Here is a 72,089-nt window from a genome sequence, read left to right on the forward strand (position 1 = left end):
CGACATTTCCGTGTCATTGTCGTGTCTGGTGTCTGGTGTCCGTGTTAGTGTCCGTGCTTCATCCTGATCAACACAGCAAAAAATGGTTTAATTTCTATTTCCCTTTTCAATGCAGCTATATGAGCATAAAAAATCACTACTTATTTGGAATGTGTATAGTGTTGTCTCCCTTTTAATAAACTCTTAGTTTATGATTTTGAGAGTGGAAGTATAAGTAACTGATAGAACAAAAATTTCATATTCTGCAAATCTATATAAGCTTGATGAATGAGCTATCAGAGTGTAAATCACAAGAATTTATATCTATGCACCAAAAGGATCTCTTCTGCTAAGGACTGTTCATGATTCGGTTCATGAAGGAAGACTGAACCGGAATGAACCTTTACAACAGTTTAGTAAAACTGAACTGAACCATCAATGATATAAATCAGTTTGTTAAACCGAACTGTTTCTTTGTGAACCTTGCACCTTTTCGAACTGGACAAGCTAAAGGCACACACCGTGCGCATTAACTGATTTTGGAATTTTAACAAGAACCAAAAACCGAACTATTAAACCAAACTGCACCGCACCGAGAAAACTGAATTTTGATCGACAGTTCATGAATTGAACTGAACTGAGTAATAAAAACACCAGTTCAGTTCTTGAACTGTCCGTCATAATTTGCTTCTTTTCAGTTCGGATCGGTTTAACGGTTTAGTTTTTTGTTTTTTTTAACAGTCCTATTGTGCTGGTAATCTTTTTCTTTGACTTATAATTTTTTGCTGGTAGTTCATGCTAAATACCTAACTTTTGCATATATTCTACTTGTGTTGACCTGTGAATGTAGGACATTGACCACACCTGTTGATTTGATCAAATGTTTGAAATCCATTAAGGAACACGCGTTCTCGGCATCTCCGTACCCAGTTGTAATAACTCTGGAAGATCATCTTACCTCAGACCTTCAAGCAAAAGCTGCTCAGGTAATTTCTTATAGGTTTAACCATGCTTTCAATTTCTGTAATTATCTCGAATTTTATTTTAAGTTTCTGTATCCTCTTTGAGGACTAAAGGCATGCAGTTTTATAACTTGTAGAGACATAAAAGTGGATACAGCGACTAAAAATAAAAAGTGTAAATTTTATAGGGGACTAAAAACATGTTTAATTGTTTGTTATATCTGAAAGGAGTAAATCACTCGGGTTCACAATTTTTTTGGAATTAATCATCATTCTCTTTCGACGTTATTAGATGATTACTCAAACATTTGGAGATATGCTGTTCTGTCCAAATGATGAAAATTTAAACAATATTCCATCACCTGAAGAATTGAAGTATAGGATCATGATATCAACAAAACCTCCAAAAGAGTACTTAAATTCCAAAAGTGTTAGGGAGAATTCTGAACAATTGCTGAAATCAAAATCAAAGGATTCTGATGAAGACGAATGGGGAAAGGAAGTCACTGATGTTGTACATGCACAAAATGAAGACGACAAGGTGAGATAAACTAAGAATTTCACTTTATAGAAGCCTCTATTTTCACAAGATAATGACATATTCGTTTATGCTGTTTTTGTATAAGTTATAAACTGTTCTCGTAAGCTATCCTGAACATGCTATAAGATGTTTCCAAAATCTCTTTCAAACAGTCTTACAAAGAGTTCATGTTAGCAGATAAGTTCAAATAAGCCAATTCTAACAGTCTTGTTTTTTTCTTTCTATTTTCTTACAGGGTGACTGTGACTCACATCAACAGAATGATGATGATGATGAATCAAATGATGATGAATATGAAACAAATCACGAGAGTGAGTATAAGCGTCTAATCGCTATTCATGCTGGAAAACCTAAGGGTAGTTTGAAGGAAGCCTTAAAAGTTGAAGAAGATAAAGTGAGACGCCTTAGCTTAAGTGAACAAGCTCTTGAGAAGGCTGCTGAGTCGCTCGGAACTGATCTTATTAGGTAGCATCTGATTTCATATCAAATATCATTTATACGATTATTAATTACCACTAGTGACCATTTTACAGTTGTTATCGAGAGAATTTAAATTAAGTGTACCTTGAGGTTACAAAGTCATCAGCGTTATAATAGATCATGTAGCTTACCACTAAGCTGATTATAACTAATTTCCTAGCTTAAGTTTACAAGTGATTTACTACTCTTCCACTTTTCCTTAAACTCTTCTACATTCTAATTCTAATTGTAATGCTTTCTATTTTGTATGATAGGTTCACCCAGAAAAACTTTTTGAGGATATATCCGAAGGGTACACGTGTCACCTCGTCGAACTACAAGCCACTGATTGGCTGGATGCATGGTGCTCAAATGGTTGCATTCAATATGCAAGGATATGGCAGAAATCTTTGGTTGATGCATGGAATGTTTAGATCCAATGGGGAATGTGGTTATGTGAAAAAACCAGACTTTCTAATGAATGTAGGTCCAAATAATGAGGTATTCAATCCTAAAGATAAGTTGGAAGTGAAGAAGACGCTTAAGGTGAGGACTGAGGATATTATCAAAATGAAAAAGTTAGCAAAATGAACATTTTTCTTGCACTGTGTTTAATTTATTCTCACTGGATAGGTTAAAATATATGTGGGAGATGGATGGAGTATGGATTTCAAACAAACTCACTTTGACTCATATTCTCCACCAGATTTTTATGCCAGGGTAAGTTTTTTCTATTTATTTATAATTATGCTTTGATTTACAATATAACTGCTTAATTCTTTATGCACTAATAGTACTTATGTAATCTTTAATCTTTCACCACTTGAAGCTTAAATAACTTTAAGGATATTATTTCTCTTTAATGAAAGTTGTGAGAATTAATACTATGATTCTTTCTAGAGTACATTTGTTAAGGTCTATTTACAAGTTATTTGGTCTTGTCTAATGACATACATACTTGTGTAAAGTGAGGTTATCAAATTGAGTTTAAATCATGAACCAGAAAACCTATACATAGGGATTCATTTGAAAGAATCAGGGCTCATCACTGTGAGTCGGGATTCATCATAACGAATCGGGATTTAAAATGAGATTCATATCAAAATTAGATACATACCAGAGACTCATATGAATTGAGTTAAGTTTTGTATCAAATTGAGATATGACTTGCATGTATCATAAGATACTAATAACCATTTTTGCAAGAGCGTGCGCATAAGCTGTTTACAGCACATATGATAATCTTGAAGGATAACTTACATGAAACGACTCACAATTTATATGAAAACAGTTTAACCACGTTCTTTCGACGATTACAGAAATAGCTTATTCATAAGTGTTTATATCATATATGATAATCACTTATTCAATATGCGTTTAATTAAGTCGTTTACCAAAACAAACCATCGGTACTTCTTGCATGAGCTTACATGTGAATTTGTGAGGCAGGTTGGCATAGCTGGAGTGCCGGCTGATGTAACAATGAAGAAAACAAAGACAATAGAGGATAACTGGATACCTACTTGGGAAGAAGAATTCACCTTCCCTTTAACTGTGCCTGAACTTGCTTTGCTTAGAGTGGAAGTACATGAATATGACATGTCTGAGACAGATGATTTTGCTGGCCAAACTTGTTTACCAATCACTGAACTAAAACAAGGGATCCGCGCCGTTCCACTTTACGATCGAAAAGGAGAGAAATACAACTCAGTTAGGCTTCTTATGAAATTTGATTTTATTTAAGCTGTTCTTCTCTACTTGGGAGTATATTTATTTTATATTATGATGAAGAATGTTGAAACTTGTTTTCCATGTCACACTTGATTCATGTGGATTTGGCCTAACCATGTAAGTAAATAATATTAAAAATTAAAAATAGTAATAGGATTTTATGTTGCAACTCATGCTTCATTATGGCAGCGTTTACCTCTATTGAAGTTTGAGTGGTTTTGGAGTTATAATTCTCTTTTGTTTTCTGCATTGTAAAGCTATAATTCTGTTATGTTACCAACTTATTAGCAACAAAATAACCCGCTCATTTGATCCTTGTATATGTATTCCTCTGATAGACCAAAATGAATAAGTTAAATTAAGTAAACATAAAATTCTTAATGAATGAACAATGGTACTCAAATCATAAAAGAAAGACCATAAAAGAGAGCAATGATACTCAAATCATTATAAAAAAAAATACCATAAAAGAGAGCGCAGGATTGTTGCAAACTTGCTATAATCCTGTTCAATAAAATTAATTTTATTATATTTTGATTGTTCTAACATTTGAATGTCTACATATATAATCACACACGTTTTTTTTCTTCCTGTGTAACCACTAAATTTATGGATATTGGGACTAAGGCTATGTTTGGATTGATGGAGAGTGGTGGAATGGGATGGAATAGAGTCAGATTCCATTGTTTGGTTTTGCAAAATTGTAATGGAATGGAATGGAATGTGATGGAACTCATTCCATCCAATACCACTCATTCATCCAATTTTCCATTCCTCCCAAATTGGGGTGTATCCAATGGAATGGAACACATTAATAACTCAATTACATTTTTATCCCTACTATTTCTATTTCATTAGCCACTCCTCATTCCATGTTTCTTTTTTCCATTGATTGTTTCTTGTTTATAAATCTCTTTCTTCTTCATTCATATTAAAGTGTCACGAAAATTGACTATAGTAGTTACAAATGGAAAAACACATAGGTTTCTTATTTATAAACCTCTTTGAGATCGATTTTGAATTATATCTAAAAACTATTGATATTGAATTATATATAAAAATACGATGAATAGTAATTTGCAACTAATGTAACCTACATAGGCTAGAAAATAGATGAATTTTAACGTGTAACCTATATTATTATTGTTTTATTTAACCTGACAAATGGAAATACTGTAGTTGCAAATTATGCCAGAACCGAAATTTAAAAATGTTTTGTTCATATCTTAATTTGTGGTTATACTTGTGTTTATTCCTTTACTTGTTTATTTTGTGCTATTTATGAATAATGTCAAAATAACTACGTATTGATTGAATTGAGTTGAGAATTCAACATAGTGATGTTTTTAAGTAAAGGGTAAAAATGAAATAAAAAAGTTATAAATCATTCCGTTCCATTCACTTTCCAAACAATGGAGTGGAAAATTAGTTCAATTCCGTAGTAAAATATCCAAACAATAGGATGGAACCTTTGTTCCGCTCCGTTCCACTCCGCTCCATTCCGTTCCGCTCCGTTAGTTTCATGTTATCCAAACAGAGCCTAAAGAAAGCAAGGTAGAGAGATGGAAGAGAAATGATAGGGTCACACCTACTAACACACTCTTTTAAAGTTTTAACACACCCAACAAGAATTAGTCATGTGTCCCACTTTTTTAATTCAATTAACTTGAAATCTGTTCAACCAGTTTTTAAACATTTGTTTTTTATTTTTTTAATATTTTAGTACAACAGTTGGAGAGAGAAAGAGAAGAAAAAAACGAAGAGAGAGAAGAGTGTTGAAAAATAATCTGGGTCTTCAATTTCGATCTTCAAGCTTGAAAGCTTAAGAACCTAAAATTTAAAGAGTCACACGTGTCTCTCTCTTGTTCCAGTTTCCCCAGCTATGTCACCTTTCTCTCTTCTATCTTAAATGGTTTTGTTCATCGTCCATCCACTACGAGCGTCATCATTTACCTGGCGTTTTGATTATGTGATTTGGAGAAAATTCATGCAAGTAATTTTTAACTAATGGAGTAAAATATGTCATCCCTGGATAAGTACTTATAAAAAACCATTAAAATAACGAAAGCAATGGATCTCTTGTAACTCCATTTTACTCTTTTAAAAGTGTCACATATGCATAATGCTTGTATATAGTTAACCCAATTTTAGTTTATATAGAGAGATAGATAGATAAATATAGAAGATAGGTAGATAGATATTGATAGATTCACATAGTCATATGCACTATAAATCTATATAATATTTTAACTAATAAATGATAATATATACTCCCTCCGTTCTAATTTATAAGCAAAAAAACATTAATTCACACTTATTAAGAAAACTAACATTTAGTAATTTGAGGTATAATTTTTTCGTGTTCTCCTTGAAATAAGTTTCATGGAAAGAAGTAAAAATAATTCTCATTGGCTAAAAATTATGGAGAAAATAAAAAGGAGAATAAATTGAATGCAATTTGTATTTAATTTTACATTGGAAAAGATGATTTGTTTGAAAAAACATAATAATGACATAAAAGTTGGTCTTTTTTACTTATATTTTGAGACAAAGAATACGAGATTTTTTTGCTTATATTTTAAGACGGAGGGAGTATGTTTTTAGATAAATGTTAGTGTTTAGTATATTGTTGGAGGGGAAGGGGTAATATTATCAGCAGGGATCAAATCTTAACCTCTTCTTAATCTCCAATTTTCCAACCCTTTGACCACACAATCAATGATTAATGCAAAACAATTAGTTGTTGGTTAACGCATAAACATATATTGCATTAACCAAAGGAAGAAATTTTTTAAAGTAGGAGAATGGTATTGGTTTATATTGTAAATTTTTTAAAAATATATATATTTATAATAATTAATATGTTTTTTATTTACTTTTTCAACAAAATAATGATAGTAGCACTTTTTTATACATATTTTAGAGAAAATCTATTTTTTTTCTCTCATATTTTATCATGTGTTTTTCAATATCTTGATTAAGACGTAACACTTTCAAAGGTAGAAGATCAACCATTAGTGTTAAAATGAGAGTATAAGTTGAAAATGGCAAGGAAGTAGATACCCTCATTTATATATTATTGGAATTAGAATAAGAACCATTAGAGAAAAGGAGAAAAAGAATGGACAACAAAAGCTATGAGAATGTCTTTACCTATTCATTTTGTTCTCCTGCTATTAATACAATTTTTTTTTTGAAACAAAAATGAATGTGGCTTTCCCTAAAAAAAAATCAGCTTGAGCTTATTTTTTAAAGAATAATTAAAAAACTCAAGCTTATTTAAAACATTTGTTGATAAAGTTTATTTTTTGGTAAAATAATTCATAATTTCCTTTAAAAAGATAGGTATTCTTTGACCAAAAAAAAAAAATAGGTATCCTCTAGTGTGAAGAGAGTTATTTTAAGGGATAGACAAAACCCAACTCTTAAATTTTCCTCAAAACTTTCTTACTTTTTGAACATGAGAAATCATGGTTTTGCTTCCTAACATTAACAAATTTAATTACAATATATTTTCTACAAAGAAGAAATAAACATGCAGGTGGTAAAAAAAAAGTATAGAAAATGTTCCACTTATCTTGTTGACATTGCCGCATAACTTGAATCTCCAATTTATGACCTGAGATAAAGATTTTGTAATTGTAAAAAAAGTGTGAAACTTTCTTAGTCCTTGAAGTGCCACATCATCATAATTCTAGCTTAATATAGTTCCATATTTTGTCTACAAAGATGTTAATCTAGAGATGCCACATCATCAAGTTTGCTTTTTATATAGAAGATATAGATAGATAGTTATCCGTAGTAGTTTTATGAAGTTATTAGTAGTTATAAAAAGATAGTTACATATTGGTGTGTTATATTAAGATAGTTACTTATCTCTTGTGAGGAAAACCTTGATGAGGCTGACTACATTTTTCCTTCAGAATCTCACGTCGCAGCTTTAAGGTTTGCGACGCGAGACGATTCTTTGCATTTTTTCTCTTGCCTTTTATGTTTTTCGGATATTTTCTTGTCCTTGCATTTCATGACTTTTTATTATGAATTCTCACATTCACAACACTGTATCACAAAAGAACTGACTCGATCACTCAAAAAACATAATTTAAAATTTGGATGAGGTTAAGAAATTGATGTCAGCATGCGAAGTGAGCTTTTGTTGGAACTGTTTTTAACTGCTTAGCTATGTTTTTTTGTTACAATGACACAACGCAATCATTGCATATATAGCTTTATGATGCATTAAAACAATAAAGTTACAAATGCATCTTATATTCTTTTGCAGCCTGATAATATTTACTAATCAGTTTTGTAAGGTTGACTTAGATTCGATCTAAATTATACTTATGTGTGTGGATCAATTTGGTTTAAGTTTTTTCACAACTAATTGTAAAAAACTAAAAGTTGAATCCGTCTTGCAATAATAATGAGTATTCTAATTAATAGTTTCAAGTAGGCTTAAATATGTATTTCACTAGATCGTCCATCCGTGCTGCCGCACGGGTCATATACATTGTAAGTATTGTAGACAAAAACAAAATTTTATAATACAGTCCCAACTTATAATTTTAAATACAACTATAGAAGGAAATTGTATAATTGATTCAAAATATTTTTAGTGACATTGAGCAGCAATCTATAATTTAATAAAAGAAGAGGTTTTGCCAAAAGCACTGCACACATCTCTTTTTCTCGTGAGTCAATTACATTGAAAATTCATATATTATATATCACTAACAAAGATACAAAAATTATGTTGAAAGGAATTTGTATAATTCATTCAAAATATGTTTAGTTAACTTTAATATATAAGAAGATGTATCGAGAAGTTGAGAAGGGGGAAAATTCAATAAGGTTAAACAAAGGAATTTAGAATCAGGGTTAAAATAGTAAATTTATACAATAAGTTTAAGTTAAAATTAGGGCTAAAATATGCTTCTGTGTTAGCCTTAATATATAAGAAGATAGAAGAAAATTGTATAATTGATTCAAAATATTTTTAGTGACATTGAACAGCAATCTATAATTTAATAACAGAAAAGAATTTGCCAAAAGCACTGCACACATCTCTTTTTCTCGTGAGTCAATTACATTGAAAATTCATATATTATATATCACTAACAAAGATACAAAAATTATGTTGAAAGAAATTTGTATAATTGATTCAAAATATGTTTAGTTAACTTTAATATATAAGAAGATCTATCGAGAAATTGAGAAGGGGGAAAATTCAATAAGGTTAAACAAAGGAATTTAGCATCATGGTTAAAATAGTAAATTTATGCAATAGGTTTAGGTTAAAATTAGGGCTAAAATATGCTTATGTGTTAACTTTAATATATAAGAAGATGTATCGAGAAATTGAGAAGGAGGAAAATTCAATAAGGTTAAACAAAGGAATTTAGCATCAGGGTTAAAATAGTAAATTTATGCAATAGGTTTAGGTTAAAATTAGGGCTAAAATATGCTTCTGTGTTAACTTTAATATATAACAAGATGTATCGAGAAATTGAGAAGGAGGAAAATTCAATAAGGTTAAACAAAGGAATTTAGCATCAGGGTTAAAATAGTAAATTTATGCAATAGGTTTAGGTTAAAATTAGGGCTAAAATATGCTTCTGTGTTAACTTTAATATATAAGAAGATAGTAAATTTATGCAATAGGTTTAGGTTAAAATTAGGGCTAAAATATGCTTCTGTGTTAACTTTAATATATAAGAAGATGTATCGAGAAATTGAGAAGGAGGAAAATTCAATAAGGTTAAACAAAGGAATTTAGCATCAAGGTTAAAATAGTAAATTTATGCAATAGGTTTAGGTTAAAATTAGGGCTAAAATATGCTTCTGTGTTAACTTTAACTAGACCATTGACCCGTGCTAACGCACGTGTCATTTAAAAAATTAATACTCATAGAAAAAATAAGACACTGTAGGTCGCTTGAATGTAAAAATTGTCGTGAATCAAAGCAAAATGTCAATTACCATAGACTTTGTTATTGTTCCATAATTCTAGTACGTAGTACCTGTTACTTTAACATAACATATAATTTTAAAAGGGAAACTGAAGTTCGTTGACATGCAAATAGTTTCAATAAGTAAGAAAATGAATAGTACACAAAAAAGTCCTACACATTACGGAAAACTTCTCTGTAGACCACACTTGATGCAACATCGGTATCATCACCGTCGTCATCATTAATCAATATCTTTAAACCACCCCTCAAAGTAACCCGCGATATTGCGACGTACAACTGTCCATGTGAAAAATAACAAAGATGAATCCAAAACGACATCTAAAAATTTCAATAAAGAGATAGCTACCTCAGTTGACTCAGTCATGCTTTCAATTGTCATTCGGTTAGTGTTGAGCAAGTCATCTGATAAAGACGCGGGGCTGTTCGTTGAAATTTGGCTGACACTTCGGGTGAACTATATTGATGCATTTTTCATTCTAATAAAAGGGCACCAATGTTAATAGAAGAGTGGTGAGACCTCCAGACAACTTAATTACAACCAAAAAAACTTGCCTTTATTCTAAAGCATATAAAAATGTAAATGGTTACCATGTCATGTACGCAGCGACATCAGGCAAATCGCCATTAAGTATCAGCTTAGTCCCATTAAAGGCATTAGCAACTCCCATAGCACCTAATTTTTTTAAAAATCAACAGCAAGTGAACATAATTTCACATTTCATTGTTGATATCAGCAGAAAGCACAAACTTAAAACACGACATACCTAACTACATGTGTGTCTTGCAAAACTGCAATATTAATACAGTAGGTGTGTCGTTATCATGGTTGCCAAAAAAGGTCACAATTTTGTCAACATGTTCACCCCAAAGAGAGCAATGCAAGCGGTTGTTTCTGTAATAAAATATTACCAAAATATCAATTCAGGAACATAAGGTATATTAAAATTATATTACAACCAGGTACAAAGAAAGAGACAAATCTTACTCAAGATCTTCTAAAGTGAGATCAGTAACCCTACTTTTCCTTCCGTCCTTTTCAGTTTCCCTTACATCACCTCTTTCAATTACATGACCAATAACATCTGAAATTACGTATACAAAAGCAAAAACAAATGTATGAAATTCCTAAACGAATGCTTATAGGTAGAAATAATGTACAACACACATTCAGAATTGAAGTCTTACCCGTAGATACTTCCTCGACAGTTGAAGAGAGAATTTCATTGAATGGCTTGAACTAAAAAACGTTCATAGGGATAGCAGGCGAGTGTACTTTGGTAAAAGTTGAATTGTGCATCATACTAAGCTTATGTTTGTGTGAAGTTACCTTATAAGGACTTTCATTAAAACCTACAATTGCATTTTCAAGCTGAAATGTACCCCCTTCTTGAACCATGGACCTGAACTTTGCCACCAAATCTTTTCTACCTGTGGCGTGAATACGTCCACCCTATTGACGACAACAACAACATTAAACAGCTGGTTAAATTAGATAACTAAAAAACAACAATGACATTAGTTTAATTTTAAAGCTAAGAGTGCAAACATGTAGAAACCTTTTCATCAACCAAATGTGAGCAACTCGCACACACATCTTGAGATTCTTTCTTCCTCCAGAAACAGCTGAGATTGGAGTGTATTTGGAAGACATCATTAGCTTGTTTTTTCCTTTCCAAGAAAGAGGATGCTTATTTAGATTGAGATGGTTTGGCTAATATGTTATGATATATTTATAGGAAAAAGGTGGAATACGTGTGAGTAGGATATGTCGGTTGAGCAATAAAGAGTATTAGTTATCAGGATAAGCACAAAATAGTGGAACAAAATTAGGAAATGGCCAACATTTTAGGATAAAGATTAATATGAATAAAATGAAATTAATATTGTTGATGGGGCACTTTATTTTACTTAAGAATTGACATTTTTTTGTACTTAAGAATTACCATAGTTGATTCGCCAAAACATATTTTAGAGATGTGGATGAAATGTGTAGTAGTTACTTGAATGAGAGGAATTAGGATTTTTAGTTTGTTTCCACCCAAAACATATTTTAGAGATGTGGATGAAATCCCCTACTTATTTGAATGAGAGAAATAAGGATTTTAGTTTGTTTCCACCAAAAAGTTACTTTAGAGATGTGGATGAAATCTCTTAGTTACTTGAATGAGAAGAATTAGGATTTTTAGTTTGTTTCCACCGAAAACATATTTTAGAGATGTGGATGAAATCCCCTACTTATTTGAATGAGAGAAATTAGGATTTTAGTTTGTTTCCACCAAAAAGTTAGATTAAAGATGTGGATGAAATCTCTTAGTTACTTGAATGAGAGAAATAAGGATTAGGATTTAAGTTTGTTTCCACCCAAAACATATTTTAGAGATGTGGATGAAATCTTTAGTAGTTACTTGAATAAGAGGAATTATGATTTTTAGTTTGTTTCCACCCAAAACATATTTTAGAGATGTGGATGAAATCTTTAGTAGTTACTTGAATGAGAGGAATTATGATTTTTAATTTGTTTCCACCCAAAACATATTTTAAAGATGTGGATAAAATCCCCTGATTATTTGAATGAGAGAAATAAGGATTTTAGTTTGTTTCCACCAAAAACTTAGTTAAGAGATGTGAATGAAATCTCTTAGTTACTTGAATGAGAGAAATAAGGATTAGGATTTAAGTTTGTTTCCACCCAAAACATATTTTAGAGATGTGGATGAAATCTTTAGTAGTTACTTGAATGAGAGGAATTAGGAATTTTAGTTTGTTTCCACCCAAAACATATTTTAGAGATGTGGATGAAATCTTTAGTAGTTACTTGAATGAGAGGAATTATGATTTTTAGTTTGTTTCCACCCAAAACATATTTTAAAGATGTGGATGAAATCTCCTGATTATTTAAATGAGAGAAATAAGGATTTTAGTTTGTTTCCACCAAAAACTTAGTTAAGAGATGTGAATGAAATCTCTTAGTTACTTGAATGAGAGAAATTAGGATTAGGATTTTAGTTTGTTTCCACCAAAAACATATTTTAGAGATTAGGATTAGTAATTGTTAGTAATAATGTTAAGAGGAGACGTTACACCGCTATGCTACTAAATTGATTCTAGTAATTGTTACTAATAATGTTACTAAAATGCTTCAGTAACACAGTCATGCTACTAAATTGATTCAGCAACACAAAAACAAACACAAATATATAAATAAAAAAGCAAAGCAAGCAAGGCTAAATTATTTATGAAATTCAAGGGACATTTGCTAAATTCAAAGACAAAAAAAATAGATGCTTCCAAAACTCTAAGAAACTAAAACTTAAAATTCAAATTGGAAAGGTCTTGCACAATTTATCTAAACATGGACTAATTGTAAATAACATCAAGGTAGATGGTATCATGTGACCCAACCATCGGAGCACCCCCTCTGATCTTCACACCGTCACCCACAAAAACCAAGGTCAGGCACCAAGATCGATTCCGTAAAAGTCACGAATTGCTTTCCATCCCTTTGTGAGAAAAAATGCTTCGTTTACTCTATCGACCAATAATTCAAACTTGTTGGACTTAGGATCAATCAATATTGCATAGCGCCCAATTTGATCTCCGAAATCACCGCCAAACATGTTTGGCAAGCATACTGCACCCTAAAAAAATAACAAACAAAAACATCACAAACGTTGATAAAATAGAATGCAAATAATTGAGAATAGGTATATTTCGCAAAAAACACATACAGCATCAATGTCATATTCAACGATATATGATATGTATTTCAGTCTGAGCTTGTTGATTGCTTTGTCAAGATCGGAAAAAGGGTTTTTCACCAACGGACCTACAAAAGATTGAAAGGGATTGAAAGAATTATTTATACTTTAAAACAGTGAGGAATAAGAGCAAAAATCTATATATTTAGTTTAAACCAGAGTGGAATGAAGATATGGTTACCAGTGAGGCAGTGGTATGACAGTAAAGTCTGAATGTTTCTGGAAGCCATGTTGAAAAGAGATTTCGGTTTAGGAGAAAAGATAAAAATATATTGGTGAGGGTTTGGAGGAGAGAAATATATGGTTTTAAAGAGAGATTTCGGTTTAGGAGAAAGGATTAAAATATATTGGTTAGGGTTTGGAGGAGGGGAATTAGGAAATATGATTTAGGAGGAGTGAAGTTAGAAGGTTAGGGTTTGGAGGAGGAGAATTAGGAAATATGGTTAGGTTTTAAAGGAGGGAAAAATTGCTAAAATAATAGGGTTAAAATATTAGGTTAAAATTAGGGCAACCAAGCTTTGTTTAGGAATAAGAAGATATATAACAAGATGTATCGAGAAATTGAGAAGGAGGAAAATTTAATAAGGTTAAACAAAGGAATTTAGCATCAGGGTTAAAATAGTAAATTTATGCAATAGGTTTAGGTTAAAATTAGGGCTAAAATATGCTTCTGTGTTAACTTTAATATATAAGAAGATAGGTTTAGGTTAAAATTAGGGCTAAAATATGCTTCTGTGTTAACTTTATTATATAAGAAGATGTATCGAGAAATTGAGAAAGGGAAAAATTCAATAAGGTTAAACAAAGGAATTTAGCATCAGGGTTAAAATAGTAAATTTATGCAATAGGTTTAGGTTAAAATTAGGGCTAAAATATGCTTCTGTGTTAACTTTAATATATAAGAAGATGTATCGAGAAATTGAGAAGAAGGAAAATTCAATAAGGTTAAACAAAGGAATTTAGCATCAGGGTTAAAATAGTAAATTTATGCAATAGGTTTAGGTTAAAATTAGGGCTAAAATCTGCTTCTGTGTTAACTTTAATATATAAGAAGATAGTAAATTTATGCAATAGGTTTAAGTTAAAATTAGGGCTAAAATATGCTTCTGTGTTAACTTTAATATATAAGAAGATGTTTCGAGAAATTGAGAAGAAGGAAAATTCAATAAGGTTAAACAAAGGAATTTAGCATCAGGGTTAAAATAGTAAATTTATGCTATAGGTTTAGGTTAAAATTAGGGCTAAAATATGCTTCTGTGTTAACTTTAATATATAAGAAGACGTATCGAGAAATTGAGAAGGAGGAAAATTCAATAAGGTTAAACCAAGGAATTTAGCATTAGGGTTAAAATAGTAAATTTATGCAATAGGTTTAGGTTAAAATTAGGGCTAAAATATGCTTCTGTGTTAACTTTAATATATAAGAAGATAGTAAATTTATGCAATAGGTTTAGGTTAAAATTAGGGCTAAAATATGCTTCTGTGTTAACTTTAATATATAAGAAGATGTATCGAGAAATTGAGAAGGAGGAAAATTCAATAAGGTTAAACAAATGAATTTAGCATCAGGGTTAAAATAGTAAATTTATGCAAAAGGTTTAGGTTAAAATTAGGGTTAAAATATGCTTCTGTGTTAACTTTAATATATAACAAGATGTATCGAGAAATTGAGAAGGAGGAAAATTCAATAAGGTTAAACAAAGGAATTTAGCATCAGGGTTAAAATAGTAAATTTATGCAATAGGTTTAGGTTAAAATTAGGGCTAAAATATGCTTTTGTGTTAACTTTAATATATATAAGAAGACGTATCGAGAAATTGAGAAGGAGGAAAATTCAATAAGGTTAAACCAAGGAATTTAGCATCAGGGTTAAAATAGTAAATTTATGCAATAGGTTTAGGTTTAAATTAGGGCTAAAATATGCTTCTGTGTTAACTTTAATATATAAGAAGATAGTAAATTTATGCAATAGGTTTAGGTTAAAATTAGGGCTAAAATATGCTTCTGTGTTAACTTTAATATATAAGAAGATGTATTGAGAAATTGAGAAGGAGGAAAATTCAATAAGGTTAAACAAAGGAATTTAGCATCAGGGTTAAAATAGTAAATTTATGCAATATGTTTAGGTTAAAATTAGGGCTAAAATATGCTTCTGTGTTAACTTTAATATATAAGAAGATGTATCGAGAAATTGAGAAGGGGGAAAATTCAATAAGGTTAAACAAAGGAATTTAGCATCAGGGTTAAAATAGTAAATTTATGCAATAGGTTTAGGTTAAAATTAGGGCTAAAATATGCTTCTGTGTTAACTTTAACTAGATCGTCCACCCGTGCTGCCGCACGGATCATATACATTGTAAGTATTGTAGACAAAAGCAAAATTTTATAATACAGTCCCAACTTATAATTTTAATGTCATAATTTGAAATACAACTATAGAAGGAAATTGTATAATTGATTCAAAATATTTTTAGTGACATTGAGCAGCAATCTATAATTTAATAACATAAGAGATTTTGCCAAAAACACTGCACACATCTCTTTTTCTCGTGAGTCAATTACATTGAAAATTCATATATTATATATCACTAACAAAGATAAAAAAATTATGTTGAAAGCAATTTGTATAATTGATTCAAAATATGTTTAGTTAACTTTAATATATAAGAAGATGTATCGAGAAATTGAGAAGGGGAAAAATTCAATAAGGTTAAACAAAGGAATTTAGAATGAGGAAGAACCTCCTTCAATTGGTGTTCGTGTGTTGCTGGGAATTGCAGTTGAATCTGCAAGGAAACTAAGAGGGAAAAGGAAGAAGATGAAGCCAGGGGTATTTTGGTCTTTTCGCAAGTTACATCAACTAATCGGTGATGTGGCACTGATTAACTAGGTTGAGGGACCAATTTTTAAGTGATTAATTTTTAGGAGGGTAAATTGCCAGAATTAATGGATACAGGGACCATTTTTTAAATGACCCCTAATTACAGGGATGAAATACGTATTTAAGCCGTTTCAAGTACAGAGTAAGTTGAAATATTTAATCTCTGCAAGGAGTATTTCACATCACTTTTTATCCTTTCCACTAAATATGAATGCTTCTTTTCCACTTAACTTTACCAGCACATCACATTGAATATTCCTTACTTTAAGTAGATAATTATATGATTCTACTTTCATCTAATTCTAAGGGACAAATTAAAGTCTTTTGATATATATGACTTGAAATCAGTTACCAGAGTTATTCCTCATTGAACTGTAACATCAAAAAGAGTACCAACACACAAACTCAAGCAATCTCTTTCTTCTTTACATAGATAATATAGTTAACAAAAACAAATTACTTTCAGCTTTTTATTCACCTTCCTTAGAAACATGGTTATAGTATAAATTCTCGCTTTAGTTAGAAGCTATCGGGAAAAACACAAGTTTCATATTGAAGAGCGATAAAGTCTAAAATAGTTTATAAAGAGTGACACTACTCATCTAACAAGGCGATTTTATAAGGATGAGTTAGACATAATATAAAAATCGAATATTGATATCAGAGTTTATCCATTCGGTTCATCCACCAAAATATGAACTCACTAATCCAATAGTGTTTGTTTTGTAACACAATATAAAACCAATATAAAGTGCTTGTTTTCGTGAAGGAGTCTGTTTTAGGTGGTGACGTGTATTTTGGTGGGTGTTGTCATCATGGATGTTTTTTAGGGTGTTTATTTTCGGGTGTTCCGCCTATATACGGCGTCTTTAGTTTGTATTCTTTAATTTACCGGTCTTTGTTCGTCTTAAGCAGAAATCTAGTTGTTTAAAAAAAATTGCTGCGAAAAAATATATATATATAAAGAACATAATACAAGCCACTCCTGATAATCTTAAAACACAACAATTTTTATTCTCTCCAAGTGCTGTCTCCCCCTCAAGAGACATCATTAATCAAACACAAAACAATGGCGACAAAATTTGGTTTTAGTAAAACCTCTAGGAACAAATCGATTAAACAACACTTCAAAGTTTGTTTTTGTTTCAACAGAATGTTTAAGCTCAAGGTGGCTGAACCACCAGAAGAAATCAACAATATTTTTTATAGGTATGCACAAAATGGTACCATGACCATGGATGAATTGTACTACTTTTTAGTTCATTTTCAAGGAGAAAAGGGTGGTGATGCTACCCAAAAACATGCTCAAGATGTTTTCCATAGTTTAAGACATCTCAATATATTTCAAAGGAGAGGTCTTCATTTTGATGCCTTCTTTCGTTATCTTTTTGGTGACCTAAATGGCCCCATAGGTGATCAGGTAAATTTTCTTCCAGTTTATCCTTATTATCTATGAAGCACGGACACCGGACACTGACACGACGAAACCGTTAATAATTTGAGAAAATCACATAATTCAATGTAATTATAGATGTCGGTATCGAGTCAGTGTCGGACACGACACGTGTCAGACACCAGGACACACCTAATCCGAGGAATGTCCGTGCTTCATAGTTTATTATCATTTTTTTTATATCATTTTGTATTTATGTTAGTTCAACTGCTAACTTTATCAAATACTACAAATTTAATCGGCTAGTTTATCTACTATATTTTTTTTTTTTGAGAGGAGTTTATCTACTATAATTAACATGACAGTTATAAATTCATCCGTTATCAACTAGCGTTTATCAAAAATATACATGACTTTTTACCAAAAAGAGCCAAAAACATGCATATATCTTTTGGTTCCACTAAATCCTTAACAATTACAATTATATATTTGAATTTTTAAATAAATTGTCTGTTTTTTATTTCAGGTGCATCAAGATATGAATGCTCCATTGGCTCATTATTTTTTGTACACAGGGCACAACTCCTACTTAACTGGAAATCAATTGAGTAGTGAAAGCAGTACTGCACCAATAATAAAAGCTTTGAAAAAAGGAGTTAGAGTAATTGAGTTGGATTTGTGGCCAAATTCTAGAGAAGATGATGTGGAAGTTCGTCATGGAGGGTATAAGTTTAGTTTTCAACTACGAAGCACGAACACTCCTTGGATAAGGCGTGTCCCCGTGTCAGACACGTGTCGTATCCGACACCGACACATATAATTACACAGAATTATGCGATTGTTTAAAAAATTTAGTTGTGTCGGCGTGTCTATGTCGTGTCCGGTATCCATGTCCATACTTCATAGGTTTTCAATAGCATATTAGTTTAAGTTCAATATTATAGCACATTGTTGATTTCTTGTGCATTCCAACTTTCAGCTTTATATATAACTTAAACTAATTGACTTATTTTTGAGCTGTAGGACTCTGACTTCTTCGGTGAAACTTAGAGATTGTTTGAATGCCATTAGGGACAATGCATTTGATGCATCAAAGTATCCAGTTATAATAACTTTTGAAGACCATATAACTCCACCTCTTCAACGCAAAGTCGCCAAAGTTTGTAAATTTTTTGCATTATTTATGCCACTATATATCATATAGTCTTAAATTAAAGTAACAATTTAATATTTATAATGCAGATGGTGGATGATATATTTAGAGGTATGTTGTTTCGTCCAAACTATGCACATCAAATGAAGAAATTCCCTTCACCAGAAGCGTTGAAGGGGAAAATTCTGATTTCGACGAAACCACCGGAGTCTCTTGAAAGTCAAAGCCAAAAGGTACAAGAAGAAGAAGTTGATGAGTTGCTTGAGGACAAAGATGATGGATCTAGAGTCAATGAAGAGGTGAAAATTTGAATTCATTTAGCTTATGAACCTGTTCGCTACGAACTATGAAAAAAATTGATATTCAATAATTTAGAGATTCATTTTAAGAGAGTTTGAAGCAGTTTTTCGATTTCTTTTGAGATTCTCATTTGTATTTTTTTAAGATATGTAATAAACAAATGAAAATTTCTATTTTTTTTCTAAATAGCTTAATAAGCATTTTTTGCAATTAATTAGGATGAGTTGGATGATGAGAATGAGGAGGATGAGTCTCTTGGATATAGGAATTTGATTTCTATTCATGCTGGGAAACCAAAAGGTAATGTGGAACACTGGTTGACGGAACATGATCAAGTTAGGCGTCTTAGCTTGAGTGAGCAAGTTCTTGAAGATATCGTCAAAACTCAAGGATCTGAAATTGTCAGGTGATTTTAAATGTATTTTTGGTTGATCGTATTGTTGAACCTCAATAATTTTAATTTAGTTAATCGACTCGTAAGAGTGTGAAACTCTCTCAACACCTATATTTTTTCATTCACAAAACTCTAACACAAAATACCAATTAAGTTCATATGCTCTATTTTTTTACCCTATTGTTAATTGTTACAACAATGAATATTATTCCATTCTATGCTTTAGATTCACCCAAAGGAATTTGCTTAGAATATATCCAAAGGGTTCACGTGTAACTTCCTCCAATTATGATCCTATGAATGGATGGATGCATGGAGCTCAAATGGTAGCATTTAATATGCAGGTTAGACTTCACTTTCCATTTATTTGACAATTGAGAGAAGAGAAGGGAAAAATATGAATTGACTCTTAAAAAGCACTATGCTACTCTTATAAATATATTTCATTTTGTCTCTTAATAACTTTCAGAAGTGTCAACTTATAATTAAATATAAGAAGCTAATTAGGATAAAACTAAATAATAACGGGGAATTAGTCACTTTAGTCCCTAAGTGAGAAAAGAGTAGTCACTTTAATCCCTAAATGCAGAGAAATTGCAAAACAATCCTTGAATGTAGACTTTATTCAATTTCAGGGACTAAAGTGACAAACAGAGTCTACATTCAGGGACTATATTGACTAATGGAGTCTGCATTCAGGGACTAAAGTGATTAACAGAGTCTGCATTCATGGACTATTTTGCAATTTATCTACATTCAGGACCTAAAATTACAACTTATTTTCTATTCAAGGACTAAAATGACTAATCTTCCAAATAATAACATAAAACTATGAATGTAACATGGTCAAAAACAACATCAAAGCATCCTATTATAACAACTTGCATCCTAAGAAAAGTATTTTTTTTTAAAACTCCTAAGAAAAGTATTTTCATAATAACATATGGCGGAATTTCACACTCATGCATCCTTCATTTTATACAATTGTTGGTATGTTATGCAATTTGGTGTCTGCTTTCCATTATTTATTTATAAATTTGGGAATAGAAATCAAAAAAGTTTGAGGATTTTTTTTCGAATCATGTTAACTAGGGTCACTAAGACACTACTTAACATTTTCCTTTTCTTATTTATTTATTGGGAATATTAATTATTAACTTTGTTTTACTTAAAGGGACATGGGCATTATCTTCAATATATGGAAGGAATGTTCAAAGCCAATGGTGGATGTGGGTATGTTAAGAAACCTGATATCTTATTGAACAATAATAAGATGTATGATCCTAGAGTATACCGACCAAAGAAAACTCTTCAGGTAAAGGGAATGTAGATACTTATAATTCATATTTGGAATTGATACTACAAAATTTATCTTCTAATATATAAAAAATAAAAAACAGGTTCACGTATACATGGGTGAAGGTTGGCAATCTGAATTCGGCCAAACACACTTCGATTTTTATTCTCCACCTGATTTTCGTGTACAGGTAATTATACTGTGATTGAAATGACTTAAGGACTTGTTTAAATTGACTTATTTAAGACCATCTATAACTTAGGTATTTGTGAAACTAATACCGTACAGTTGAATTTGTGAAAACATCTTATGACATGTTTAAAACATGTTTTCAGCTTACTTTCGCAATCTCTTTATGACATATTTAAAGCATTTGTTAGTATTTCACATTCTTATAATAGATGTAATGTAACAGTAGTCCTATGTGTTTCCGTTAAAAATAGTATTATGAATCAATCTGCTATATTTTCATGTCAACTAATTTTAGGATCATTGTGCTAAAATATGCACAAAAAATTAATTGTGAAGTCAGTATGAACAAACCCCACAAACATGAAAATTGTAAGAGAAATGTTATTAACAATTTTGTTGTCCAAAACCGTATTTACTTACATCGTAAATACAATTTTGTTTTTTTATTAGTTTTCTATCTTTCTCTAAATCAAATCAACAGCTATAAATAATACATTTTGAGATGATGTTAAATAGTTGTCAATTTTTAGATGCTCAAATAAAATTCCTCAAATATAACGTGTCAATATTGTGCAGGTTGGTATCCATGGTGTTCCAGTTGATACAGACACCAAAGTAACCAGGACCAAGGAAGATGAGTGGGTCCCAGTTTGGAATGAGGAGTTAAACTTTCCATTAACTTATCCAGAATTGGCACTATTACACATTAAAGTTATTGAACGTGACTTTTCTGGACAACATGATTTTGCTGGACAAACATGTTTACCTGTATCAGAGTTAAGAGAAGGAATTCGTTGTGTTCGTTTGTGTAACCGCAAAGGTGAACCTTATAAGCATGTTAGGCTTTTAATCCAATTTCGATTTTCTAATCACTAGTAGTGAATTTGTTTGTGTTTGTATTATGAAAGATATAAACACATGTAAATATAAATAATTAGTACAATTACGAAGATATGGTATGTTCGGTTCGTTCCTACGCAAGAATTTCTCGTGTATTAGTACGGAATATATCAAAGATATCCTCCACATATAGAAGTCACTAAAGAATGATTTCTCATCCCTCTTCATTATGTAAACAAAATTGGCATACATGCTTCTCAAAAAATCGGTTTTCGAACAAAACTCACTAAACCAACGATACCAGTACTTTGAAATTTGTTTCAACTCATACAAATATTTCTTCAAAAGACCCACCGTAGATTTATCCTCTACAAAACCTTTTGGTTGCTCTATGTAAATTGTCTCTTCAAGGTCTCCATGTAAGAAAACCGTTTACGTATCCATTTGTTCCAACTCAAAATTGTAGATTAATAATTGCCGTAAGTACCCGTATGAAACAATGATTTACGACATATAAGAGAATCTCTTTGGAGTCAATCCCCTCAACTTGAGTAAACCATTTGTCACAAGCCTTAATTGGTTCTTCGATCGTTGAATCACCTTTATTCTTTAAACAATGAGTTTGAACTTTTCTTTCATGAATCTTAGCAAGTCTTTTTTTTTTATATCATATCCATTTTTTTTAAATAGATCAAATATATCCCCGGATCCTTTAAATTTCATGTTTGTTTCAGACAGATCCTTTAAGTTTCTAAAATTTCAGGCCTTTTAAATACAAATGTTAGTATTTTCTCGATTAGTAGGATTCAAATCTTTGAACCTTTAATTAACTTTTTATCCAACCTCTTAATTTCTTAGCTCAACCAAATTACACATCCCCGGTAATATCCATGTTTTTTTAGTATCACGTCTTATATTATTATTATTAAGAGTAATGATATTTGAACAACTATTTTAAAATAATTTTTGGGACAATCTTGTTGTTCTTTTTTCAATGGTCAAAAACAAAAGAGAAAGAAAAAGTAAGAGAGAGAATAAAAATATAATGTGAATATGAGAGAGAAAATTGTACAAAAATTATACAAAAATGATTGTACAAATATCATTTCTATTATTAAAGTTGACTGAAATGGCTTTTTAGTGAACAAATAATAGCAAAAGACAAAAGGGTGAGTTTCGGGTAAAAAGGTCCTTGTAGACTCAAAAGCGAGAAAGTGATATCTTTTAACTTATTTTGATTAAGTGGGCACGGCATAGGTCTGTTTAAGCTCAACCACCGAGACAGAAAGACAAGACAAGCACTAACAAATATTTGATCAAAGAAAATCAATGTAAATTACTTTTCATTTTTAGGATACAGTTTATGTTTGACTTGGATCCATTAACCTTGAAGATCAATTCTATCATCTCCACTAACATGGATCAATCAACTAAAATCAATGTATTTAATTTGATAATAAAGATTGAATATATTAAGTTTTTTTCTCTCTCTTTATTTACAAAATATACGGTTCACACTAATGAAGATATTATCATATCTCTTATAAAAATTACTTAAATTTGAGCAAAACTATTTAAATATAGTATTTTCTTCTACTTTTAAAGAAAATATGTAAATCTCCGTGATCTTAATTCAATTGTTAGAAATATTACATTTTAAATGCATGGTTTATATATGAACCTTGGATTTCCCACTTGTTCACCTTATAAAATAGAGAATCTAACTACTTGACTACTTACCAAAAATAAATAAATAAATAAAATACCAAAAACCTCGTGTTTTTTTTAAGGAAAAACTCTCCTATTTTTGGTGAATACATATACTCTCATTTATTTGTAAAAGTGTAACATTAATTATTATTATTGTTGACAAGAAATAAGCTTCATTCATTGAAATACTAAAATAGTAACAATACAATCAAAAGGATCATACGTTGGGACATTTCTCATCCATATATTAGGAATTATTAAGATAGTTAGATAGATGCTAAGGGTACATTATAAACTTTCAAAAGGCATTAATGCAATAGCAAAACAAACTTCAAATCTTAACAACCAAGCTAAATTCTTACTCCTATGACCATAAGTCAATAATAAATCGAGATTCACGTAATCCAACTTCAGAAAAAGATATTTGCAGGTGTTTGCACAAATCGATTATTTGTGATCTTTTATATGACCAATTCTACCACATATTGACAATACATTTGTGTAATTGAAAGGACCTTGAATTTAGTGATAGACGTTATAAACCCCCTACTCGAAATAGAGTACCTTTGAAGCGAGTCATTCTCAAGCATTTTAGCAAACATATAAGGTGCAAACTTGAAGCAAATTAAGCAGAACAATGAAATAAATAAGGGTATTGTTAACAAGTGCCCTCGGGGCACTCTTTAAGCATCCCAAATTTAGTAACTATTTTTTTAAAAAGTCAACAATTACAATTTCCAATGCATTCAATACACAACTTTTCATTAAAAACTTACCACTTAAAGTGTTTAAAGAGTGCTCCGGGGGCACTAGTTAACATTTCCCAACAAATAAAACAACCACAAAGACTTTGAATCTCAAACCCAGTGAAGATAATAGAGTAGACCATGGTGGCTTTCAAGGGGACCGTTTATACGACTTTTTCACTTGAGATAATAGCCATAACAGCTAGATACAAAGGACGTGGTGGACGATCCGTCGTAGGAACGCTTGAATGAGGCGTGTAGGAATTGATCTCATCGTCATAGCACAACGAGGGAAAGCACAAAAAGATAGTCAGAACATATTTCACGAGAAAGCGAACGATGGTATAAATGGATGGGTTGCGAGTGAAGGCGATTAAAGCCAGATATTTACTTTTTATCTTTTTTAATCTCTTAACTCAACTAAATGAGTTACTCATGCCTAAAATTTATGGGTTGTAATTCATATTCATAATATGAGTAATGCAAAGGGGAATAGGATAAAAAGTTATGTAAAACCTTTATATAAGAAAAAAAATTAGAGTGCAGAGACATCATCGTTCCAAGGTAAACTTGTCACCCATACTTCATTATCACACTCAAGAATGATGCACAATATATTCTACAAAATATACCTGCAAAAGGATGTACATAAAAGCTATGTGTAGTAGTCACAAAGGTACTAAAGAAAGGCAATGGAATAGGAAACATAACAGGGAACTCACTTATTTCCCTTCCACATTGAAAGAATCTATACCCACCATCTGTTTGATTATGAATAGCCAAAGTTAATGGTCCCACACCACTCAAACTAATCTATCCCACCATAATATCAACCCCAGAAATAAAACACACACAAACAAATACAATACAAATGTCAAAAAACACATCATAATCTAATCTGCCACATCACCACCATCATCATAAAAAAGAAGAAAAAATGCATCCAAAACCAAATTGGATTTCCAACTGTCACTAACTACTCATCCTCACCAACTAGTAGAACATCTCTAAAACATCTGATCTCAATCAAACAATCGATAAAATAAGTTAACTTTAACTTTTATTCAAATTAAAATTATCAAATTTAAAATTTAAATTGTCCGATCTCAATCAAACTATCACCGATCATCTGACTAAATAAATGCGTACAGTCAATGACAAAGAGAGGATCACCACTAAGACCAACCAAAAATAGAGTCACTCTTGGGAGTCTTTTCTCCCTCTTCTCCTCTTGTTGTCATAACCTGATAAATAATCACTCCAATTATATTTCCACACTATGAACAAGTAAAGTAAAACCCAAACTAAATAAACCCTCATACTAATTTATTTCTTCAATCATCATCATCATCTCTTCACTAAAATCCAAACCCCAAAACCTGGTACCTTACATACACATATACATATATCAATATTCAATTCAATACTATAGTATAGTATGATATGTCATAATAAAATATAATATTACTATTATTGCTATTGTGTTATTTTATTTTTTATATATGGTTGCCGGCGATGCCGACGCCGGTAAGCTCCGCTCGTCAATTCCTAACCGACGAAGCGGCGCGTGCCCTCGACGACGCAGTAGCCGTCGCACGCCGTCGCAGCCATGCACAAACAACCTCCCTTCACACCATCTCCGCCTTACTCTCCCTCCCATCTTCATCCCTCCGCGACGCCATCTGCCGAGCTCGAACCGCCGTTAGATTCCCGTCATTCTCGCACCGTCTTCACCTCCGAGCACTTGAGCTCTCCGTCGGCGTATCCCTCGACCGCCTCCCGTCGTCAAAACCATCTCCGGTAGAAGAGCCGCCGGTTTCGAATTCTCTCATGGCGGCGATCAAAAGGTCTCAGGCGAATCAACGCCGGTCGCCGGAGAGTTTTCATTTCTACAACCATAACGGAACGACGCCGTCTTTGTTGAAAGTTGAACTGAAACACTTCGTTCTATCCATTCTTGATGATCCTATAGTGAACCGTGTTTTCTCTGAAGCTGGTTTTCGTAGTTGTGATGTTAAACTTGCTTTACTTCAACCACCGGTTCAATCATCATCCCGGTTTTTATCCTCTCCGCCGGTTTTTCTTTGTAATCTTGAACCGGGTCGAACCGGGTTAACTCCTTTTCCTTTAGGGGTTGATGAGAATTCAAGAAGAATAGCTGAGGTTATAGCAATGAAAGGTAAAAAGATGAATCCTTTGTTGATGGGTGTTTATGCAAAAGATGCTTTTAGAAATTTTGTTGAGTTGTTACAAAAGGGTTTAGGTGGTGGTTTGTTTCCACCTGGGATGTCTGGTTTGAGTGTTGTGTGTGTTGAAAAGGAGATTGTCGAGTTTGTTAAGGATGGTGGGAGTGAGGAGAAGATGGGTTTGAGGTTTAAGGAAGTGGGGTGTGAGGTGGAGAAATGTTTGGGTGCTGGTGTTGTTGTTGGGTTTGGAGAGATTGAGGTTTTGGTTGGGGATGATGTGGATGGTGGATGTATTAAGTTTGTTGTGTCGGAGTTGGGGAGATTGTTGGAGGTTTATGGTGAGAAGGTTTGGTTGATGGGTGTGGCTGAAACGTCGGAGGCTTATTCGAAGTTTTTGAGGTTGTTTCCGGGTGTGGAGAAGGATTGGGATTTGCATTTGGTTACTGTGACATCTGCTACTCCTTCAATGGAAGGACTCTACTCTAAATCCAGGTTAGTTCTATCTATGAAGCACAGGCGCGGACCTGTCCGGACACCAGACACAACACTTGACACGTAGATACTGATAATAATTTAAAAAGTTGAAAGTGATTAAATGTAATCACATGTGACCATGTACACATGTTAGACACCAGCCACATTGAATTGAAGAGTATAGATGTCTATTGGTTGTGGTTTGTACTTGTCATGATTTTGGTTGAAGTGTACACATAGGTACTATGCAGGCCTCTTATAGGTTCATATACGCACACATATATCAATATACATTTATGAAAACATATCAGAATCATCATGTATTTAAGGCAATGCATATTTAGAATGGTAAGTGAGATCATAGAAAAATTAATGAATATGATTGTGACTTGGTTGTGTTTGTTAATTTGTGCCAAAGGTTATGGGTTTTTGCTATTTTTGGTTACTCTCTTCTGACTTCTGTCTTCCTTATTAATCTTTCCCTCTTGCTTTTTTGGAAGGGTTGTTTGGTAGAAGTGGAATTTTTATGAACAAGTTATTATACTTTAATCTCCCTTACTCAATTCAAACCTCTATTATGTTTTTACTTTTTTCTTTTTTCAATAGTAAAATGAAAGTTAGTCCTTGTAATTTAAGGTACTACTTGTTGGCATTGTCAAAGTTGTGATTTTAAGCATGGATTGCTAGAAAGTTTTCTTTTTTCAAACTCTTATTGTGAGCCCAAAAAATTCATTAGTCTGTTGTTATATACATACATATTGGCTACGATATACTTGATTTTCGTATACGGTGCTTTTAAGTTACAGGTCTCTCTTACTGTGTGCACTTTAGCTTCTGACTATTGTACCGATTGTATCTCACAGTTCCATGCTCATGATAAACTTACAGTTTGATGGGGTCCTTTGTTCCATTTGGTGGATTCTTTTCTACACCTCCTGAAAGCAAAAGTCCCATTAGCTCTGCAAATGCATCATTTACTCGCTGTGACAAATGCAATGAAAAGTATGAACAAGAAGTTGCTGATGCTTTTAAGGTAGATCCTGCTACTCTGGCATCAAATTACACAACAAGCTTGCCTTGGTTTAAAAAGGTTGTTGATGTGGATACACATGGAGGACTTGATGTGGCAAAGGTTTGTTATGATCGCCAAATCTTAGATATTCTTGTCTTGTGCATACTTGGCATTCACATGCATACACATAATGTGTGCAACATGGTGGGGGCAATTATTGTACTAATCTACTTAAATAATTTAAGGGTATAAATAATGCTAGATTTCCTATACTGGTTAAAGTAATTTGGCTGCCCTAAAGTGAGAAGTCACTTTAGAGTGTGAAGTAAGTAATTATATTTATAGGCATTTATTTGGAAATCAATGGTTGAGTTTGTGATCATATGCATGCAAGTGTTTGACAAACTATGAAGTTTATATGCCAATTATTGATTTTAGAATCAATAGCTAGCTTATTTAACCCTCCTAAGTGACTCATTCACTTTAAAGAAGCCAAATAAGGTAACAAAAACCTTTCCAATCAATAAAAAAGATGGAAATTTGATGATTCGTTTGTAAAAACCAAATAAAAGAATAATGTTTCTCTTTTATTTTCTCCCTGTGAATATTCTTTTGCTGAGCCTATGGGCTTACGATGATCAAATTTAGATTTATATCAAACATGTTATATCAAATAATGGGCATGGATATCTATTCAACATCCACTAGTATAGTGACCTATATTTTTTTTGAAGAAGCTAAATTAGCCCACCTAAATTAGCACCGGGGGAATCGAACCTGAGACCTCAAGGAGGAGCACACTCCCAGGTCACAAGCCAATACCACCAAGCCAACCCAAGTGGGTTTATAGTGACCTATATTAGTTTTGGTTATACCATATAAATCTGCAGTTGCTGAAATGACTTTTTTGCTATCAGTATTGGGACACAAGAAAATCATATATTTTCTTTATAACTCTTAAAACATCTGCAAGTTATTCTAGAATGTTAACCTATAAAATGATTTGGAGTTCTATTTTTCTCACGAAGAACCGTAAGATTTTGTTTCTTGAGTTTATAACTCTTAACATCTGCAGGTAAATGAAGAAAATACAAGCTTGAATGATAAGATATTGGGATTTCAAAAGAAATGGAATGATATTTGTCAACGTCTTCATCAAGCAAGGTCTCATGTCCCATCACTTGAAGTTTTACGGTTTGGTTCAGGTTTTAACGAAGGCAGCAGTAAAGATTCATCACTTAATGAACTCCAACGTTCTAGTCCATTTTCCTACATGCCTAAAGAGTTGCATGGTACTTTTCCATCAAAACATTTATCACCCACTCCAGTACATACTGGTAGAGTTAGTGTCAATGTTGGAACTGATCGTGTGCCGAAAGTTACAGAGACTCAACAAAATGACATGACGACTCCTTGGCTCGCCCCTTCACGTATGGCCAATATGAGTGTACTGGAAAACAAATCATCTTCATCCCTTATTCCTGTGACCACAGATTTAGGATTGGGAACGTTATATACATCAACACCAATTGCTCACAAGCCAGATACTTCAGAATTTCAAGATAAAATAAAGCATTTTGAGCACTTTCCAGAGTCTACTTCAGCTGATTCTGTTGCTGTCAATGGAAATACATCACATAAGATTGCTAGATCCTCCTTCCCGGCTTCAAACATGGCAACAAAATTTGATTCAGTAGATTTCAAGTCTCTTAATAAACTTCTCTTTGAAAAGGTTGGCTGGCAGAATCAGGCGATATGTGATATCAACCGAACTCTGTCCCTTCATAAATCCGGTGAAGGGAAGAGCAGAGACTTGCATGGTAGAGCAGACATATGGTTTGCTTTCCTAGGACCAGATAGAATTGGAAAAAAGAAAATTGCTTCGGCACTTGCAGAGACTATATTTGGAAATACAGAAAGCATCATCTCTTTGGATCTCGGCTTCCAAGACGGGCTTTACCCACCGAACTCGATTTTCGAATGCCAAAAGTCATTATGTTATGACTTGTTTATAAGGAAAACAGTTGTGGATTATATTGCTGGGGAGTTGAGTAAAAATCCTCATTCCGTTGTCTTTCTAGAAAATGTAGATAAAGCTGATTTTCTGGTGCAGAGTAGTTTGTTGCAGGCAATAAGAAGAGGTAAATTTCCAGACTCGCGTGGAAGGGAAATAAGCATCAACAATGCAATCTTTCTTTTATCCTCGACTGTCTGTAAAGGCAACGGCTCTTCTGCTTTGGTGGAAGGCAACTTATTTTCTGAAGAAACAATACTTGAAGCCAAAAGATGTCAAATGCAATTACTACTCGGAGATACATCTGAGGATGCCAAAAGAAGCTTTAGTACAAATGTCAAGATTGTGCGGAGGAAAGGGTTTTCCAAACCATCATTTATGAATAAAAGAAAACGAGCTGATACTAGTGACTTCAAAGAGGGAGCAGCAAGCAAGATGCAAAAACAGGTTTGCGAGACATCGATGTCCTGTCTGGATTTAAATATGCCTCTAGACGAGGGTGAAGAAGGTATGGACGAGGACAACAATGACCATGAACGCGATTTTGTAGTGGAAAACTCAGATTCCTGGTTTAGTGATTTCTGCGATAAAATGGACGAAAAAGTGGTTTTCAAGCCATTCGATTTTGATGCACTTGCTGAACAATTACTAAAAAGCATTAGCATACAATTTGAAAAGGCATTTGGTTCAGAGTTTCAGTTGGAAGTCAATTATGAGGTAATGGCACAGATACTTGCCGCTGCTTGGTTAGCAGACAAGAAAGATGCAGTGGATAATTGGGTTGAAAGTGTACTTGGCAAAGGCTTCTTTGAAGCTCAGCAGAAATACCACCCTGTAACTAAATATGTTGTGAAACTAGTTAACTGTGAATCTATTTTTGTCGAAGAACCTGATCTTGGAGTATGCCTTCCTGCTAGCATTAACTTGAAGTAAATTTTGGCTTACTATTTAGTATTATTGTAATTACTTGTAAAATGTAGCTTTTAGATATAACATATGGTAGTTGGTAGCATTGTTCAGCTTATTAATCTCACATTTTTTGTTGTGCTGATCATCGTGTTGTAAGTTTTATGATGATAAAAGAATGTGTAGTTTTCTCTGGTATAATACCTAGTTAACATGTATTTTCTCTGTATATTTCTTTATACGTTATTGTGCTCTAATATATTTGTTTGCAGAGGTTTGCTATTTGAACACGATTTTTGGACAAAACACAAATAAAAAATACTTAAACACACACATAGATAAGAAAAATTAAAAGATAAAAGTGAGAAATGATGTGACTAATCTATTTCTTTTTCAATTTGTGTGTTCAAATATTTTTTATTTGAAGTTGTGACTAAATAAGATTTGTTCACCTAGCAAACACAAAAAGGGAATTGTACGTTCTAGTTGTGCGTTCTGTTATCGAGGTGGGTGAAAATGTTAATAAAAAATTAAAAAAGATATAGAAACCGTTTTGTTATACGGTGTGGTTGTTGTGATTTGTGTTCACAAATAATTCCCGTAGTTTGAAATTGTTATACATTATTGTACCTAAAAAAATATCTACTTATTCCGATGGTTGATATTTGTTCTGGTTACAATTTTTTTTTAGGTTTAATTGTTCTTTTGTCCCTTAATTATTTAATTGGTATCGCTTTGGTCCCTTAAAAAAAAAAGATTGTTTGAGTACTTTAAGTTTTTTTTTAGTCTCGTTTTGGTCCCTTCTGTTAGGTTTCCGTTTGGGTTTTAAAAAAAAGTTAACTCCTGGACACGTGTCACCTTGTCATTGGCTCTGAGTTTTTTTTTTACAAAAAAAAAATTAATTATTTTTTTTAAAATATATATATTTTTTTAAAAAAAATCCCAAAGCCAATGACAACGTGACACGTGTCCCAGGGTTAACACGTGTCACCTTGTCATTGGTTCTGGGAATTTTTTACAAAAAAATATATATATATATATATATTAAAAAAAATTAATTTTAAAAAAAATATATATATATATATATATTTTTGTAAAAAAAAAAAAAAAAAAAACCTCAGAGCCAATGACAAGGTGACATGTGTCCACACTTAACGTTTTTTTTATTAAAACTAACGGAAACCTAACAGAAGGGATCAAAACGAGACTAAAAATAAACTTAAAGAACTCAAACAATCTTTTTTTTAGTTAAGGGACCAAAGCGATACCAATTAAATACTTAAGGGACTAAAAGAGCAATTAAGCCTTCTTTTTATATTGATATAAAGGGGATGTGCTTAGAGTAGTAGCCGTCCAAATGTCGAAATGAAGTAAATCATCCTCACGACTAGATACATAAGGGTTGTTGGCGATGGGATAAATACTTTTTTGGACGGATCCTTGGGTGGGTCGTAGCCCTATGTGTGACAGATACAAACATTTATATGATTTATTAGAAAATTAATTGACGGAGAAGGTTGTTCGCGCGAGAAAAAGAGATGGAAGGGGCATGCTGTGCTTTGCTTCAAAATATTGTTTTCCAGGTTGGCATGGTGGATAGATAGGAAATGACATTTAGAGCCTACCAATAGTTATACAATTAGCGGCATTATCAATTGTTAACGAATGTGGAACCGACTGCTCATTTAGCTATTATTATTTGGCATAAAGTAGTTCTCTTCTTTTTTTTGGCAGTTTCTCTGCAATCAGATTTCAATTAAGGATAGCTTAATCTGGAGAGGCATCCTTCAACATGATTCTTAGTATTGTGTGAGTGGTTGGGGTTTAGATGGAATGTTGAACATCTTTTTTGGAGGTTTAATTACTTCTAGAGTATTTGGTCTCTTCTTCGACATTGGATTGACATTTGCTCGTTTGATCCGCTTCGATTATCAAACCACTTTCTTCAATTAGGTCATACATACGGATCTTCTAAATCACTTCAAACTTTTTTTTTCTTTGGTTAATTTGATTCTCGTGCGTTTGGATGAATTGAAAAGAAATGAATAATAGAATTTTTTTTCATAATGAGGAAGAATCGTTACAACAATTGTTGGACAAAATTAAACCCCTCTCTTTTTGGTGGTCGAAAGCAAAAAAAAACACTACATTTGTTTTTGATAATTATAATTGGTGGCTTAATCCTTTACTTTGCTTGATTTTGACGCGTAACTTTTCTTTTTTAGCTATGTTTTATCTATTTTGACAGTGTAACTGATTATTAAATTATGTGTTCGGTTCTGAAACTTTTTATGTTGGGTAGAATGATTTGTTCGTAGTAATATATTCAATTTTGCTTGTTCAAAAAGAAAAGATCTATTTATTAATATAAACAATACTCATACGTGATATATAATAACAAAAGATATATTTTTGGAAAGGTATAGAGCTCTTACTTTAGCAACCTTTCTTCGAGTCCGCTATGCTCTAGAGGTTATCTTTAGTCAATAAAAAAATCTTTTTTCAATTTTTTTTTGAATAATTAATGTATTTAAATGAGATAATAAATTATTCATTTGTTTATAAAAATGACCGAATATAAGTTAAGAAGCACCCCTAAAAAAATAAAAAGAAGTGCTTTGAACTGATTCATAGGAGGCCATCAAATAGAAATTTGTGATAACTTTAGAAACGACAAACAACAAGAGTATGGGGGAAGCTCACATATGAGCCAAAAAACTTATCAACGTCAAAGATCTTAAAGAAAACACCAATGTCCCTCTCATCACTCGATAACTTCAAGAATACTTGTCGGACTTTTCTTAAATAATTACTACTAAAATATAAGCAAAATTCATTTTTTAAATATATTTATTTAATAATGTATATGGTTCATAATATGAACCACATACATCATTAAATAAATGAAAATTATCTTTCATTGAATTCTTCCATCGACATATTAACATATTTCCTCCATTTTTAATTATAGATATTTTAAGAAAACAACTTATTTTGATTAAACTCTTTTATTTATCTGTTAATTTCAAATTTTAAGTTTAATTAAGGTCTCTCTTAAAAATAAAAATTCAGTTCTTTTTTATTGATATATTTTTTAAATTATCCTCGAATTCATCAATTATTTTATATTTACCTTGACGAAAATAGAGTTAACTCACTATTAAAAAGTGAAGATATATTTAAATTTAAATCTCAATCAGAATTATTTTTGAAGTTTTCTGTTTTGAAAGATTTTTTTGTTAAGTTGTATACTATATATTTTCTATACCAATGTATAAAATACCTCTTTTTTTTATAAAAAAAAATACCGTATAGTTTTTTATGATATAAAAAATTGTATAAATAATAATTTTTTGTCAAAATGACAAACACCACTAAAACTCTTACTAGAAAAAGAAGAAAACACCAATAATACTCACACACGCAATTTCATAATCTCTGATTCAAACACGAATAAAAATGTTCAAGTTAATAATATCAGAATAAACAACCGAAATAAGTATACAACTGTATCTGTAAAAAAATACTCCATCTATCACAATGAGTGGTGAAAAATATTATCGAAAAATGAGTGACCCTTTTGATTTTTAAAGACAATATTAATTATGTATTTTTCAATTTAAATACTTACACCAATACATGATAAACGATAGACATGACAATAGGGCGGGGTGGGAACGGGTTTTACATTCCCCGTTCCCATATCCGATTCTCATATACTTACCTGTTATCTTACCTATATCCAATAGGGATGAAAAATTGAACCCCATCCTCGTCTCCGATGGGTTCGGGTACATCCCCATCTCTGCATTTAATTATTTTTTAATAAAAAATCGAAGTTTTTTTGTAACCTTAGAGAAATGTTGTAATGCATTATCCAACAATATGCTCACTTTAACATTTGTTAGACTGATCGATTTAGTTGCTCCTTTAAATATAAATGGTGGTTTTTATAACACGGCAATTATCAAACAAAATAACATAGCATATCAACATAAAATAATTTTATGCATTCGGGACGGGTTTGAATATGGGTTCGGGATGGGTACCAATATACCCGTTGTTGAAACAAAATGTGTTTAGCAATAATAATCCTTAAGAGTTTTGATGATAACAAAGTATTAAAAATTGTCAATTGGATATGCTAGTATTTGTTCAAGTGTCAATTGGATAAGCAAAAATTTGACATCTTAAAATGGTATTGGAAGAACAAATAAAGAGCAAATACATCAACAAAAAGGGAAGCTTAAAGCGTCTGAAGAAAACTGCTCCTGAAGTTTGAAGTGCTCCTGAAGTGATGACGTCATTAGAAGCAAGTTCATCAGAAGCTGTGAATCACCAGAAGCTGCAGTTCATCAGGAGATGCAACTTAAAGCTTCAAAAGTTGTTTCAAGTATAACAACGACTATTTTGAAAGGATTGAAGGGCATTTGATGCTTATTCTTCAAAGAGCGTTGACATAGTACGTTTGTACGAAATGTACAACCACTATCTCCACTACTCTGTTTTTGTCTCTGCTACAAGACAAGAAAAACAGCTCTGCCTGCAACAATGTTCCTTCACATTGGGAACACATTTGAAATTGATCCTTCATAGGACAATAACCATATCAGGCAAATGATCATTAGTGATTTATCAAAAGCTTCAAACGACTCTATTTTAAATGTGCTGGCAATTCAACGTCTCTTTACACCGCTATATAAAGGAGTGAAGACTTAGAGTTTCACAAGAACAATACGAAGCATTAGCTAAGCCAAAACTCTGTTGAAATTGTTCTACACTTCAAAGTTCACTTAGAATTTCTCATCAAAGCTCATATCTTAGAAATTCTAGAGTCTTTAGAGTCTGTATCTGATTTGTATTGTGAATACCACTGATTGTATATCAAGTGTTCAACTTCAAACAATTTTCTTTGTAATTCTGTTTGAATTAAGAAGTCTCTTGCAGTTGTGCTTGAGCAATAGAAGTCTCTTGATTGTGTTCAGGAGCATAGGAAGTCTCTTGCAGTTGTGCTTGAGCATTTGAAGTCTCTTACTAAGTTTAGTAGTGAGCATTTGTAATCAGATATTACATAGTGAACTCTCCTTGGAAATGCAAGGGGGACAAGACTGACTTCCGGTTTGTGGAAGGAACCTGTATAAATTGCTTGTGTCTTTCTTCCCTCTCTCTCTCTCTCTCTCTCTCTCTCTCTCTCTCTCTCTCTCTCTCTCTGTTTTTATCCGCTGCAATTAGTTCTAAACATCTCTTCAGAAGCAGAACTCTATCTGCTTCTGATCTGTATTTTCAGTTAGGAGAAAAAGAAGAAAAAGCCAACAGAATTTAACCCCCCCTTCTTGTGTTTTTCTCACCTTCACCCGTTAACCGTCCCATACTCGTGTTTTGAAATCGGGGAAGTCCAAACCCAGAATTGCCTAATAAACGATAATTTAATAAAAAAGAAAGAGAAATGCAAACTTGTGCCCTTAAGGCACAAGTTAAAAGCTAAATATAAAATTATTTTTTTAGAAAATTGTGTATTCAACACTACAAAAGTTTAAACATTTATAATTTAAATATAAAATTTATTGCTTATTTCTTTTTATAGCTCCTTAACTTGTGCCCCAAGGGTACAAGTTAGCATGATCCAAAAAGAAATGATAACAAATACTATCTCCGTCCTTAAATATAAATATAATACGATTTTGGAATTTTTTTTGTCTCTTTTTATAAGACTCCTTTGATATTTGTAAGTACATTAATTAATTCTTTACCAACAAACCTCTATTTATTTTATATATCTTTTTCTTCGATCAACATTAAATACTATGTTGAAAACATACACTAATCCTATCTTTTAAAATATAAAATTGTAAAACAATAGCAATTACAAATAAATTTATTAACACTTTCAATTTTCTTAATTCCTGTTATTTTTCTTATATATTCCTATAAGAAAGAGATAGTATCCTTATACATTGTTTAAAGAGATAAAAGAAGTAACTTTTGTATAAAAATTTGTGTATTTATCTATACAAATGATTAATTGAATTGGTTATTGTGAGATGGCGGAGGTAAATGATTTATGGAGTTAGGACATATACCATAAAGTTGGAGAACTAACCGCTCACTTGATCAGTGTGCGGAGGCAAACAAATGAGGTAAACATATTAATTAGCTAAGACGACCATATTATCAGCTAATTTTTAGTTATTGATTAGCATATCAGATTATATTAAACACATACTAATGAAATGCTATAAATTTATTCCTCTAAAAAAAACAACAGTTCACTTGATCAGGATGACAGTCCAATAAAAGAGGTTCTGATAGGGGTAGAGTACAACTGTGAGCTTGTGATAAATGACAAAAGGTGACGGGTAGCATTTGGGTGATATAGAGTTGGGTGACATTGGTGATATTGACCAATCACAATGTCACAATGTTTATGAAAAAGAGAGAAACACAAGCATTGTGGCATTATGATTGACCAATATCACCAATGTCATCCAACTCTATGTCATCCAAATATTTTCCTGTGACACCACAGAAACTTCTCCAAAACATGAAATCCAAAACGTGAAAGACGTGAGTTTCCCGGAATATCAATGTTGGATCGCTTTTCCTAGATTACGATTGACACGTGTGTATCCACTATTCGGAGAGCCTTTAGATATTGTGCGCAGCCCCGGGCCCACATGCCTTTGTTTTCCACTACTTTTTTTCTATCTCATTTCCATATGTTTTCGTCATTCCATCTCATTTTAATAATCGTTTTAAAGTTACATCTGTCTTAAAAATATTAATAAAATTGATTTTAATTGTAAAATTAGTATGATTTACTAAAATGTTTGTATTAATTATAGTTAATGGAGTAAAATTCAATAAATAAATGTATACTAATGAAAATAAAAATAAATGTTGCATGAATATTCTAAAGTTACAATTATTTTAAGATATAAAAACTTTTTAAAGTGACAATTAAAATGAGATAGAGGGAGTATTGGGGTAATAGTCTTTTTGTCCTTGAATATGTAATGGGTAGCTAGTGTCACAATAGTTCTTCAATGTATCAAAATTTTAAAACAGTCTCTGATTGTGCACTTCGTTCCTCAATATATCACAATAAATACTTATTTATTGTCATTTAAGTCTTTACATAAAAAGAGTTATCGTAAGTATTGAGATGTTATTTTAGTGTCAGTGACTAATTTGACTAACAAAGAACACAATCAAAGACTATTTTAAAATTGCAATGCATTAAGGGATTATTGTGACTACTACTTACACATTCAGATATCAAAATAACTATTACATCGAGAAATATTTGCATGCTGCATGTCACATGACTTACATAATAGACACACATCAATGTACAATTTAAATATTTAATATTTTTTTGTTATTTATTAGAAAAAATTATATAAATTTGATATATATTTTTAAAAAAAAAAAGTCAAATTAGCTCATTGAAATTAGAATCAAAGGGAATCGAACCTCATGCATTGATAAGAGTACATTTCAAGGTTCTAAGTCAAAACCATCAAGCCAATCCAAAATGAGTTAATATTTAGAAAATATTTATCGAGACAAATTCAACAATATCTTATATGCTACCATTTATTTTTATATACTATGTTTTTTTTTTAGAAAATATGGTTAAAGTATTAGATATTAATATTACACATTATTAATAAGGTCATTGAGTTTCATCATCTTTGCTATATAGTTTTTTTTTTTGACGGTCCCTATTTGTCTTGTGCCTGAACTTGATCATTAATAAATTTTACAGTTAAAAATATATATTTTATATGATGTGGAGGGAATAGTAAACATCATCTAAAACTTAATATTACAAAATTTTGGATTTAAATCCGATTTGACATTGTCAATTGTGCCAGGTCTTACAAATTTGGTTGTTCATTCTTGTTTTTTGGTTTTATTTATCTACTAATATTACATCAATTTTAAGATTTAGTTAAAAACAAAAATTTGTTAGACTTTATTATTCTCATGTTTCACTTTCACAAGTTTCTGTCACGTATAAAGAAACATCCAACCGGGAAGTTATAAACTTCATACAAAAGAAGTACTACTATAATATTTTATTTTGAAAGAAGGACTACTATAATATATACAGCTCTATTTGAATTAGAAAATGTTACTTAGGCCGAAAAAATTCGCACAAAATCTTCACGATAGATATGAATAATGAATAGCTATTTAGCGGACATTTTTGGTATTTACTAGTGTGGAAAAATGGGTCGTGCCTGATTGGTCCGTTTAATCCGACATTTTAAATGAAGGATTTGAACTCGATTATTTAAGTTGATCTACTCTATTTCATTTTTGTCGAATTAAAAACGGGGCGGCCAAAACGGCCCGTGCCATCCCCACTTTGCGATCCTAGTAATTACTTTTTCTCATGTTTTATGCTAGATAGAAGATACAACACTCTTGCTAAAAAAAAATCCAACTCTCATAAATAATTCATGATAATAATATTCGTTGTGTCCCCGTGAGCATAGCTCAGTTGACAAGGACATGCATTATTATACGTTGAGGTTGGGGTTCGAATTTCGGACACCTCACTTATTCACTTTAAAAATGGTAAATTCTAGCCACTTGATAAAAAAAAATAAAAAATATTCGCCGTAAATTGCTTATCTCTAATCTCTTATCTTTATTCTTTACCTTATCAAATTATGCCAAAATTGACTTAGCTTTTGGAGTACCATTTGCATAAATCTCATCCTGTTTCAATTGAGCCCCTTATAGTAAACAGTGTGCTTAATATCTAGATTAGTTGGTTCCTTCTAAAAGAAAATCTAGATTAGTTGGTCTTTGGTCCGTTACCAAGTTTAATAAAGAAACGAAAGTTAAATAAAAAATTTATCTTAATTCTTTTTAAAAAAAGTTGTTTTAACTTTTACCTGTATGACTTTTACCTTTGATTCCAAAATTTGTTTGTATTAATAGATTATTATTAATTAAATATTCCAAGTGGTATATGTGCGCCCATAAAGATTATCAAAGTTTCTTTTAAAAATTTGACTGTTTTTTTTATTTTTTTGAAAGAATTTTTTTGACTGTTATAAAGCTATATATACAGAAGTTTCTGTTTAATATAAGGAATTAATTGATATAAAAATATTTTCAACAAAATGACATTTTGACTTCTGAAATAAAAAAATACTATTATTTTTTCCAATGACTTTCTCTTTGTTGAACAATGACGTATTATATTATTCTTTAATAGAAAAAAAATGGACTTGGTAAATTTTATATTTGTATATGGAAAAAATTGAATAAATGGAATTGGTAAGAGGAGAAAGTGGTGTCTAGTGAGTTCCACTTTTTTGACCAAAACCAAAATGTATTAGAAAAGTCTTCCACTCTTTCTATTAACCTTTGCAACTTTCATTTCTTCATCACAAAAGCAACCAAAAAACCAGTCTTAGTTTCTTTGCTTCGTGTCTTGTCTCTTTGTTTTTTAAGGTACGCTTCTTTTCTTATATTTCTTGCATGTTGTTTGTTTTCACTTCATAATGACGAGTTTAAAATGGTTCCACTTCCTTTATTAGTCTCTTTGAATATGTAATATGATGTTTTTGGTTTGATAGTTAATTGATGAAAGAAAAAACATTGACCATGTTAATAATTTTTATTTTTATTTTTCGTTTTGTTTTACCATGGAAACAACATAGGACAGGTTGTTTTCTGTTTTCTGTTTAGATTTTGTTTGTAACGATTTCTTGTTTCATATCTTACCTGTATTCATGAAAATATTTATAATGATTGGTGTATAACTATAAATGACAGAAATTTTTGTTCATCAAAAAATAAATAACTGAAAGAATTAACATTTTTCAATTAAAGCATATGATTGTTGTAAATTTCAGGCTGTTCATGATTATGTAAGTTTAAAGGTTTTTTGTTTTGCCAACAATTACATGCATAGACAAAATGGGAAAATTTAGCCCTTTAAGTTGATTTTATCTGTTTTAACTTTGTTATGTTAAACTGAGTTTTGTGGTTTAAATTTGGAAAAAAAATCATGGTTGGTTCATCAGCATCTTCTTGAATCTTTTTCTCTTGTGTGGTTTTTTCAGAAATCTTCATGTGCGGTGATTCTAAGAAAAAAACTTGTCAAAAGGATTTGATTATGGGTTGTGAGTTTGTGAATGGGAATAAAGAAGGGCAGTATCATGAGGTTTCTTATTTGCTTGAATTTTCAGCTGCAGATGATGTGATTGGTTTCAAAAATGCGATTGAAAACGAGGGTTGTGATGTTGATGGGGTTGGTTTGTGGTATGGAAGGAACGTTGGTTCAAACAAATTTGGTTATGAAGAGAGGACACCTCTCATGGTTGCTGCTATGTATGGAAGTTTGGATGTATCGGCTTATATTCTTGGAACAGGTCGGGTTGATGTTAATCGGTCTAGTGGATCCGATGGTGCTACTGCTCTTCATTGTGCGGTTGTTGGGGGTTCTGCTGCTTCCCCCAAGATTATCAAGATTTTGCTTGATGCATCGGCGGATGCTAGTGCTGTTGATGCCAACGGTAGCCGACCCGTTGATTTGATTGTTTCTCTGGCCAATTCTATCTTCAATCAAAGGAAGAGGATGCTACAAGCTCTTTTGGAGGGGACAGGCGGTGCTGATCAGACACATCTTTTGTTTCCAGAGACAATTGATGACATTGACGAATATCAAAGGCAAGATGTAAACACACCTCGTGTTTCAAAAGATTATGCTGTTGATGTCTCTCTTCCAGACATTAAGAATGGGATATATAGTACCGATGAGTTTAGGATGTATACATTCAAAGTGAAGCCTTGTTCAAGGGCTTATTCTCATGATTGGACCGAGTGTCCTTTTGTTCATCCAGGGGAAAATGCAAGGCGACGCGATCCAAGGAAATATCATTATAGCTGCGTCCCTTGTCCTGAGTTTCGGAAAGGATCTTGCAGTAAAGGAGATTCTTGTGACTATGCACACGGTATTTTTGAGTGCTGGCTTCATCCTGCGCAGTATAAGACACGGCTTTGCAAGGATGAGAGTTTGTGCATGAGAAGAGTTTGCTTCTTTGCTCACAAGGTCGAGGAGCTTCGCCCCTTGTATGCTTCTACCGGTTCTGCTATTCCATCTCCTAGGTCATATTACAGTACTGCTTCTACATTAGAGATGGGTTCAATTAGCCCAATGTCACTTGGTTCTCCATCTGTTTTGATACCACCCTCCTCAACGCCGCCTTTGACTTCATCTGGAGCGTCGTCTCCCGTTGCTGCTACAGCCATGTGGCAGACACCGTCTAATGTTTCGATCCCTACCCTTCAGCTTCCCAAAAGCAGGTTGAAGACTGGAATGACCGCTAGAGATATTAATTCAGATATTGCAATGCTTAGGGTTGAAACTCAGCGGCGAAAGCAGCAACTACTGATGGATGAGATGTCCGGTCTTTCCTCTCCTTCCAACTGGAATCATTCCATGCCTAACAGTCCATCTTTTCCGGTTTCTTCGACCAACCATACCACCGGGGAACTAAATAGGTTTTCGGGGGTGAATCCTACAAACCTTGAAGACTTTTTCGGGTCTCTTGATCCGTCAATGTTGCATAAATTCCACGGAATTTCACTTGATTCTGCAGGATCTCAGTTACAATCTCCGACTGGAATCCAAATGCGTCCGAATATGAACCAGCATCTGCAACAAAACTATTCTTCAGGCCATTCCACTTCCAGTGTGATTGGATCTCCGACTTATAGGTTTCAGCCATCCGGGGAGTTATCCGCATCGGCTTTGAATGCAAGAGCTGCTGCATTTTCAAAGCGGAGCCAGAGCTTTATCGAGCGCGGTGTCACAAACCGTCATTCTGAGCTTCATTCTCCTGCTAAGCCTTATGCTTTTTCTAACTGGGGCTCACCCGATGGAAATTTAGATTGGACTTCACACGGAGAAGAACTGAATAAGCTGAGGAAATCATCTTCATTTGCATTTCGAACCACCAGTACTCCTTTAACTCCAGCTGCAGCTAGGGCACAGGAAAATGACTATGAACCAGATGTGTCTTGGGTTAATACACTTGTAAAGGATGCTACGCCGCAAGAATCTCATCAGTTTAGTGTTGAAGATCAGAAAAGGAAACTGCAGCGCCATCTTAACAATGGAACAGATTCGATTCCGGCTTGGTTGGAGCAATTGTACATGGATCAGGAGCAAATAGTGCAGTGAATGCAATTTTAGAAGTTACTCACAATGTTTTGCTCCTTTTTCGCAACTCTCTCAACTCGGCTCTTAATTCATTTTATGATTTTTTTGAATCTTATAGAATTTGTTTAGATGACAATTTGTAAAACTGATGGAAAAAATAGTCCCCAAAAGCTATAGAATATACTATAGAAGTTGGGTAGGATGCAAATTTACTGCTCAAGGAACTACATATTACCAGAGTAATTGATCACAATTTTTTCTGATATTTTGTCATATAGTCTATTGAGTTGTGAGTTTTAACTTTCCATTGACAAATTTACAAAGATGTAGTGAGATTAATGATCAATATGATGAGGCTAAAGAGGTAACAATTTTCAGAATGTCAATTCTCAATTTACATATCACACAATTTAATTTATTTTTTGTCTTAACCATTTGATATATAAAGAAAAGAAATCTTAATAATCTGGAGTTTGATTGTGAGAAAAGATTCTAATAATCTGGAGTTTGATCGAGAGAAGTCTGATTAAAAATTGTTTTAGTTGGATTTAAACTCGAATACTCTCAATTGATTCGATTTTCATTGAAGTTTATTAAGCACACATCTTAATTGGTTTTTTCTAAATGTTTTGAAGTGCTAAACAAGTTATGAAGTCAACTTTGGCGTGTTTGATTTTTCCTATTTACCATTCACAGTGATGTTTAAGTGGGTCCAGTCTAGTTGCAACTTAGGTGAGCTATTGAGGGTCTACTTAAATATTGCTGTACTATTTGTGACACTTGTAGCAGCCAAATTAGACTGATTTTTGTTGGATTCTACTATGTTTAGATTTGTATTGACAAACTAGCTTTAAAGTTATTATTTTTTCTCAGAGATTTTATTTAAGATTCTAAAATTTAAAATAGTTCAACGTGTTTTTAGAGGTTTTATGCGATGTTTTTAGAGATTTTTATAGAATGTTTATGTCATTTAAATTCTATAATCCAAACTATATAGGACTCGCGATAAATTTATAAGATTGAAAAAGAAGCAATCCTAACTTGAACGTGATTTTATTGAGTTACATGAGATATACACATGCAAGGCACTATAAATGTGTGACATGTAGTATAACTTTCTAATATTCCTAAACATGTAAAATGTTACTTTTTTTTTTGAAAGAATGTAAAATGTTACTATTGGTTAATGTTTTGTTGAAGCATATAAACAAATAAAATCCTTTAAAATTTGTTTAAAAATAGACTAATTTTGTAGACAGCAAAGATTTTATTTGCATTTCTTACTCTTTTTATTCTTGAGCTTTGTAGAATCAGCATAGTTTCATTTTCTGTTAGTATATTATCTTGTATTTTTTAAAGTTTACATTCATTTGAGCACTAAGAAAAAGCTTTTTACAAAGTTTTTGTCGTATTCTAATTGGCTTTTATCGCACTTTGGCTTTTTTCATCAACCTTTTTCTTGGGATGACATAATGAAACTTATAGTTCAGGTCTCTTGACATAATTTTGGTCCACACGTTAATATTTGTTTAATATTTAGGAGCACTAAAAAGTTACAAGTCAAGTAAGTTACGCTTCTTCTAAAACTCTCATGTTTGATTTTTATTTAAAAGTAACCAAATATTTCTACCATTTAAGCCAATATCCATGGCTTTGGCTGATTCACTAGAATAAATTTGAGTAGCCTGATATGTTTACTTGATTTTAATGTTCTCCACCTTTGAAGTTTTTCCCCCTCAATACGTTTAACAATCTAAACTTTGTTTGGATTTGGATTATGTCATTACTTGCGATTTTTTGTCAAATGTAGCTTCAGTTTTTTCCACACAAGGGGCCCCTTGTGCAGAAAATTAGAGGTAGCTTCAATATTTTACTAGTGGATACAACATTTGTCCCTCTGTATGGAAAAAAAAAAAATACCATCTCCACTATACATGAAGTTGTCTACTTGTGATGTGTGAAATGCATTGTATATTTAGATGAACTTTGTATATTTGGTTCGTCTTGGATCGGTTCGGTTAATTAGTTGGTTTGAAAATACAATTAAAAAAAAAATCATATTCTTTTAAGTTTGTATTTCCTATATACAACTCACCCAAATATTTCATGGAACTTTGTATTTCATTTTTTGTTTTTCATTATCTTTGATTTTCAAACAACTTTAAATTCATGAAACACAACTTCATCAAAATCAAATTTTTCAATCCTCCATAATAATTCATACACAAATTTATTTATAATCATTCATGAATCAAACACAAATTCCAAAAGACATCCAGAAATTAAAATATACTCAAAACAATACTCCATGCAAACTAAAATTTAAACATCCTAAAATTAAGTTTCTCGTCAAATTTTTAAAAAAAGTCCACACTAAAATTTCAATTTCAATTCACATTCACAATCCTAACTTTACTTAAGTGTGTGTATGAGGTGTAAGGGAAATGATATTAGTAAATTGAGAGGGCGCGGTAAGAATCGATTCGGTTCATTAGTTCTTTGGGTTTCAAAATCAAAATCCAAGAACTGAACCATACTAAAATAATTTAGGTTGATTTAGTTTAATTTTAAACAGAACCAAACAAGGTCGAATATTTTTTTTGTTTGATTCGGTTTGGAGTTTCGATTTCGTTGATTTGGTCTAAACCATTTACATCCCTAACTTTTATTAGTACTTTGTTATACAAAAAATAATGTTACGTAACATTATTATTTTAAGATCCAGAGCTAGTAACAACCTGTTGTCGTTTAGGACAAACTCCCAAGAAAAGTAAAATGGAAATTATATTTAGGGTTAATAGTGTTTTTTACCCCTGTAATATATGTTATTTTTGGTTTTCGCCCCTATAAAATTTTCGGTTTGATTTGCACCCTTGTAAAAATTTTATTTTCCGGAAAACACTCCTAATAGGCCATTTTCAGAATTTTTTTTCCAAGAAATTTTGGTTTTTGAATGGCTTATTAAGGATGTTTTCCGAAAAATAAAAATTTTACGAGGGTGCAAATCAAACCGAAAATTTTATAGGGACGAAAACCGAAAATTACATATATTACAGGGTGAAAAAAACTATTAACCCTTATATTTATAATGAGAAAATGAATTACATCAAAAGATAGGAGGGGGTACATTTGATAAGGCTTACTATAAGCCATTGATTTGGTTATAGATCAATTAATTTCACGAGTTCCTCGAGCAGAATCAGTTCGGAACAAATTATTTGATCTATAACCAAATAAATGGCTTATAGAATAGTCCATAATTCATAATTAGAACCTAAGGATCTTCTGAAAGCCAAAATTTGCATTTACCGTTATATTCGAAGCACGATTCATCAACACTAGAATTGGTGAAAGAATATGGAATTTATTAACCATAAATCTGCGAAAACATGATAAGTTTTGAAGTCTAAAACAATAAGCCGCAGCGCTGCAATAGTCGCTGCAACAGACATGATGCCATAGAACCAAATGTTGATCAAATGCCAAAGCTTTCGAATGGATGTTAGTTTGTTCTTATTCGAAGTCGTGTTAGCACGTCTAACCAAAACTCGAAATGACAAGTTCTTAAAAGCCAGAGCATTCCCTTTGATCCCATGTTTGGTATCAAACTACTCATACATTGAACAAATTCAAGTTATCAAGTATTTCGCGTCAAATGTAGTATTTTCGCCTCTTTCACGGTTTTGAAGTGAAACTATCTACTGCTTGTCAGCTGAAACAATTGGAGGTTTCTCAAAATATCAGAAGAAGACTAAAATCACAAAAGAGTGGCATTATATTCCATGGTAAGCAGATAAAATGAAAGAAGATGTTCAGAATAGAGATAGAAGGAATGATGATGAAACTCAGAACACAATTGCAAGATCTGGACAACAATTTCAGATGTACCGACCGGGGAAACCAGAAACATGTACATTATTCTCTTCACACAAAAGTACATTAATCAAATGAGTGTCAATGAAAGCTATGACAATATATGCAAGGCGTAAGACCGTCGAAAATCCTAGCCAAATTCCAAGAAACGAAAGATGAGGAATACAAATGGTAAACATTGCACACACAAGTCCAGCTATAGAAATAAAACGTGGAAGCTTCATTTGATCATCATCCCTAAATAGAACATAAATAGCCTGCACAACAAGGATATTTACAAAATCTTCCCCAAAAATATGTTACACTCAATTTGATTTCATACAAAATCTTCATCTTACATGAAAGATATAATATTACATAAAAAACCGTCTAGAAGTCCTAGCTCAACTTGTAAATGCCGAAATTGCAAGGCCGGACATCGTGACCCGGGTTCGCATAGATTGAGATAGTTTGGGATGGATTGATATATTTTGAGATAGTTTGGCATAGTTTGAGATAGTTTAAGATAGTTTGAAATGGTTTGTAAATTTTGGTCTTTATAAATATATAAACTTTTTATTTTAGTTCCTCTAAAATTTTCCTTTAACTTATAGTTTGTATAAAATTTTCAATTTTTACATTTGGTCTCTATTTTTAATTAATTTTTGTATTTTTTTATGAAATTGAATATAAACGTATAGAATATTGTAAAAGTCACTCCAAAAAAAATCATAATTTTTTATTAAAACATAAATTAAATATGAATCTTTTACCATAAAAAATATAAAAATTCATATTTAATACATGTTTTGGTAAAAAAAATCTAATTTTTTTTTTGGAGAGATCTTTATAATTTTATAAATTTTTCTGCAAATTTTTATTCAAAAATATAAATTCTACATATGAGCTTACTTTAAAGAAGGGATCAAAATGAAGATGAAATTTTTTTGGAGGACTAAAAGTTGAAGAAATTTTTTAAAGGTACTAAAGCGAAAAAATTAACATATTTATAGGGACTAAAAACATAATTAACCTTATTTTAATTGAGAAATATAAAAAAATATTTTTAACTGCCTTTCTTTAATTGTGTCCCATAGTTTGACTTGGTTTTATAAGACATGTTTTTTCTAGATTACCCTCTCTTATTTAGAGGGTATTTTACGCTCTCATGATATCAACCAATCAAAATGTAATATACATTGGCAACATTAAATGTCATAAATGACTCAATTTTTTTCTAAAAAAGAATCAATTATAATCATAAGGTAACTTTTAATTTTTTATTTAATTATAGACATGATTACATTAGAGATCATTTATCTTATTTATTTGTTACACTTGGGTCCTTTATCTTTATTTTTTTTCACTTAGGTCATTTATCTCTTATAAAAGCACATATACATCATTTTTCTCATTTTTTTAATTATAAAAAATACATAATTTTATTTTTTAAAATATCTTTTTATTAAAAATAAAACAAATCCAGAAATATGATGAAGATGTTCATCATCTTCATCTTCTTCCTTTGAATCTTCATCATCTTCGTTGAATCAAAAGAATTTCTACACAAATATATCTCCAAATATCATGAATTAATGTTATATTCACCTCAAATTTTCTTTTAAACACAAAAATCAAACCCCTATAGAGAAAGAGATTTAGTTTTATCACAACAAAAAAAAATAGTTATATAAATTGTCAAAGCTGTATATTACTATTTTTATTATTTTCTAACTCAATATTCAAGTCCGACATAAAAATAACCTCAAAATTGATAGCAACTTTGCATATCAATTTTGTTGTTTCCAGAACAATCTTAACTTTCGTAAAGCCTAACCCTTCCGTCAGTGACTAAGCCTCCAGCATCCGCCTTGCAACATTTGTGAAATTAAGATTTTGATTTTTGTGTTTAAAATAAAATTTGAGGTGAATATAATATTTCGAGATATATTTTAGTAGAATTTTTTTGGCAAAATTACACTTTTAGTCCTTTAACTTAATTTCAGGTAACAATTTGGTCTTTTATCTTTTTTTATTTTAATTTGATCCTTTTTGTCCATTTTCATATACATTTTCAAGCTTCGAATCTAATATTTTATGCAAACATAGACAAGGATCATAGATTTGAAGACTCAAGGACCATAAGAAAATAAAATCATGAATTTTAAGCTTAAAAATTCATATGAAAATAGACAAAAATGACCAAATTGAAATGAAAAAAAACGATAAAGGACCAAACTGTTACCCGAAATTAAGTTAAGGGACTAAAAGTGTAATTTTGCCAATTTTTTATTTATTTAAAGAAGATGATTAAGATTCAAAGGAAGAAGTGAAGATGATGAACATCTTTATCATATTTTTGGATTATTTTTTTTCAGTTTTAATAAAATATATTTCTAAAAATAAAATTATGTATTTTTTAATTAAAAAAATGTGTAAAAAGATGTATATGTGCTTTTAAGAGAGATAAATGACCTAAACGGGAAAAAATAAAGATATATGACCAAAGTGTTACAAATAAATAAGATAAAGGACCCATAATATAATATTGTCTTAATTATATTTAGTGTTCAATCTTAATTAATTTACACTACAGGACTGGCTTAGAACAATTAAAATTTCACATCAAATTTCTTTCATCTGAATGTCCTTAAATTTATCAGTTATATTCATAAAATTTATTCATCCCATTTTGATTGTTCAATTTTGTCGTTCCCAACTGCCGCATTTTTCAATTTTCGTGAGAATCGTCATGATTTCAAATATCGTGAGAATTGCCTTTACTTCCAGTACAACGTCAAGTATGATGACTTGATTTTTCTTTTTGATTTGATTTTTCTTGGTTGTGAGGTAGTTAATTATAACAATTGAGTAAATCATCCGTTGTACTTTGAGGGCTGCTAGCAGGTGTTGCCGCTGTGATGCTGTGGGAGTTTGCTAGCATTTTTATGGTTGCTGCTGAAATGGTTATGTGATGAGATTTTTGTTCTTTTATTTGGATTTAAAAGCTTTTGCTGATAGTGAGACAGGTCTATGCGTGTTAACATATTTTATTAGGTTGACTGCTTAAATAAAATAAAAAAGTCACGATACCTGACGCAGTTCTAGAAACAACGACAATTCTCACGATAATTGGAAATTGCGGCAATTTGGAACGACAAAATTGAACAATTAAAATGTGAAGAAGAATGAAAAAGAAACAAAAATTGATCAATATGGAAGAATAAAGAAGAAGAAATTTGAAAGAATGAGATGTTTTTGTTCTCACGTTCGGGGTTCTGGAATGGAAGAAATTTTATGAATATAAATGATGAATTTAAGGACATCCAGATGAAAGAAATTTGATGTAAAATTTTATTTGTTATAAGTTTTATAGTGTAAATTAATTAAGATTGAACACCTTAATATAAAAAAAAAATTAATAAAAATTAAAAGTATTAAAAGTTACCTTTTGATTAAGATTAACTCGCCTTCAAAAATAAAATAATTAAGACTAACTCATTTATTTTTAGAAAGAATCTACTCATTTTTTTTTTAATTCCAATCTTTTGATATTTCTTGAATGTTGCTATTATTAAGGATTCATTATTGCTTGACTCAACAATAACGTGACACGAGAAGTTTAGGGACAACAATAGATACAAACGATGTTTTTTCAATTAGAGAGAAGAACATAAGAAAAGAAGATATTAAAAGGAGAAGAACAGAAGAAACATAGCATTAGAGAGAAGAGAAATAAAGTAGAACTCATCGATGGTGTTGATGGATGCAATTGGTGATGTTGGTGTTGAGATTGAGGCGACGGTGGTAATGATTCGAAGAGGGAATAATTATCAATCGGTGGTGACGAGAAACCCTATTTTTTAGGTTAGAAGAGGCAATATGTTTTTGATTTTATTTTAGGGAAGCAATATGTTTTTTATAGTGTTGTCGGTCTTTATGTATTTTTATTTCTTATTCTTTTATTACTTTTTTTAAAATGGAAATATGTAAGACAGAAATCACATATTAAAAAAAAGGGAAAATCATGCATACGTATCGCGATAAAGTATCGGTTTATTCAGCCATATTGAAGTATAAGTTAGCCGTATCCGACACGTATTGTTTTTTTTATTTTGCAAAAAAAATAAATATTAATGGCCCGATACTTCTCTAATACATATGTCTGAACGTATCGAGATGTATCAATGTCGGATACGCGTCGGACACAATTCTTCACTATTTTAAGAGTATCGAGGCTTCACAAATCTATGTTTGAAATGAGGATTTTAGTGATTAATATTGTTGTTGGGCATCATACTCTTGGTTTTACAAATACTCTCTTGTGATTTGGTAACTATAATTTGAGGCGTACATAATTTTGTAACATTTTGTTGTTTTTGATTTTTGAAGAAACATTTTGTTGTTTATGATATTTTGATGCAGAGATGCATGATTTTGATGAATGAAAATGAGCTTCAACAGAATTCAGTTTCGTCCTTTAACTTCTTATGCTCAATTCATTTCAGTCCCTTATTTTAAAATTAAAAAGTCAATTTGGTCCCTTACTTTGTGTCAAAAGTTATATTTTTTTGGTCCCTTACATTTTCTATAAAGTAAAATTTGGTCCCCAATCCGAAATAGATGATTATGACAGTATAACTGGATCAAAACTAACTCAAACCATAACATAATATAACCTGGTCAAAATAGTATATCATTAATAATAGGTTAAAAAGTGATTCACAACGAAGACATAATAAAATTCAAAATATATATCTTATAAGTCCTAACTCAATCCATAAAAATATTGAAACTGTTAAGCCGTACATTATAACCGGAGTTCGAACCCGGAGTTTATGATAACTTTGCCATCCCTTCCATCTCTATATAGAACATTGATAATGTAACCAAAAAATATAGAACATGACCCTTGTTCTAAATTCCTTTTTTTCTATGGCCTTCCCAGCATCTTCTTAATGGGAGGTTGCTGCAGATCTGTATATTGTGTCCGCACCCACAAATTTGAGCCATTACATGGACACACTGAAGGTAGGTAAACTGCTTCATAACATGCCTTCTTGTAGCATGCCGGTATCAAAAGACTTAACCAAATTATTGAGTTACAATAATCGTGTATATAAGTTTGTGGTTAGTGTGGTTCTGCCAATGGGTGTTTAATTTTATAAAAGTCATATATCCATGTAAGTATAAGAAAAGTGATTATTTATAGGGATAACATATTAAGAGAGTGTGTAATTACATTTAGTCAAAATCAATAAATGTTCCACAATATTTGATATTCAATTAATCCAAAATTTAGCAAAAATGTGACTATGAAAATTCATAAGGAAATACTCCCTCCGGTCCTTATTATAAGAAAAAATTAACTTTTTAGATACAATGAATCAAAAAAGTTAATTGTTTCTTATAATAAGGACCGGAGGGAGTAAGAAACTCAAGAATCTCCAAATTAGATTAACATATATCAATAAACGTTTCTATGAATGTTGGATTCACCACAATGAAACGTTTCCTAAGGTTAGATAAGCTTCAACGCTCAACAAACATTAACAGAGTATTTACAAATCACACATCAAAGAGGTTCTCATGTTGGTGACGGATGATTTTGCTATGTGAATCAACTTCTTATCAACTGAATCAATCTTATTGAAATTAACTTATGGTTTTAGATAGATTAATATTGCAGATAACAATGATTTTATTTGCATTTACAGTTTTAAACGTGTTTGTTTTCTTATCTTCTTTATATTCTTGGTCATGATCTTGTAGTCAGAATATAAGTATAGTTTATCCTTAAAATAAAGTATAGTTTAATTTCCTGTTAGCATTATCTTGTATTTTTTCAAAGTTTACATTCATTTAAGCACAAAGAAAAAGCTTTTTATAAAGCTTTTGTCGTATTCTAATTGGCTTTTATCGCACTTGGCTCTCATAAACCCTCAATGAGTTTAACAATCAAAAACTTTGGATTTGGATTCTGTCATTTTGCTATTGTTTTTCTCCAATGTATTATGTAGCTTGAGTTTTTTCCACATAAGGTACCTCTTGAAATTGAAGTTGTCTTATGTGAAATTCATTGTGTATTAAGATGAACTTTGTTATTTCAGCGTAGTGTCGATACTTTCAACCATCTTTATATTTTTTAGTGTACTAGTATTTTCACCCATGCATTGCACGGGCGAAAAAGGATTTATTGTGACCGAACGTACAACCAAAATAAAAACATATAATGCATTTCTTAGACAAATCAAATGTTCTTGTCATCACAAAAATTTGTCTTATTGTAATAAGCAAATGTTGATTCTCAATACATAATGTATAAATGAGTAAAAATATATCCAATATATTGAATACAAATGTTAAAATCAACATAATTTTATACTAATATTATATTTATCGGAAATGTGTTATCATTTGTTATTTGACAGGTTGAATTCAATTCTTAAATATTCGACAAATAACTATTTGGCAAGTTGAATTCAATTCTTAGATATTTGGTAAATATTGTGCTTGAGGTTATCCTTCGTGTTTTTTGAAAGATAAATTAAGAAGCCATCTTATTGCAATAAATATAATATTTAGACTTTTTTTTACAATAAAAAAAACTTCACTTAATAAAAACAAAACACTAAAAGAAATATATCAAAAAATAAAATCTTACACAATTAAAATTTGGACTTGGTAAAAAGTCATTGTCGATAATAGCTTCAACATCTACTTCACAAATAAGTAAGTATTTGTTATGCTTCACACAAATCATAAATCCTTTGTATCATACTTTTAGTTACTATAACTTTTAAGAAATTTAATAGGATCGGTATATGATTTACAAATTTGATAAAGAATTAGATACACAATAGGCACAGTAAACCAAATTGGGTATAAAAAAGACTAAACCTTGAGCAAATAATAATGTTTAAAGTCTTCTATTAGTACTTTGTTATACAAAAATTAATGTATAAGCAACATTATTAGTACTTTGTAATAAAGATTGCTAAAATTAAAAAAACAATGAAAGGAAGAATTAAAATATTTTATTCTTTACTAATTTACTTAGCTTGTTTTACATTCTAAATGTGCAATACTCTCATGAGATTACAAACAAAAACTAACAAATTGATCTATAACTTCATCTAATAATTCATCTAAAATCTCTAACTCAAAATCAGCACTTATATTTTCTAAATCATTTTGTTTCCTCTTGACTTCATGCAATTCACTTACCAATTCATCATCAACTAGCTTGCAAATTTTAATCCAAATATCTACACATTCATTGTTATGCCTCTCTTTTTTCCTTGATCCTTCATTCAAATTGTTCTCAATTTCCTTAACTTTACTCTCTTCTTCATTCATAAAGTTACTATCAGAATGTAGAATAAATAGCTGGTCATTTTCAAGTACTGGTGACAATTTTCTTCTCCAACTCATATCAACATCACAAAGATCTTCCTCTGCAACATGTTTATATATGTAATTAGTTAGCAAATTTAAAACATGTAAAAAGGAAAAAAAAAATTAAGCTACACTATGTATGTAAATTCTAAGGATAATTGTGTGTATGATTTTGTTTGCATTCAAATTAAAATGAGACAAACTATTAGGTCATGTTTGGATAAAAAGTTTAATTAAACAACTTATATCATTATCACTTATCGTATAAGCACTTATGTATTAAACTATTTCCAAAAAAAAGATAAAATCAATTTATATTATTTTCATTCAAGGTATAAGACATTTTCATAAGTTATCCTCTATGAAGCACATATACGGACACGGACACGACACAGATACCGACACGCCGACACAACTAATAATTTGAAAAAAATCACATAACTCATTGTAATTACAAGTGTCGGTGTCATGTCCTGGTGTCGGACATCAGGACACGATATGTGCTTCATAGGTTATCCTTAAAAGCTTCTAGAAATAATCTAAAACCAACTTATTATGAGCATGTCAATAGCTCTTTACTTGTCTCTAAACTCAAATAAACATAACCAAACATGCATTAAAAGTTAAGCTAAGATGAAGAAACAAACCTGTTCCTGAAACATCATGCTCAAAATCAAAGACAGAAACAGGACTATAATCTTCTGAACTACATTCACTTTCAACCTTCTCTTCAACACAACATGTTTTTCCTTTCTTTCTCTTCTTCACTTTCTCACCATTTCCAACTGCCTTAAACAAACTCTTCTCAAAATGAAATTCACCATCATCATTCACCTTTTCTCTCTTGTTTCTCTTCACTTCACCTCTCACTTCTCTTTTCTTCTCTTTTCTTCTTCCTTTGGACTTGAATTTTCTATTCTCACCTCCACTTTCAAAGCTAAACACCAAAAAGTTCTCATTTTCAAGCAAATGAAAAGCTTGTGGCACATAGTTCAATGACTTGCAATGTGTAGGTGAACTTGGTTTTGATTCAGAAACTTTATCTTCTTCCATTGAATCCAATCCCATTAACCTTGCAACTACACCAGAAGAAGAAGAAGAAGAAATTATAGTTCTTGTAGTAGTAGGAGTGTTAGTCTTAAATTTTTGAACTTTTTCACTTACAATGAACTTTGAATGAAACTCTCTAATCCTATGAAAAATGGTTGTGAAACACCCTGCAGCAACAGTTTTTGAGCTGCAAAATGTTGAGTCAAAGCTAAAGTTTGATGAAGATGATGGTGATGATGATGATGAATAAGATAATGTTAAGAGCTTCATGTTTATATGATTTAGAAGAAGAAAAAAAAAGAAACCAAAATGGTTCTTTTTCTTTATACTTTTGGATTTTGAAATTCTCCAATGATAAAAAGCAATGGAAGAATCTAAAGTATATGAATATGAATATAAAGATTTGAATTTTGATATAATGAAGAGAAGGGTCGCGGGATTTTTATTTGAATATGTGAGAAAAAGAAAGTGTAAAGATTAGAATGGAATATGGTGTACTATGCTTTTGGTTATTGAAATGTGACAAGTCATTTTTTTGTTATGAATTTGTCTTTTTATTTCCTTGTTTGGACCAAACAAAAGACATGTCTTGGGGCACGTTAAGAGGACACTTTTTTACTCTGCCTCCTTTGAAGTTCAAATGGTGAAAAGAATCAATGAGAATGTGATGAGGTATGAAGCACATATACTTCTTGGATTAGGCGTGTCTCAGTGTCGATATAATACCGACATTTATAATTACATTGAATTACGTAATTTTTTAAAATTACTAGTTGTATTGGCGTGTGAGTGTCCGGTGTCCATATCTATGTTTCATAGGGGATGAGTGTGTTTGTTTAGATTTTTACTTTTTTTACTTTATTGATTTTGATGATAGATTAGAAAGAAAGTGAGGATTGGATCAGATTATTGTATGGTCTAAGCTAGGCAGTGATTGTATAGTTTGTTTTGTAGTTTTGTGTGGAGGGAGAGACATTTGACAGATTGTGTTTTGTTTTTGTATAATGTCAGTGGTATGATCAAATTCTTTTGGGGTTTGATGTTAAAGATACTGTCATTTTGATTGTGTTTGTTCCAACATAGTCCCTATTATTTTGTGGGATTGAAGGTTAGTAATTTGATATTGAAGTGGGACATTTGATAAGCACTTATAATTGAATTGAAATTGGTTGGTTAAAATGATGGAAAAGGATATCAACCATTCCTTTTTATAGGCTAAGGAATAATTTTAGGTTTAATCTTCAATTTATGAGATACAAGAATTTTCAACTCATCATGATGACAATTATTAAATTTAATACACTTTTAGTTCCTCCTAATTTTATGATTCATGATTTTAACTCCTTGCTTTAAAATTCCAAAAGTATAGTGCTCCATATTTGAAAATTTTAGAATTTTTCTCCAACCTTAAATTGAGGTTTTTTTATAGGCAAATGTTAGTTTATTAATATATTTTTTTAAGGGAGTTTATTAATATATTGTTAGAGGGGACATAGTTAGTTTATTAGTATATTGTTAGAGGGGAAAAGAAATGTTAGCAGTCAGGAATCGAACTCAGAAACTCATTTTTAAACTCCTCCATTGTATAAACTTACTAACAACTAGACTACACCTGTAATGCCCTATTTATTTATTAGATTATTCTATTGAGTTTAGAGTATATTTATATGATTTATGTGATCAAAATGATTATGTGGTGTGTTGTTATTTTATTAAGTGGTGTTATTTATTTATTTGATAGAATAAGATTTGAAAATAAAATAAGATTAAGTTGTGGGGGTTGTTTTGAGAATTTAGAGAGTTTAATAGAATAAGTGAGAAATAGGATTTAATTGGAGTTTTTGGGTTAAATAAGAATTAAGTGAATAAAGTGGGCGTTAATTAAATATTGGAAGATTATATTTACTGAGAAAAAGGAGAAAATATGGTTAGAAGCAGTTTCACGTACAAACAATTTTTGGGAGAAAAACCAAGAGAAAGCTAGGAGAAGAATCAAGAGAGAGTTGCGGATCGATTTTCTTAAGGTAAGGGTAAGACTAACTTTCAATAATTATAGTGTATGTAAATTCTGAAATTGATTTAACATGTGGGTTGTTCTTGATTTTGGAAATTGGGAATTAGGTTTAGAAGTTGTAATTGGTTGTTTTAATTGTAGAATTGATTGTTGGAATTAAGATGTTAATGAAGTTAGGGTTGTGAAAAGAAGTTAGAGTTTTGAAAAGAAGTTAGGGTTTTGAATTGCAATTTGATTGTTGAAAGTGTAGGCAATCCAATGAATTAACATATGATATGATGTTCAGGTTGTAGAATAATCATAGGTTAAGTTTCCAAACAAATTTGGGAGTTTGTGTTTGAGTATAATGAATTAATAGTGATTCTTAAGTGAAAAACGCATTGTTAAACTGATTTTTGAACTGCTGTGAAGCTCAAAATCGGCCCCCGAGTTTTCAAAATCGGCCACCGATTTTTGAGCTGATTTTCTAGCTTTGGTTCGACGAAAATCGGCCCCCGATTTGTCAAATTCGGCCCCCGATTTTCTGTCAGGCAAATCTGAAAATATTCGTAATTTTCACCATTTTCTGTTTTGAATTTGCTTTCGGTGTAAACATAAAAGTTTTAGATAATTTTGTTAGCTTTCCAATGGCTTTGGTTTGACTTGAAAATGATTTTTATTTTTTGAGATATGATGAAAATACTCCAAGGAGGTTTTAGTGAACCTTATGAAAATTCAGCATAACCGTTTCTAAGTTAACCCAAAATTTATGGGATAATTTCAACCCTCAAAACTAGAAGTACTATGAGTTCAATTAAGGTGTTTAAGAGTATTTAACCCATGTTGTGAGTTGATCCTTGGGGTAGGAATGGAGGTTGAATATAATATTACTGATGATCTGTGAAGCTATTATAATATGATTTAATGTTCGTAGTAATGTAATATATTTGTATATGCATTATGTGAATTATATAAGATGTTTAAGTTGTTGTTGATTATCATTTGATGTTGTTATATCTTGAGATGTTTACGTTGTCATCGTCGAATCGTTGAAGTCGTTGTTAATGACAAACCATAAAATATTAATGATTATGTTGTCGTTTATATTATTATAAGATGATGAATATGTTGTTGCTTATGTCATTATAAGATGATGATTATGTTGTTGTTTATATTGGTTATGAGTTAATGATGATTAGAAGTGGATTGGACTATTAATGAAGCATTATATGAAGAATTATTATTATTAATTAACAATGTTTATGTTGTTTAATATAATTGTTGAATTATATGCTTAATATTATTGTTTGTGAAATCTCACCCCTTCTGCTTGGAAATGTTGCTCTTTGTATGAGTAACTTGCAGATGATCGAGTTTAAGCTGCTGTTAGATTGCTGTCGTGAGTGGACTATCTCTCACGTGTGTCTTTAGGTGCTCTGATACGTCACGGGATGGGAACTTTGTTGCATGTTTTTCTATTCCTTACGTATTACTTTATGAAGTTTATGACTATGTTTTTAGACTTGATTTCTATGAGATATTTATGATGAGGCATTCGTGTCAAAGACTACTATTTTTAGATGTTGAAATAAATTCCGCTGCAAAGTTTTGAATATTTATGTTGATTGAACTTTGAAGGAAAATTAGTTAATTATTCCATTTATGATTTTTAAGAAGTGTGACATTCCGTTTATGTGAATTACTCTGATTATTTAAACGAAATTTTTATGTTGGGAAAACGACGTGTTACAACACGTTTAGAAATAGTCTATTTTTATTGATGTATCAAGTTAAATAATGAGTAGACAAGTCATAAGGCAAAGTGTCAATGCATATGTGAATTTAATATTATTTTACTTTTGATATCTTTAAATTTATTGTTTAAAAAAACTTAAAATAGAAAAGAAATGTAAAATCCTAAAATATTATATTTTCCAAAAATATGCAGTCATTTGTCACATTATTATTTTTTTTTGTCAAAAAATCACATTATTCTGTGACTTGTGAGCTTATTATTCATCAATACACATAACAAAAAGAAACTCAAAATTCAATGGTGGAAATTTAAAAAAAAAAAAAAAAAAAAACTCGGAGATCAAAGAGAGTGACGATAACGATCAACACACTTCATCCTCTTCTTCATAAGAGTGATTTTTGGTCTATCAAATAGCTTGAACGTAAACATACTAAAACAATGAAAAGAAGATAAAAATTAGCAACTTTGTGCGTATTTCATATTACATATGCTAAAACGAATCAGTAAACGAGAAGAAAAAAAATGAGCAGTCTAACCACAAATATTTGATAAAATGTATACTAACCTCTGGTGTAGTTGTGAAAAACGTCTCTAATTTGAAGAATTTGATGGAATTTAGCTGAAAATTGAAACAATGATAAGATATTTGGATTTGGTTTTTGGTTGTTGTTGTTGTTGAGGTATTTAGGTTAATTTTCATAAATTGAAAGTGAGGGGAAGTTGTTGAGCATTACATATATAATGGTACATTTCTAAGCATGTCTTCTAAAGCATATTTTCCATGTTTTAGATTGTATAATCTATATACTTATATTAAAAGAAATGTCCTTTGAATTTACCATTTTGCCCCTATTAAGGGTAATTTGGTAAATTACTAATTGGTTGAGTTTTTTTTTTTTTTAAGGTTGCCTATAAATTTTCATTTTTGCCCCTAACCAATTTTTTTAATTATTTTCTAATTTTAATATTTTTAATAACTTTTAATTATTTTCCAATTTTTATATTTTTAACTATTTTTCAATTTTTTCTCCCAAATTCAGTTGCTTCTACATTGCCGTTGTGGAAGATTAAGGTATCGTTTGACCCGACTTTTTTCAAACTTCTTTACATTTTTAAGGAGAAGTTAGGCCAAACACAATATCAATTAAGTACTTGCTAAAAAAAGAACATTTTTTGAACGCATAAAATTGAATAGAATGAGCTTTGACCAGAAGTTGTTGAATGTTACTTTAAAAAACTATTTCTCCACAATTTATTTCATAAACACCTTTTCAACTCACGCTGGGAACCTTTTCTTTATTTTTTAATATTATATATCAATATCTTTTTCTTATTCAAAAAAACTAAACATATATGTTTCCACGACACCAACAAATATAATATCATATAGTATAAATTCCAACATTTATAATAGTAATTTTCTTAAGAAATCATCGGGCTTCTTCAAGAGATTGTCAAGATAATTCCAATTGGGACTAGAAAGAAACTGTGTACGAATATTGTGTTGAAAGATAAAAGGTATTATTTTCTTATTTGTCGGCAGAAGATGATAGGATTTTGTATACGTTTGTTAATGACCTGAAATATGTCTTTCCTTATGCAGTGAGAATATAGTTGATGTAACACTATGGGAAAAATATTTCGTAGCTTTATCATTTACCATCTATTTACCTTGAGTTATTTGCTTCCATTTTGTAGTAAATGGCAACCCAAATATATATAATAATTGGTCAGGTTCGAGGCTACTCATCAACCTACATTATTCGGTTGTTGAGAAGTTTAAAACTTAGTAAGTTTGCATTATGATTTCACAATACAGTGTTAGAGTAAATTATTATTTCACAATCTGATTTAATTGTTTTTTTTACCATGTTTCTTGAATTGTTGTCGTGACCTTAACACTTCTCAAGCTTAGAGTCAAAGCATCAATCAGAACTTAAGTCAGAGTTCGGCTTCTTCTCAATGTACTTCGTACAAAGATTTTTTCAATCTGTCTCAAGTTAGGCCAATTGTTGAATTTATAAACTTAGTCAAGGTCTTCTTTTTTTATGCACAAACATGCTTTGAATTTTTTACGCACAAATTAAAAATACATATTGCATTATTCTTTATTTCATGTGCATATTTGTGTTAGGATACATATTGCATGACTATTTGGAAAGCAGCTAAATTCAATCTTAACCAGTTTGGATAATATTATGAGAGTTTCACCAAATGTTCAAAGACATCATTGTCAAATGGTGCTAGCTATAGATGCACATGCGGGAGTGATGCTTAATTTCCATTTGTTTCAACAATGTTAATTGGTCAACGGGGTTCATATAATGCACATGAATGCATTTATCTAGCCTTTTTAGGAAGATAAATTAGAAGTCATGATACATTTTCTTTAGCTTAAAATCAGTTATGCTACCTTTATTTTATAAATTATATGTAACTATATTCGCATACGTCTTATCCATGTTAATATGCATTAGACTAATATTGTTGTTATTTCCCTGTTTAGCATTTCCCAAACGAGGTTTCAAGAACAATTCTAAAAGGAAAGCGCAAAACAATCACTCTCATTGGTTTCAATTATTTTCATCCTAAATATTATGTCAATTCCTAATCTCATAAACTGATTATATGATCTCTAAATCAGCTCATACATATTTTATGATGAATCACAATGTTCTGTTGTTTTAACATCTTTTCTTTCGAATATTTTTTTTTATGCCGTGATTATCTAAGGTTATTATTTTACCTTATGTTATACCCTGTTTTTGGACCTAAAAAATACTGGGCCCAATTTCATTTCAAACTTCGTCAATTATCAAATTTCAGCTGCACAGTTCAATTTGTCTCTGCCTCGCAGTATTTTCAATCACAATTTTACCTATGTTTTTCTTGCATAAAACCTTTTAAAATGTCTTTACTGGTCTTGTAAGTCACGCAAAAGTGTCTCTGAATCATTATGTTGCTTTTTTTCCACAGTTTATTTCAAAATTTGCAAAAAGTCATACAGAAGGGTATTTTGGTCATTTCCTGCAGTGGGACCCATTTTCATCCTTGTGACTGTCTCTGAGTCTTTTCAAATTCATTTTTTACTTTCCATCAGTAAACCTTGCTAATTTCATTTCGAACTTGCATCTGAGTCAGTGTCGAGTCAATTTGAGTCTGTTTAGGTCATTTTTTTAGCCCTAGGGGCATTTTGGTCATTTCACATAAAATTTTGGCATGGGGAGGTTACTTTGAAGTACCTCATTTAGGCCATTGGTTCGTTTTAGTCCGTTTTGTCAATTTTATTTTAGTTTCACTTTACGTTTCGTCAGATTGCCAATTTTATTCCAATTTTATTTTTATTTTACATTTTGGTCCCCAAGAGGTCCAAAATTGCGTGTCAGTCCAGAATTTTCTTTTTTTATATTTCAGTCCTTTTTGTCAATTGCAGTTTAGTCCCTTAATTTTTCAATTTTGCAGAAAGGTCCCAAATTAATTCTAAGTCCAAGGCCGTGCCATTTCCATACAAATCCAGGTGTCACATTTTCATTGGCTCAAGTGTACACATGTCAACTATATAAACAGTGAGTCAGAATCAGAAGCAATAATCACACGCCACTTCACCAAAAAACAGGATCAAACTTTCTCTTTCTTGTCAGTTAGATCAAACCAAAAAATCACAGAGAAATCACCAAGAACACAAGAACCCTAAGATTTCCAGAACAAAATTCATACACAAATTCATTGATTTTCACATCAATCCTCAGAGATTCGTGTGAATCTTCATCACCGGATTGAGGAATTCCCCTACAATTCAAAGTGCGAGCTCACATTGAAGCAAGCTCAAGCACTGATCATAGGGATTTTTCACACAGATTCAAAAACGTTGAAGCAAGCTCAAGCACATAATCACAGAGAAGCAGAGAAAGAATCAGAGAAGATGAAGATGAACCGGTAAACCGATTTATTTTCGGTCCAAAAGCAAGCAAAATCATCAAAACCGTCAAGAACATTCAAGTTTTCCCAAAGATTTCCTCCATTAAAGGTTTCAACCAGAACCTTAGGTAAAACTCAGAATCTTTTCTCAAAAGTAATATCACTGTTAAACCTGTAGAAAACAATCACGCAAGCAAAGCGTATCAAAAAATTTCCAGAATTCAAAGAAAGCCGTAACCGTAAACACGAAACCTAGATCCATAAGGATCTAAGTTTTGAAAGCAAGAACGAGTACTAGAAGCGTAATCAAACAACGAAACGATGTAGATCTTTAAACGATCTAAACATTTCTTTTCAAAAACCAAAAAAATCAGTTTCAAAACCGTACGGAACTTTTTAGATCTACAACGTTTCAAACCGTATTTGAAAAAACAGCTGCTGGATTCGTGTTTAGGGTTAAAGGACGAATCAAAATATGCAAAAATATTTGAGTTCTGGAAATTTTTCACCGGAAACTGCTAGGTCTCGCCGGAGAAGATGAAGTTTCCGGCGGACCTTCAAGGTCTCCGCCGTAGCTTCATCCTCACCGGCGGTGAGGGTTTAGAGAGAGATGAGAGAAGAGAGAGGGGTTAGAGAGAGAAAGAGGAATACGAAATGAAAAAACCGGCGCGCTAGGGTTTATATAGAGTGCTAGACCGGACCGGTTCAAGACCGGTCCAATCCCATGCGTTGTGAGCCCTTAGATCTAGGGTTTGGGATCTTGGATCAATCCAACGATCCCTGAGCATTCCTGTGAGATCCGGATCCCTTGGCTTTGGGCCTGGGCCTCTTTTCTTTGCTTTTCTACGTTTTTGCTTTTTTTGTGCTATTTGCACCGTGTTTCCTTGCTATCTGCACCTATTGCTTGTTTACTTCTTTTACAAAAATTCCTAAAAAAATCCTAGTGGTTTCTTGATACATTCTTGGCATTTCTATAGCGTTTTCTTGCATAAAAATGTTAAAATGGCATGAACTAATTCCATGTATTTTTGTACTTTTGGTATGCATTTTGCTATGTTTTGTTCTTGACATTTTGATAGTATGACATGGATAAATGATGCCTGTTATACCCTGTTTTTGGACCTAAAAATACTGGGCCCAATTTCATTTCAAACTTTGTCGATTATCAAATTTCAACTGCGCAGTTCAAATTGTCTCTGCCTCGCAGTATTTTCAATCACAATTTTACCTATGTTTTTCTTGCATAAAACCTTTCGAAATGTCTTTACTTGTCCTGTAAGTCATTCAAAAGTGTCTCTGAATCATTACATTGCTTTTTCTACAGTTTATTTCAAAATTTGCAAAAAGTCATACAGAAGGGTATTTTGGTCATTTCCTGCAGTGGGACCCATTTTCATCCTTGTGACTGTCTCTGAGTCTTTTCAGATTACTTTTAAACATTTCATCAGTAAACTTTGTTAAAATTCATTTCAAACTTGCGTCTGAGTCAGTGTCAAGTCAATTCGAGTCTGTTTAGGTCATTTTTAGCCCTAGGGGCATTTTGGTCATTTCACATAAAATTTTGGCATGGGGAGGTTACTTTGAAGTACCTCATTTAGGCCATTGGTTCGTTTTAGTCCGTTTTGTCAATTTTATTTGTGTTTCGCTTTACGTTTGGTCAAATTACCAATTTTATTTTAATTTTTAGTGTTTTTATTATTTTTGCATTTTTGTCCTCAAAGAGTTCCAAAATTGCAGTTCAGTCCACTTTTTTTCCAATTTTCATTTCAGTCCTTTTTGTCAAATTGCAGTTTAGTCCTTGAAGTTTTATTTTTTGCAGAAAGGTCCAAAGTTCATTTTTCAGGTCCAAAGCCGTGCCATTCCTTTTCCAAATCCAGGTGTCACATTTTCGTTGGCTCAAGTGTACACATGTCAGCTATAAAAGCAGTGAGTCAGAGTCAAAGCCAAGGACAACACGCCAACTCAACAAACACATTTTCAGATTCTCTCTCCAATCAGTTAGATCAAAACAGAAAAATTTCTCAGATTCATCAAGAACACGAAGAACACAAAACCCTAACCGTTTCCAGAAAGTCACAAATTCATCAAGTTTCAGTGTTTTTCGCATCAATTCTCAGAGATTCGTATGAATCTTCATCACTGAATTGATTGATTCTCTGCAATTCCAAACGCGAGCTCGCATCAAAGCAAGCTCATGCGTTGATCACAGAGAGCCTCTCGCAAAGAAATCAAAGAAGCAAGTTCAAACGTATAATCAGAGAAAGAATCGGAGAAGATGAAGAAACCAAGCCAGTAAACCGATTTATTTTCGGTTCAGAGAAAACCAAAGAACGTTCAAGTTTTCCGAAGATTTTCTCCTTCAAGAATCTCAACCAAATTCAGGTAAAACTCAGTTTTCTCTCTTTAAAAAGCATAATCACTGTTAAACCTGCAAACAAGATCCAAAAAATTTCCAGAATCATAAAAAAAATCATAACCGTAAGCAAAAACATAGATCCATAGAAATCCAGAAGTTGTAAGCAAGGACGAGTGCCAGAGAGATAGCCAACACGGAATCAATGTAGATCTTGAGGTGTTACAAGCTTCTTTTAAAAATTCTTTGAAAACCTAAAAAATTTTTCAAAACCGTGACACAAAAACGTAGATCTACGTTGATTCACGCCTTGCATGAAAAATCCAGTGGCATATTCGTGTTTAGGATGGAAAAGGATATCTGAAAATGTAAGTTTTTTTGAAAACGGTGGAGTTTGTTCAACTCCGGCGGCGGCGCCACCACCCTTGGGCGGCCGGCCACCACGCCGGAGGAGCAAAACTCACCGGGGAAGATGAAGATCTTCCGTGTTTTTCCAGAATCCGGTGAGGGTTTAGAGAGAGATGAGAGATGAGAGAAGAGGGAAGAACTTAGAGAGAGAAAGGGAAGTAGAGAAATGAAAAAACCGGTGCTCTCTTGTTTATATAAGCCAGCGAACCGGACCGGTTCAATCCGGTCCATTCCCCTTTGATTCCTGGCCGCTTGATCTAGGGTTTCAGAATCCTGGATCAATCGTGTGGTTACTGTGCATCCGGATCTTTTAAGGATTGGGCTTTGGTTTGGGCTTAGTTTTTTTACGTTTTTTTTGTTATTTTCTTGCTATTTGCACTGCCTGTCTTTGCTATCCGCACCTGTTGCTTGCCTACCTTTTTATAGAAAATTCCTAAAAAAATCCTAGTTGTTTCTCAATGTATTTTTGGCATTTTTATGGTGTTTTCTTGCATGAAAAAATATTAAAATGGCATGAACTAATTTCCATGAGTTTCTACACTTTTGGTATGCATTTTGCTATGTTTTGTTCTTGGCATTTTGATATTATGACATGGATGAATGATGCCTAATATGGTGATGAACATGCCTCTGGAAATGTGTTTATTTTTGTTGTGTTTGGATATGATTTTATGGATTACTTGTTTCACAAGAAATAATGGTTTATTTTTTAGAATAAAGTGGCAAATTTCTCTATGAACTTGGTATGATATTTTGCATGCATACGCCTCCATTAATTGCATGTCATGGCTTGAAACAAAATTTCTTTCTAAATTGCCATGATGTGATGATTATGGGTCACTAGCATTTTTAAGTATCATATCAAATGTCTTCTAGGTTTATTACCACTTTATTGCTTTCTCTTGGCCATCTTTATGCATTTCCTCTTAATTACTTCCTACTATTGTGTGCTTTATGACTACTAACCATTTCATCTCATGTGCCATACATTTCATAGCATTCCACCACTCTCTCCACTTTCTTTAGCTTAGCATTTATTTTTTGCAAATCTTAATTCATTTGGTGATGTAATTTGTTGTCATTGGTTTGTAGCTTGGCAAAGGGGCCATAGAATGTATTTAGGCAATTTTTGTAATATGGACTATGGACACTATGACGCACCGACACGCACACACTCACCTTAGATGTATGCATAGGATTGTATGATTAAATAAGCGTTTAGGTTTTAAACACTTAGAGAAAATCCATCTTTTTTCAAAAAATAATTGAACTTCACTTCAAAAACTTTCATGATAAGCATGAAGTCAACACTTCATTTTTCCTTTCTTTTTTTCTTAAGAAAAAGTTCAATTCATCTTAATCATTTAGACTTTCTTTCTAATCACTAATCAAACCTCACTTTTTTGCTAAATCTAATGCTCATGAAGCCTCCCAATCTCCTTCTTCAAAACTTTTTTTTCAAAACTTAAAATCAAACAATTAAAATCAAAAAAAAAGTTTTTTTAGCAAGAACTACGAACGGTTTTGATCCCTTAAAAGGGTACGTAGGCAATGAGTCAAAACTCATCCAAGCCGAAATAAAATCAAAATTCTACTTCTTCTCACCCCCATTCTTAACTAAATAAACCTCCCATTTTCAAAAGTAAGTAAAAATAAAGCGTAGAAATCGACTTAGGAAAACGGCTCCTATAGAGGACTATAGTTACTCCGGGTGCCTAACACCTTCCCGTAGTAAAACCGACCCCCGAACTTAGAATCTAAGGGTTTTTTCTCAATTTTTCCCTTCCCAAGAAAAAAGAGAGATATCAACGGTCGAAAGGTACAAGTCCAATTAATGACTTGGCACCCAAAAACCATGATAACAGAAATGGCGACTTCACTGGGGATTCTTTTTAGCGGGTCGCGCCTAGTTTTCTTTAGTTTATATTTACGCTTGTTTTATTGCTTACATATGTGAATATTTGTTTACTTTCATTCAACGTGTGGGGTGAGAATATCAAAAGTCCTAACCCGGGCTGAGTGAACTTATGTTTAGGTAGAGATATAATCGACAATTCGATCCGGGGGTTGCCTCGTGTATTGGATTATGCGATCAATCTCACATAGCTGAGGCATTTTGAAGGTGATATTGTCGGCGTGTGTTGTCATGCTTAGGCACTTCACTTTCAATTGTTCGACGAAGCTATGAACCGTAGTTACCAAACCCATCCTAGCTTTTTTTAGGACGTAGTGCGGTGGCTAAATTGAGTGTTGTCTCAAACTTTAGTCGTCATGCGATACTACACTCAAACTAGACCTTCTCACAAATAATCAGGGAACGGGTGTCGTCCTGTACTACCATGATATATGTGAGAGAGGTTGCAGTTTGGGAACTGTGTTAGAACCTTGGTTACTACTGTCCAAAGCCTTAGTTCACCGGACGCCGTGTCCATCCGTGGCCCTGTTACTTTGAATCTCAACCCACATTGTAACTAAACAACACAATCATGCATACATGCATTCATGCATAAATATTTTTCATGCATTCATCGAAGGGTTTAAACAAATGGAAATTTTTGTAAATAATCACAGGTATGAAGAAGACTAAGTGCTACAAGTTCAAGGAAGTGGATTTGGTTAGTTTGAGAGAGTTGGCACTCAAGGTCAAGAGTCAAACAGGGTTCCGACTCCGATATGGGGGATTGCTTACTTTGCTCCGAACCGATGTGGAAGAGAAGCTAGTGCACACTCTAGTGCAGTTTTATGATCCAAGCTTCCGTTGTTTCACTTTTCCGGACTTCCAGTTAGTTCCTACTCTCGAGGCTTACTCCGATCTAGTGGGTTTACCTATAGCCGAGAAGACACCTTTCACCGGTCCCGGGGCTCCTCTTACTCCTCTGGTTATTGCTAAGGATCTCTACCTCAAGACTTCCGACGTCTCCAACCATCTTATTACCAAATCTCACATCCGGGGGTTCACTTCGAAGTATCTTCTTGATCAGGCTAATCTCGGTACTACTCGTCAGGATACACTCGAGGCTATTCTTGCTTTGCTTATCTACGGGCTCATTCTCTTCCCGAACCTCGACAACTTCGTGGACATGAATGCTATCGAGATCTTTCATTCCAAGAACCCGGTTCCTACTTTGCTAGCGGATACCTACCACGCCATCCATGACAGGACTCTCAAGGGCCGTGGGTATATTCTTTGCTGCACATCTCTTTTGTATAGGTGGTTTATTTCGCACCTTCCGAGTTCCTTCCATGACAACTCGGAGAACTGGTCCTACTCGCAGCGGATTATGGCCCTTACTCCTAATGAGGTCGTCTGGCTCACTCCCGCCGCTCAAGTGAAGGAAATCATTATGGGTTGCGGAGACTTTCTCAATGTACCTCTTCTTGGTACCCGTGGAGGAATCAACTACAACCCCGAGCTTGCTATGAGACAGTTCGGTTTCCCTATGAAGTCGAAGCCCATCAATCTTGCCACATCTCCAGAGTTCTTCTTCTACATGAATGCTCCCACCGGACAAAGGAAAGCTTTCATAGATGCTTGGTCCAAGGTTCGAAGGAAGAGTGTGAAGCATCTAGGTGTGAGATCCGGTGTCGCTCATGAGGCCTATGCTCAGTGGGTGATAGATCGAGCTGAGGAGATTGGTATGCCTTATCCAGCTATGAGATATGTGTCTTCATCTACCCCATCTATGCCTCTACCTTTGCTCCCCGCGACTCAGGATATGTATCAGGAGCATCTAGCTATGGAGAGTCGTGAGAAGCAAGTGTGGAAAGCTCGGTACAATCAAGCTGAGAATCTAATCATGACTTTGGATGGTAGAGATGAGCAGAAGACTCATGAGAATCTGATGTTGAAGAAAGAACTAGCTAAAGCCCGGAGGGAATTGGAAGAGAAAGACGAGCTGCTTATGAGGGATTCCAAGAGAGCTCGAGGACGACGAGATTTCTTTGACAGATACTGTGATTCAGATTCCGAGTCCGATGATCCTCCGACTACTTCCTATGCTTGAGGACTCCATGTGTTTATCTTGTTGAAATTTCAAAGTATTCCTGTTAAAAAAATACTATGTAGTTTTGATTATTTGCAAAGATTTCTAATTTGTTTAAAATTCCTTCGATGAAAAAAATAAGTCTTTTGCATTCGCATTTGCATATCATGCATCATATGCATCATGCATTGGTCACAAAGGCTTCCAAGTGCTCACTATCTCCTGGTTCCTCTGCCGCAGTGTGAAAAGTGGCTCGTGCTCAGAGAGTTTACGAACCAGATAGAATTGATCGAACCAGAGAATACAGAAGAAAGAAAAGGGCTATGGAAGAAGAGAACGCTCAGCTTCGCACCGAGTTAGCCTCTCTAAAGGAGGAATTGGCTAAAGCTAATGACGTCATGACTGCTCTACTAGCTGCTCAAGAGCAATCAGCTACAGCTATCCCTACAACCACAGCTGCACCAGTAACTACAAGCGTGCTCCCTACCACTTCTGCAGACAACCGCTTTACTATGCCAGTGGGGTTTCCGTATGGGCTTCCACCGTTCTTCACTCCCGTTGCTACAGCAAGCACCTCGGGCACTGCTAACAATGTTCTGATCCCTGCAACAAATGCCGCCTCCATCATTGCTACTTTGCCACAAACAACAGCAGCTGTCACTGAGCCTCTGGTACACACTCTGCCTCAAGGTATTAACATCAACACACAGCACAGAAGCATCCCCGTAACCAAGACTATGGAAGAGATGATGGAGGAACTTGCTAAAGAACTCCGTCACGAGATCCAGGCCAATCGAGGGAATGCAGACTCTGTCAAAACTCAAGACCTTTGCTTAGTGTCAAAAGTGGATGTTCCTAAAAAGTTCAAGATTCCGGACTTCGACCGGTACAACGGGCTAACTTGTCCTCAAAATCACATCATCAAATACGTCCGGAAGATGGGCAATTACAAAGACAATGATTCCCTTATGATCCACTGTTTTCAGGATAGTCTGATGGAGGATGCCGCAGAGTGGTATACTAGTTTGAGTAAGAATGACATCCATACCTTTGATGAGTTAGCCACCGCTTTCAAGAGCCATTATGGGTTTAACACTCGACTGAGGCCAAATAGGGAGTTTCTCAGGTCCCTATCTCAGAAGAAGGAGGAAAGTTTCCGTGAATATGCGCAAAGGTGGAGAGGGGCGGCTGCCCGTATCACTCCTGCTTTAGATGAGGAAGAAATGACCCAGACGTTCTTAAAGACGTTGAAGAAAGATTATGTTGAGAGGATGATCATCGCTGCCCCGAACAACTTTTCGGAGATGGTCACCATGGGAACCCGTCTTGAGGAAGCCGTCAGGGATGGAATCATTGTGTTTGAGAAAGCTGAATCTTCTACGAGTGCATCGAAAAGGTACGGTAATGGACACCACAAGAAGAAAGAAACGGAAGTGGGGATGGTATCAGCTGGAGCCGGTCAATCAATGGCTACTGTTGCTCCCATCAATGCAGCTCAAATGCCTCCGTCATACCCATATATGCCGTATTCTCAGCATCCGTTCTTCCCACCGTTTTATCATCAGTACCCTTTGCCGCCGGGCCAGCCTCAAGTGCCCGTCAATGCGATTGCCCAACAGATGAAACAACAGATGCCGGTTCAACAACAACAACAAAATCAGCAAGCTAGGCCTACTTTCCCTCCGATACCGATGTTATATGCTGAGTTGCTTCCAACTTTACTCCAGAGAGGGCATTGTACAACTAGACAGGGTAAGCCCCCACCTGATCCGTTGCCTCCAAGGTTCAGGTCTGATCTCAAATGCGACTTTCATCAAGGTGCCCTAGGTCATGATGTCGAGGGGTGTTATGCTTTGAAGTATATCGTGAAGAAGCTCATCGATCAAGGGAAGCTGACTTTTGAGAATAATGTCCCACACGTCCTCGACAATCCTCTTCCAAATCATGCCGCTGTGAATATGATCGAAGTGTGTGAGGAAGCTCCTAGACTTGATGTCCGCAATGTTGCCACTCCTCTGGTGCCTCTACATATCAAGCTGTGCAAAGCTTCTCTGTTCAATCATGATCATGCCAAGTGTCTGGGATGCCTCCGTGATCCTTTGGGTTGTTATACTGTTCAAGACGACATCCAAAGCTTGATGGATGATAATCTTCTGACTGTCAGTGATGTTTGCGTGGTCGTGCCAGTTTTTCACGATCCGCCTGTCAAGAGTGTACCTTTGAAGAAGAATGCTGAGCCTTTGGTGATAAGGTTGCCAGGACCAATTCCTTATGTTTCGGACAAGGCA

At 32.6% G+C, this 72,089-nt stretch overlaps 5 protein-coding genes across 7 annotated transcripts in view; 4 read left to right on the top strand and 1 right to left on the bottom strand.

The window, feature by feature from the left end:
• Positions 1 to 3,902, top strand: part of LOC11407397 (phosphoinositide phospholipase C 4) — a 5,215-nt gene extending 1,313 nt beyond the window's left edge. The window contains exons 3-8 of the mRNA XM_003615636.4: positions 830 to 965; positions 1,234 to 1,482; positions 1,718 to 1,947; positions 2,217 to 2,487; positions 2,575 to 2,661; positions 3,391 to 3,902. Coding sequence (XP_003615684.2) covers positions 830 to 965; positions 1,234 to 1,482; positions 1,718 to 1,947; positions 2,217 to 2,487; positions 2,575 to 2,661; positions 3,391 to 3,684 — 1,267 coding nt within the window. The 3' untranslated portion in view covers positions 3,685 to 3,902. The remainder of the gene's footprint in view (positions 1 to 829; positions 966 to 1,233; positions 1,483 to 1,717; positions 1,948 to 2,216; positions 2,488 to 2,574; positions 2,662 to 3,390) is intronic.
• Positions 3,903 to 17,247: 13,345 nt separating this feature from the next.
• LOC11405510 (phosphoinositide phospholipase C 1) lies at positions 17,248 to 22,008 on the top strand. The gene is made up of 9 exons (XM_003615638.4): positions 17,248 to 17,703; positions 18,203 to 18,399; positions 18,700 to 18,835; positions 18,919 to 19,128; positions 19,348 to 19,535; positions 19,750 to 19,867; positions 20,698 to 20,838; positions 20,924 to 21,010; positions 21,589 to 22,008. The coding sequence occupies exons 1-9, from the start codon at positions 17,353 to 17,355 to the stop codon at positions 21,886 to 21,888; spliced, it is 1,728 nt and encodes a 575-aa protein (XP_003615686.1). The 5' UTR covers positions 17,248 to 17,352; the 3' UTR covers positions 21,889 to 22,008.
• Positions 22,009 to 25,505: 3,497 nt separating this feature from the next.
• LOC11407081 (protein SMAX1-LIKE 6) lies at positions 25,506 to 31,129 on the top strand. Its single transcript, XM_003615639.4, has 3 exons — positions 25,506 to 26,986; positions 27,857 to 28,100; positions 29,056 to 31,129. The coding sequence occupies exons 1-3, from the start codon at positions 25,824 to 25,826 to the stop codon at positions 30,925 to 30,927; spliced, it is 3,279 nt and encodes a 1,092-aa protein (XP_003615687.1). The 5' UTR covers positions 25,506 to 25,823; the 3' UTR covers positions 30,928 to 31,129.
• A 9,080-nt stretch (positions 31,130 to 40,209) lies between these two features.
• LOC11408632 (zinc finger CCCH domain-containing protein 66) lies at positions 40,210 to 43,355 on the top strand. 2 transcript variants are annotated; one of them, XM_003615640.4, is made up of 2 exons: positions 40,210 to 40,374; positions 40,989 to 43,355. In XM_003615640.4, exon 2 carries the CDS (start codon positions 40,997 to 40,999, stop codon positions 43,109 to 43,111), a length of 2,115 nt encoding a protein of 704 aa, XP_003615688.2. In that variant the 5' UTR covers positions 40,210 to 40,374; positions 40,989 to 40,996; the 3' UTR covers positions 43,112 to 43,355. The 2 variants fall into 2 exon arrangements, with proteins under 2 accessions (XP_003615688.2, XP_039690453.1); XM_039834519.1 differs by lacking the exon at positions 40,210 to 40,374 and adding an exon at positions 40,513 to 40,588.
• A 10,623-nt stretch (positions 43,356 to 53,978) lies between these two features.
• On the bottom strand, positions 53,979 to 55,886 carry LOC11408633 (uncharacterized). 2 transcript variants are annotated; one of them, XM_024785213.2, is made up of 3 exons: positions 55,505 to 55,880; positions 54,988 to 55,419; positions 53,979 to 54,399 (listed from the first exon to the last, which is right to left on the bottom strand). In XM_024785213.2, the coding sequence occupies exons 2-3, from the start codon at positions 55,406 to 55,408 to the stop codon at positions 54,041 to 54,043; spliced, it is 780 nt and encodes a 259-aa protein (XP_024640981.2). In that variant the 5' UTR covers positions 55,409 to 55,419; positions 55,505 to 55,880; the 3' UTR covers positions 53,979 to 54,040. The 2 variants fall into 2 exon arrangements, with proteins under 2 accessions (XP_024640981.2, XP_024640980.2); XM_024785212.2 differs by having other exon boundaries at positions 54,988 to 55,886.
• Positions 55,887 to 72,089: the final 16,203 nt, after the last annotated feature.

The sequence above is a fragment of the Medicago truncatula genome, chromosome 5 (assembly GCF_003473485.1).
Source record: "Medicago truncatula cultivar Jemalong A17 chromosome 5, MtrunA17r5.0-ANR, whole genome shotgun sequence".
Classification (NCBI taxonomy): domain Eukaryota; kingdom Viridiplantae; phylum Streptophyta; class Magnoliopsida; order Fabales; family Fabaceae; genus Medicago; species Medicago truncatula.

Excerpts from the sequence above, each read along its gene's own strand:
- LOC11408633 (XM_024785212.2), bottom strand. The coding sequence starts at position 55,660 with ATGAAGCTCTTAACATTATCTTATTCATCATCATCATCACCATCATCT. Across the intron at positions 54,400-54,987 it reads GCATGATGTTTCAGGAACAG|AGGAAGATCTTTGTGATGTT; the intron begins GTTTGTTTCTTC and ends AACATGTTGCAG.
- LOC11407081 (XM_003615639.4), top strand. The coding sequence starts at position 25,824 with ATGCCGACGCCGGTAAGCTCCGCTCGTCAATTCCTAACCGACGAAGCG. Across the intron at positions 26,987-27,856 it reads GGACTCTACTCTAAATCCAG|TTTGATGGGGTCCTTTGTTC; the intron begins GTTAGTTCTATC and ends ATAAACTTACAG. Across the intron at positions 28,101-29,055 it reads GAGGACTTGATGTGGCAAAG|GTAAATGAAGAAAATACAAG; the intron begins GTTTGTTATGAT and ends TAACATCTGCAG.
- LOC11405510 (XM_003615638.4), top strand. The coding sequence starts at position 17,353 with ATGGCGACAAAATTTGGTTTTAGTAAAACCTCTAGGAACAAATCGATT. Across the intron at positions 18,836-18,918 it reads TTCAACGCAAAGTCGCCAAA|ATGGTGGATGATATATTTAG; the intron begins GTTTGTAAATTT and ends TTTATAATGCAG. Across the intron at positions 21,011-21,588 it reads CACCTGATTTTCGTGTACAG|GTTGGTATCCATGGTGTTCC; the intron begins GTAATTATACTG and ends AATATTGTGCAG.
- LOC11408632 (XM_039834519.1), top strand. The coding sequence starts at position 40,528 with ATGTTAATAATTTTTATTTTTATTTTTCGTTTTGTTTTACCATGGAAA. Across the intron at positions 40,589-40,988 it reads ATGGAAACAACATAGGACAG|AAATCTTCATGTGCGGTGAT; the intron begins GTTGTTTTCTGT and ends TGGTTTTTTCAG.